General features: G+C 45.0%; 1 long non-coding RNA gene across 1 annotated transcript; it reads left to right on the forward strand.

The window, feature by feature from the left end:
- Window positions 1-6,688: 6,688 nt before the first annotated feature.
- Window positions 6,689-58,076, forward strand: LOC147700699 (uncharacterized). Its single transcript, XR_015297406.1, has 2 exons — window positions 6,689-6,752; window positions 56,030-58,076. It is a non-coding gene; the product is annotated as an uncharacterized LOC147700699 (long non-coding RNA).
- Window positions 58,077-72,089: the final 14,013 nt, after the last annotated feature.

Here is a 72,089-nt window from a genome sequence, read left to right on the forward strand (position 1 = left end):
GCACAGCCTGGCGAGATATTGTGGCTTCTGCCACTAAGAGCCTGTCACACATCAAACATGCTTACTTGCAGCCAGAAAAATAAAGTTTGGCAGTGGCCTTGTCTGGCCTGTGAATATTTCTATTTTTTTTGTACAGAAAGCCTTTCACAGCGGTGACTGATAATCAAGTTGTCTGGCCGATATTCAGCAAATCCAAAGCCAAAATTCCTCTTCAAATTGAGCGTTGGGATTTGACGTTACAAGAATAAATTCATACAATCTTTCATTGTCCAGTAAAAGATCAGAATCATGCTAACTATATTTCAAGAGTACCATTTCAATGGCCTGGTACCCCTTCTAAGACAGGGGAGGTCTACATCAATTTTACTGTGAAATCAAACACACCAGAAAGCATTTAAAGCTCTTAAATGTGAGAGATGAACTTTCTGTGACACAAGAAGGCCTCATGCTGTGAGTTACATGGATGGTTAGTCCTGAGTGCCTACGACAACAAGTAATCAACATCGCCCATGAGGGACATCAAAGAATATTTGCCACCAAGAGAGCTCTCTGTGGCCGAGTCTGGTTTTCATATCTCGACAAAAGTGTTTAAATGAGTTAAAGACTTCTCATATTTGCCAATGTCTTTCATCTGAATTCATCCAGCACCAAGTGAACATGTCAGAATTGCCACACCATGCTTGGGAGAGAATTGCTTTTGATTTCTTTGGTCATCTTTAGAATGGATATCATCGTTTAATCATTGTTGATGAATGTTATCATTTTCCACTGGTAGATGGCCTTTTATCCACCACACATGAAAAGGTAATTCAGAAAATTGATGGCATCTTTATGACGTGGATGTACCTCCTGTCTTGAAGTCTGAACACGAGCCCTCCTTTTAATAGTCGAGAATTCAAAGTTTTTCTAAATCACATATTAAAAACAATAACAAAGCACTCATCTTTAGTTCCAGGCCAATGGTCTGGTAGAATGATTTATGAGTGCTATGAAAAAGCTACTCAGCATGCTGCATTGGAGAAGCTCAAGCTCAATGCTTTTTTAAAATACTACTCTTCCAGCTTACCTTCGACCACTGACTCAACAACAGGGAAAGCCCTGCAACTTTCATGTTTGGAAGAGCCATGACGAGCAAGCTGCCCCGATGGACCAATCTCAGATCCAAGAACGAGGAAGACATTCACACTAGGGACTCTGGTCACAAACAAAAGATGAAAATATATGCTGACAGACAAAGTCATACAAAATATGTCACCTTCACATGAGGAGATCGAGTGCTTGTCAGACAATCCAGGAAAAGACAGTTTGATGCTCCTTTTGGGCCTGAATCCTTTACTATCACTAATACCAAAGGACACATGGTGACTGCTCAGTATCCTGGGAAGTCGCTTACAAGAGATTCCTCTCTCTTTAGCCATGTGGCCCATCACTCACCAAACATCAATGTCCATATAAAGACTGGGTGCAGACAGGCTGTCGGTGACTTGGATTTGCTGATGATTCCACTCCACCTGTGCAGAACACTGACACTTTGATTGCCAGATCCCACTTTCCAGTGGCACTATGAGAACTTGTGATTCAGGCGCCACAGTGTTTAATTGAATAATTGTATCAATATTCATGTATTTATTTTGTGTATTTATTTATTATTTATGTCTTCATTGATTTTGACAAACATTTGTAACTTTTTACTTGTTATGTTATGTTACGTTATGTAATGGTATTGGGGGTCTTATAGAGCGCTCGGCTACTCGGGCAGAGTGTCCCGGCGGTATACAGTTCTGTCGAGGAATGACCAAAAAAACACAAGCAAACTATTGTCCATAAAGCCAAGTCTTAAGCCCCTTCCTAAAGGACAGCAGGTTGTCTAATTTCCTGAGGGAAAGGGGCAGTTTGTTCCAGAGTTGGGGGGCCAGCTGTCTGTATGAGCGCCCACCAATGCGCGCTAGTTTAGTTGCGGGGACGATGGCCAGAGCTTCAGAGGCGGAACGAAGAGATCTAGAGGGAAAATAGAACCGCACTCTTTTCCTTAAATAAACCGCACCAATACCATACAAGGATTTGAAGGCCATGATAAGAGTCTTAAAATGAATACGTTTGCGCACCGGAAGCTAATGAAGCAAATTCAGAAGAGCCGAAGTATGAGTCCTGTGGCTGAGGCCAAAAATGGCCCTTGCCGCTGAATTCTGTACCGATTGGAGGGGTGTAAGAAGATATTCCGGGAGGCCCAAATGAAGTACATTGGCGTAATCCAACCTGGAACCGATCAACGCCTGAACCGTAATCCTCCCGTGGCCATGGGAGAGAAAGGGAAGAAATTTCCTGAGGGTTCGTAACAGGCCAAAACGCTGGCCGACTATGTTTAGAATCTGGGGTTTAAGGGTTAAACCATTATCAATTTTTACACCCAGATTCTTTGCCAGAGAGGTGGCCGATGATGGAGGGTACAAATCAGTAGGCCAACAAAATCTCCAATGGGCATCAGGGGGGAATCCAAAGAAAAGAATCTCAGACTTATCCGAGTTGCATCCTAGCTGATTCAGTTGAAACCAAGAGAAAATGGCCTCAAGGCAGCTCCTGATGGTGTCGCCGACGAAATCGGTGTTCTTATCGAAGGTAAAGAGAAGCTGCGTATCGTCGGCATAGGACACAATCCGGGCTCCATGAGATTCCACCAATTCAGCCAAAGGAGACAAATGAATATTAAAAAGAGTGGGACTCAACACCGACCCCTGTGGAAGTCCCACATCCAACGGGGGAACAGTAGCCGAGAAAGGAGGGGCCCATATCGATTGTTGGCGACCAGACAAGAAAGACTCAAACCAGTTGAATACCGTCCCTCTCAGTCCAATCTCCTGGAGTCTTGAAAGAAGGCGTCTGTGAGGGACGGTATCAAAGGCCGCCGATAAATCAAGTAGAACCAACATCGCCTTCCCTCCATTGTCCAAAACCTCCTTTATTGACTCCGTGACTTCCAATAATGCGGTCTCTGTGCTCAAGTTTGAGCCAAAACCGGATTAGGTATAATGGAGAATGTCTCGGGTTTTTAAGGAAGTTTGAAAGGGTGGAGTGGACATGCTTTTTCACAATTTTGGCAAAGGCAGGGAGCAGTGAGATCGGTCTATAGTTGGAATGGTTTAAGGGGTCCAAATTGTTTTTTTTTAATAACGGAAGAATGTGCGCCATTTTACATGCACTGGGAACAGTGCCAGTTTCGAGAGAAGCATTGAGGAGCGGATTAATGATGGGGTTGATAACATGTGCCATTTTCGCCAGGATTTTAGCAGGGCAGGGATCTGACGGAGAGCCCGATTTTAATTTTGATAATAGATCCAGTGACATTTGAGGGGATAACGGGGGAAAAAGTGAAAGCATGTTACTCTCAGGGAGACAACAAATTACGGAAGGATTTAAGCCAAAATCTCTTGTAGAATCGACAGGCCCAAAGGAGGCCTGAATGCTTATGATCTTATTTGCAACAAAACTAGCCAATTGTTTGACCCATAGCTCTGTAGGAGAGAATTTAGTCATTAAGAGGTAGGGGAGGTGAATTCCTTGACTATCTTAAAAATGTCTTTGCTAATATTAGCAGCTGATTCTATTCTTTTAGAGAACTGTGATTTTTTCTCTATAACAATAGCCCTATGATATCCTTTAATGAGAGCCTTGTATGTCTCTTTTGATGGAGCATCATAGTTTTTGCGCAACACTCTTTTGGCTTTCTTACAGCGCCTTCTGGTCTCATGAAGCGCTGGTGTAAACCAGGGGGGCGAGGCACATGGATTTTTTTTTGACTGAGTGGAGAGGGGCGCTATCTCGTCAAGACGCTGCATAAGCCAAGGCTGGAAAAGAGCTAAGTCAATTGCCAACTCACCCGTAAGCTGGCAGGGGTGCGTTGCAAGAGATTGCTCAAGCATATGACACGATGATAAGGGCGGGAGGCCGTCAACTGTGAGCCTATGCCAACACTGGCTGCTTTGGAAATTCCCAAAATATCAAAGTTCAGCAAAAAGTGATCGGTCCAAATCAGGGGTAGGGGAGGGAAGGAGATAATAGGCAATGAAGAAAAAATTTGATCAAGGGTATGGCCTTTATTGTGAGCAGCAGAAGAAATATAAAGAGCCAAACCAAATGTACTAGTTACATCCTGAAGTTTCAGGGTATCCGCTGCGTCTGTAACATCCATATGGATGTTAAAATCCCCTAAGGGTAAACAGTGCTTAAATTTCATAATTAATCTGGAAATTGCCTGATGTAGTTCATCATAAAAGGAACCAGAATGGCCAGGCGGTCTGTAGGAGCAGCAGACCAGCACACGAGGGATGGGGGGAAAAAGACAGACAAAAACCAAGTGACTCCACCCTCGAGACATCCTCCGTCAGAACCACTGAACAGGAGTAACGCCTATCCACCACAATAGCGACTCCCCCTCCCCTGCCTAAAGCTCGATCTTTCCTCACTATTTAATAGCTATGGGGAAGAGCAGTAGAAATATCCAGGCTTGAAGAGTCAAATCAAATCAAATCATCTTTATTCGGTTTGCATTATTTTTGAAAGCCATAAAAGTACATAAAAACACAGTAAAAAAATATTTTTTTAAATACACGTTCTTTCTAGATTCGAAAGATATTTAAAAAAACATGTTTTTATCAGTCCTTCATGTTTCGGAAAGGCTATTCAGTCACTGTTTAGAGGTTCGTTCGGTGCCTAACACATAATTTGAGGAACTGTGCAATAGATTTTGCCATCAGGTCGTTTTCCAAAAACTGTAAGGCCAGATAGGCCGGACGGCATTTACGAATCTTTAAAACCTTTAGGAGTGGTATTATCCACCGCCTACGTAGTGGTATATAAAATTTGCAGAAAAAAAGTCACCAAGCCAGGTCTTTGTCAGAAAAGGGCATGCTGGCTTCTACTCGGTTAAGAGATTGAAAAGATCAAGGGCATGTTTGCCCAGGGACCGAGTGTTAAGTAGCATGCAGGAATAGTTGTTCGGATCGATTTCGATTTACTTAACAAAGTGGGATATGTAGTTTCTTCTAAATAAAGGAACGCTGGAACTCATTTGGTTCCCACTGTACACCGTAGGCCTGTGATGTAAGCGTTAGGGAGAGGAGTTGAAGGCAGGCTTAGAATGTTGAGTTCTGACTTACACGCAGTAGAATAAAGGTGTGTAAAACTGCTCTCCATGTGTGGCGTGGTTATTGGTGAGGACCTGTGCTGGCAGGACACTATAAATAATACCTTCTCATGGAACACAATAATTTTTCATGTTTGTAACTATAAATGCGTAGGGAGGATTTCATCTTTTGTCACTAGTACGAAGATTTTTGTTTTTTATCTGCTCAGTTAGATCCTGATTAGTGCGATGTCCATTATGGAGACAGAAAATAGCAGTCACAATGATATCAATCCCCGGGTCAGTTCCTAGCAGGCTAATCAGAGTTGAAAGGTTGTTAAGTTCCCTCAGTTTTTAGCACCTTCGCAAAAATAATATTTACACTGGGTGCACATGTACACCATATTGTATTTTTTGCAGCAAAATTCTCTCAAAGAGTAAGACCCCTAACAAAGCATCCCCAAGTTTGCTGCAGCAATGAGACTCAAAATAACTGCATCATCAGTGAGACCCTCAAAGGCATTGCATCAGTGGGTCATTCAGGTCTTGGGCAGTGGAGCCCCCTCTCCCCGTCAGCAGACACATTCCTCTGTTGCAGTAACACTGCCAGTTGTGGTGTAGCAGTAATTACCCACATTCCCACAGAAGCAATGAGAGAGCTCCTGTTTTGCTTCAGCACCGAGAGCCACATCTCAGTGGAATTATTATTATTATTATTATTAGTGTGTTTTGTAAAGCGCGCAGCGGCCCCAACGGGGCATCCCGGCGCTGGAAGACTCTGGAACTCTTAGAAACCCTGATCCCTCAAGATGCAACACCACTGGAATGATTTCAGTCCCACAGCAACATACCTCACCCTTGATGGGTGACCCAGGGGTCCCTGTGGCCATATCTGCTCTGTCTGCTGTATCCTTCCTTTAGAGGATGGTGTGTTTTCATAGGACGATGGAAGACCCTCTGAAAGAGCCTGTTCCAATGGAAGGCTGGGATGCTGGGCCTTGTGCACAACTAAGACTGCATGTGTTGTGGCCTCGAACCAGCGGTACCAGGCCAGGCTGCCCCTATCTATGTCCGCAGAGCAAAAGCACGAAGCATTACTGTTTATAGGGTTAGGAAAGATGTTTACCGATTGGGTCTGGTCAGAAGAATAAACACGGTCTGTAGAAACTGATATGAAAGGTTATGACCTCCGGGTTATTACACATTCAGTAACATGGAGCCAAGTGTCACTCAAGGCTACAGAGCGAGCACTGAAACTCCACAATTATACTTTCACACCAAAAAAGCAGCAATAAGGATTATTCCAAAAAAGAAAAGAAAAAATGCGAAAACAAATAGGCACTCCATGTCCACTTTTACTGATGGCGGTGCACAGCTGTGCGTTGCTGCGCACTTCATTTTCGTTCCCTGGAATCTGAGCCATTGCTTAATAATCACAACGATAGTTTTTCCGAGGAACAGTTTGGCAGCAGCCCAGTAAAGGTTGGATTTCCGATAAATTGTGCAACCTGTTCCCGGAGGCGTGACAGGAAAAGAAGGATAAAAAGCCTCCATCTGTGGCGGGGCTTTGAGGCAGCAGAGACCCGTCTTGTCTGCACCACAGAGACCTGCGCTGGTGTTGAGTGAACCGTCGGTAAGTTGAAAAAATTGAGTTTTTTGTTGGTATTTTTGCACGTTTTCTCTATCTTCATTTTTTGTCGAATGCTAGTGCTGCAACTAACCCAAGGTTGGCTCAGTGGGATTAAGGAATCTATGTGTACATGAAGAGAGCAGACTGCAGGGGACCAGGACGCATGTGTTGACTGATTCCTTTGCCAACACACTCAGAATCACAACTAGGAAGTTAGGGCATGATAACTATCGAAGTGCTCCATAGAGCATCAATTTACGTCATGTTGAAGTTTTCCGCATAATGCAGTTAATGCTACAAGCATTAATCGCATGTACCTCATTTCATGTACTTGTTGATTTTGTGTCTATTACTTTGCATTTTCTTTTTTCTTTCTCAATAAAAATGATTTGAATTAAAAAAAAATGCTACAAGACAAGTAAATACTGTACCCACAAAATACAGAACGCAGATGGAGGTGCAAAGGGAAGTCCAGTGACGTCAACCATGTGACCTGCAGATGTTTGGTGTTCAGTGTGATGGTGTAGTTTGGCTCTAGCCTCCTGATTGGTATCGCATGAGGGGCTTCTCCTGAGGGCCAACTCTGAGTCCTCAGGACCCTGCCAATGCCAAAGACATGTACATGGTCAGAGTTGAATTCTCAGTAACTGGATAAGTTGGGTCTGATTTCCTAGGTTGCTCATGCGTTCAAGATCACATTTCAGATGGAACAAACAGCGCCACCAACACAAAACAAATCAGATGGGCACTGGACGTTGAAGAGCCCTTTATATGTTTCTTCTTTGCTCTGGGTAGCCTGTACTCTCTACAGTATGTCTATTCTTGCAAGCTGTACAATTCCCATGTTTATAAAAGCCTACTCACGGTTGAAGCCTGATGCTGGTGTCTCGTGTATTGAGATGGCCAGGGCACAGATGTACGACCTTTTCATTTAGCGCCGTGCAATTTGCGACACATTCCGAGGCGCAAATTGCGAGGCGCTAAATGAAATGTACAACAGTGTGTTCACACTGTTTTGCGATTCCCAATGGGGTCGCAAATTGCGAGGCTCATGAATATTAATGACCCTCTTGCGATTTGCGAGCCCATCGGGAATGACAGCCCTCCCAGGGATGGTGGCCTGCTGGGCTCAGCAGACCACCGTGTCTGGGACTGCTTTTTAATAACGCAGCTTTTCAATTTGTTTCTAAATGCAGCCCGTTTTCCTTTAGGTAAAATGGGATGCATTTAAAAACAAAACAAATGAAACGTTTCCGTTTCATTTTTTAAGGGCAGGTAGTGGTCCCCGGGACCTCTGCCTGCCCTTTAAACATTATTTTGCATGCATGTGCATAGGGGAAGGGGTATCCTGGGTACCCCTTCTCCTTTGCAAATGCATTAACACCTACTTAGAGTGGGTGGTAATTGCGAGTGTTTGCAAAACATTAGTACATTGTTTTCAGACTGTCTATTTGGAAGGGAACGCTACTACCAAATAGCGAGTCGCAAAACCTATTTAGCGAGTCGCAAAAAACCTGCGACTCGCAATATAGGCTATGTACATGACCCAATATGTTTTTGCATGCGTAAACAGGTTCGCAAACCCGTTTGCACATGCCACAACGGGTCATACATCTGGCCCCAGGTTCATTACGGCTTTGTCTGTATGATATGTGGCTGGTTAACGTGGGGACATTTTCCTCATTATGATGTTATCCACTTTCACAACATTTGGAAAAAGAATTCTTGATGTTGATTGATCCTTAATTGAAAGTGGTATGAATCTGGTGATAGTCACTTTGTTCACTTTCCTTCTTACTTGATGTGTTTGAGGATTCTGTTTGTACGAAATTCTTGCTGCAGTTGCATCTGGTCCTGAGTATCTGCCCATGAGGAATACTGAAAATTTAAAAAAGACATGGATGGACACAGCAAAGAAACACAATTAGACAGGCACAAAAACAGTAGAAGCTGGCAGGTACAACAGCGCAGCAGAGATGTGCCTGAATGTAAAAATAGGCGGTGCTGTGGTAGACCGGGTACATTGACAGGGTGGTCAGTCCTTATCTGTTGCAAAATGTTATAATTTTATCTCATACCAGTTAGGGTCTCAATTTAACACTGTGAGTAATGGATTCACCCTCAATACCCATGCTATTAACATTTACTGAACTTTAAAGAAGCACATTTTATGAAACAGATGCAGTGGCTGACAAATGTGTACATTGAGAGTGAGTAGCATTATCTGTGACTGATACATTTTGAACAACTGGACAACTATTTTCTCTAAAAGAGAACACTGTACAAACAAAAGGTTAACATTGTCCACAAAAAATATACTTGAGACCTGGCAGATGTTTTTTAATATATGAACATAACACATTATAAAGGCGCAGCTGAGGCCTATGAGAGTTTATCTGAGATGCTACCTTTACCCCACAGTCTGTATCCCACAGGTTCCCTCAGCGACCTGCCCACTACATCTGGGTGGTATGGGTATTCTTACCCTGTGTCCTTTCCGTTTTTTTAACAAAATTTCTGGGTCTCAGTTTCAAGCTGAGTCCCAAGATGGCTGCCAACACTTCCTGGTGAAGGGCTGGCAGTCAATCAAATTTTAGTGGGATTTGCGAGTCCACTGCAAGGACTTGCATCCCCAGACATCTAGGGCCCGATGTAGGTAAATTAGATTTACCGATTTTTAATTACCGAATTTTACCGATTCGGTAATTAAAAATCGGTAAATCTAAAGTGTGGATATGTAAGTATATCCAGATGTGCAAATACCGAATCGTTAACAATCGGTATTTACCGATTCTGTAAATACAGAATCGGTAATGGCCATTCATTCCTATGGCCTTCAAAGCCCATAGGAATGAATGGGCATTACCAATTCTGTATTTACAGAATCGGTAAATACCGATTCACACAAGGGTGCAGGGGGTGTCACTTTGACACCCTCTGCCACCCCCAAAACAGGCACGGGTGCCATGTGGTAGGCATACCTGCCCTAAGGGCAGGTCTGCCTGTCACATGGCATAGGTGTGCATGCACACATGTGCATGCACACCTGAATCGGTATTTTACCATCAAATTGGATTTGATGGTAAAATACCGATTCGTTAAGGCTCCTGGGACTCTGAAGAGTCCCACCTACATCGGAGAATTACCGAATCGGTAAAAATACTGATTCGGTATTTTACAGAATCGGTAATTTTACCGAATCGGTAAAATTACCGATTCTGTAAAATTGAGCCCCTACATACCATTTCAGGTATACCGGTCGGTAACGGCCGAAAATATCGATTTTCGGCCGTTACCGACCGACCTACATCGGGCCCCTATTTATTTATTATTTATTTATTTATGAGTTTTGTAGAGCGCACGGCTCTGTGGACGGCAACGGCAAAAACCAAGGAGTTAGTAGCTGGAGAACAGCCATGTCTTGAGTTTACATCTGAACTGAGATTCCATTTCAATCAGTCGAATACTCAATGGGAGGGAGTTTTAAAGGTTAGATGACACCACCGCGAAGGTTCTGCCTCCTTTTCTGGAGCCGAGGAAGCGGGGGGGTCGCAGGAGGCGGAGGTGGTTGGACCTAAGTGCTCGTGATGAGTGTACTAACTTCAGCCTACTTCTTAAGTATCCGGGGCCTTTCCCGTTCAAGGCCCTGAAAGTAAGGACCAGGGCCTTGAACTGAATGCGGGCGGGTATCGGAAGCCAGTGAAGATTCTTTAAGTGGAGGGAAATAGAGTGGCGGTAGGGCACATTAAAAATCAGCGTGGCTGCAGCATTCTGCACAATCTGCAGCCGGTGTAAGAGATAGGCGGGGGCGCCCACATAGAGGACGTTAGAGTAGTCTAGGTGGGAGGTAATGAGGGCATGAACGATCATTTTTAGAGAGTCCATGGGCAGGTATGGCGCGATTTTTCTTATCATACGCAACTTGCCAAAACAGGCAGAGGTCACTTTGTGGATTTGGATTTTATATGCAAACTCATTATCAATTCGGACGCCAAGGTTACGTGCCACTTTCACTGGAGATGGGGGGGATTCAGATCGTGAGGCCACCACATCGTCGATGGTAAAGGGGATTTTTGGTTAAAAAATAAAACCTCAGTTTTGTCAGTGTTTAACTTCAAGGTATTCAGTGTCATCCAAGAAACGATTCTAGAGAGGCAGGTTTTAAAGTTCACGTGTGTAGTGTCAGAGTGGTCTCTGAACATGAAAATAAGCTGAGTCTCATCAGCATATGAGACCACTCTGACTCCGTGAGCCTCTATTACATCTGCTAAGGGAGACAGATAAACGTTGAAAAAAAGGGGGCTGAGTGTCGATCCCCCGGGAACACCACAGCTAAGGGGTTTTTTGTCTTTGGAAAAAAAGGGTCGGCACCACACCTGTTGAGTTCTATCAGTCAGGAAGGATTTAATCCAGGCCAGAGGGGAGTCTCGTATCCGTATCTTGTGAAGCCGGTCTAATAGTATGGAGTGGGACGTGTCTAGGGAGATAGGCTTGAAAGTGCAGAGCCTAGATTCACTAGAGAGCGGGCACAGAGGGGTAGTCTTCTCCCCAGACCCCTCAGAGGGGTTGAAGGAGGAAAAAATATCAGAGATTTTATTGCGAAAAAAATCAGACAGACCATTACAGAGCTCTTGACTGGGTTCAGTAGGGCACGCCAGAGCCACTGGATTAGTGAAATCTTTCACAATTTGGTAAAGTGTTTTGGCCCAGTTGTCCGCAGTCTTTATTTTGGTGGCGAAATATTCTTTCGTAGCCAGTTGTCGGAGTTTGCAGAAATTTTTTAGAGCAGTTCTGTAGTTTACTTTCGCTGAAGGATCATAGTTGAGACGCCAAAGCCGCTCAAGTCTCTTACATTTACTTCTCTCTTCACGCAATGTCGGGGAAAACCAGGGGGCGGAGGGTTTAGCGCGTGCCGAAGTGTGAGGTTGGAGGGGGGCAATGGTGAATACGGCTGCAGAGCGATAACTATTAAACTTCTCAGCATCGGCATTAAGATCGTCCAAAGGCTGCCAATTGAGGTTGGCCATTGCGGGTTCAAGTGAGTCGCAAGTGACTTTGGTCCACTTTCTCCCCAGGATATCTGTTTTACTTAAAGCCGTGGGGGGGGGGGGAAGTTAGATTGAACGGGATTAAGAAATGGTCTGACCAGGTAGTGGGAAGAGAGGGGTAAGTGGTAAGAGCCGGCAGATTTGTGAATAGAAGGTCCAGAATACGGCCCGCCTTGTGCGTAGGGCCCTGAACTCTATGTTCCAGGTTGATGCCTGATATTTTTAAAGATGGATATATGAAAAAATACTGAATTAATTTACATCAAATCACAAAAAGCACACTTTCTTGACCAACATTTAGTTTTTTGCCAAATTTGGTCTAATTCTGTTCAGCAGTTCGGCTGTAGTTGTGTTAAAAATGTAAAAATCCCTATAGACTTAACCTGGGGAAAACACATTTTGGGAGCCCCGTTTTTCTTAGCCCCGGCTCGATGGATCACCCCAAGACATTCAATACTGCAGTCGAACCAAAAAGGGGAACTTTTGTGGAGATTTGTGATGTGGCACTAATGTTACTGCAAAACATAAAAGACGTTTCCTATTGAAACTTTGGTCCTAACTATAACTACCTCAAATTCACTTCAGCTCCTTTCTGGAAAGTTTTGGTGTGAGCCGTCAAGCAATGCCAAGTAAAATCGGATTCCCAAAAGCAAAGTTCCTCATGCATTTCCCATAGACTTCTTTAACCCCTTGTGCGCTCATGACGAGACCAGGCGGTCATGAGGCACAGCTCCACCGTGACACATGACGGCCTGGTCTCATCACGAGCACAGCGGCACAACGCTCACCCCCAGACACCCCCACACCATGGGGAAATTAGCCCAGCAGGGAAAAGGTTAAGCAGCACTACTGCAAGAACTGCTGAATGGAATTATACCAAAGTTGGCAGGAAGCTAGATGTTGGTGGGCATATTTTGCTTTTTTATGAATTGGTGTAAATTGAAAATTCATTCAGTAATTTGGGTAAAAAATATGTGTATATCTGTCTCTTTTCCATTGGGCCATCTCTCTCCCATGAGTGCTCAGACAGGATGCAATTAAAATTAGGTTTCTTGCAGCCATAACAGGACTCCAGGACTTCATATATAAAAAATATTATAAGGGGGCAGGATAGGGATACCATGCCCCCCTAGGCCCTCTGGGGGGAAGAACCGCGTTTTTTGCCATGATAACGTGGGATCCCAAAGTATCATGACAAAAGCACAAAAACAATGGCAGCAGCCATTATTTTTAATATATAAAGGCAATAGGTCATGATTAGAGGTTCCTGTCCCAGCAAATTATGGGCCCTGGTGACGCTATCTCACAGGGCAATGTATATTAATGAAGGGAAAGGGGTGTGCAGTCCCCTCCCTGAGCCAATTTCGGCCCGAAAGACCCCATCCTTCCAGAGGCTTACTTAATACCCAGGGACTTCATCTCCTGGTATGAAAAAATAAACAGAATGGGCAGGAACTATGGGACCCCCTCCCCGAGCATTAAAAAGGCCCCAGAGACCCCATCTCCTGGGCCATTACTTTCATTAAAAGCAAAGGGTCTTCCTCCAATTTTCCACCATTAATAACTTTACCCCCATTTGACAAATCTCTATGATGCTTCCAAGACCTATTCCTTCTTCTACATAGGCAGACAAAGGGATATTTTACAGTGATTGTTCAAGGAGGAGCAAAGATAAAAGGGCGGTCTCAATACACGTTTGGGCACCATTGCATTTTTCCATAGACTTTGTACTCACACGTAGCGTTTGAAAGCAAGGTCAGATTTCTAAGACATTTGCAAGGATTGTAGATCAAGGTGTGCAGATAATCATCTTTGGTGTTACAGACAAATATTTTTTACATTATAAGGCATTTAAACTTAGCGATAGCTGTAGTTAGGGTAATTTTGTGACTTTTTTCAGTTGTTTGTTGATGTACTGTAGAATGTGTTTATGTTTATGTTTTGTAAAGCGTATGCCCACCCTAAGTTTTCGGGGATACAGCCATGTCTTAGGTTTCTTCCTGAAGGAAAGTTTTTCCAGTGCTGTGAGTCTGGGTGGAAGATTGTTCCACAACTTCTGTACTATGTGTGCAAACGATCTTACTCCCTATTGCATCATTTTTACCATGGTTGTACTGAGAAAATGAAGATGTGAAGATCTCAAGTGTCTAGTTGGAACATAAGTGGTTACCGACTCTCTGAGCTTTACTGGGCCCTTGTTATGCATGGCCCTGAGAGCAATATAGAGGGATTTAATCTTAATCCTTGCCTCAGTTGGGAGCCAATGTAGCTGTATTTGGGGTTCTCTTGCAGAGAAATAACTAGGAACCAGTGGAAGGAGCCTTGCTGGCGCATTTTGCACAGTCTGAAGTCTCTTTATTACGTAAGTGGGTGCGCCCACATAAAGTGAGTTTCCATAATCCAGATGGGAAACTATGAGGGATTCAATTACCGTTTTCCTTAGATGCTCTGGGACCAATACCAGTATCTTCCTGAGCATTTGGGGTGAAGAGAAACAGATGCCAGACAGTTTATTTTCTTGGTGGTCCATTGCTAGCAAATTGCCCAACCAGATTCCCAAATTTTGTATCACTGGTTTGGGAACGGGGGTTGGGCATGTCAACAGGCCAGTTGATCAGAGGTCTGTTTATGGCCTGGATTCTAATAATCATTAATTCTGTCTTATTATCATTCAGCTTTAGGCGGCAGCTTGACATCCAGCGGCGCAATTTATCTAAACAGGGTGCCAAATGTTTATTTCCTGGATTTGGGCCTTCTGTAAGAGAAACAACCAGCTGGGTGTGCTCTGCATAGGAGACCACTGAAAGGTTAAAGTCCTGCACTAAGGTGGCAAGCTGGTGCACATATATATTGAATAACATAGGGCTGAGGGACACCTGTTGTAAAGCTGTCAGAGAGGCAGACTTTGTCCATGACTAGGTAGGAACTGTTTTTCAGATACGAAGTAGCCAATATAATGCTTTGACCTGACTTGCCACCTCGCAAAGTCTATCTCTTACGATCTTGTGATCCACTGTGTCGAATGCAGCACTTAAATCCAGTAGTAGGATGGTGTCTGAGCCTCCGTTATCCAGTATAGCTTTGAGCTCCTGTGTGACCCCCAGAAGTGCTGCTTCCGTACTATGGTGGGTATGGCTGCCCATCTGGGTTGAATGAAGAATGTTGTAATTTTCCAGAAAGTTTGCTAATGTCTTATTGGCATGTTTCTCTAGTACTTTTCCTACAAAAAAGAGTAATGAGATAGGTCATTAATTGGCAAGGATTTCTGGATCTAGGTGAGGTTTTTTCAATTGTGGCCTAATTACTGCATGCTTCCATTGCTTAGGGACCAATCCCGCCTCTAGTGAGAAATTAAGAAGCTCCATAAATGACGATAATATGACCTCTGCTACTTTGGATGAGGTATGTGGGGGAGTGGGATTTAATGGAGAGCTGGATTTGGTTGCCTTTCTAAGATTATGTATTGTCTCTTTGTTAAGCATAGGGAATTTCACTAGATTTGGAGGCAGTGGCAGATCCCTGCCCTTAGATACCTCCCTTAGCACAGGTGTGGGATTGATTTTAGAACTGATCATTAATATATTGGTCACTTTTTTTGTGGAAGAAGGATGCTATATCGTTGCATATTTCTTTTGTGGATTGGGGAACGGTGTTACTATCAAGTTGAGTGGATAGCATTTTAACCACTCCAAATAGTTATTTTGTGGAGTTCAAAGCATGAGTGATTTCTTCCTGATAGAATTTAGCCTGCGTTTTCTTTCTTTTGTCGTGATAGGATCTGATTGAAGCTTTATATTTTAATTTTGGTGCCCAGTCAAATTTCTTTCTCCAGTTTCTTTCTAATTTCTTGCAATGTTTTTATTGCAAAGAAGTCGTCATTGGACCAAGGGACTTGTTTTGTATGTGTTTTAGGTCTGGAGTATTTGCCATTGCTAGTACATAGTGATGGCAAGGCATTAGGTGATAGGCTAATGACTGCCTTTACAAAAGTTAGAGGCAACCATATTGTTTTTGGGTCCACTTTGAAGGATTTCTGCATTACGCCCTTAGATATAGATAAGTATTAGGTTTGATATTTTTCCCCACCTATAACTTCTTTTTAAAAGTGGTAATAGGTAGGAGATAGGATTTACAAGTTTCTATATATATTTTTTAAATGTACAGCACACCACAATGCTTCATTGGGAGTACTGCGATACAGGAACTTAATTACAAAACAAATATGTAAAATAATTTAAAATACACTGTACTAAACTATATTTTACAAATATAGTGTAGTACAGTGTACTTCTTATTTTCAACATATTCAAATATTTTTAAAAAGTCTACAGTGGTGTGGCTCACTGGTTAGAGGCGGCAGGCCCGGGAGCAGAGAACGTCCCGGGACCAGGGTTCAATTCCCGACGCGGCAGGGTCGTGGACCAGGGTCAACGGACTCGATAATTCTCGCCTCGGTGCCTACTCTAACCAGGGATAACACTCGGCAACTCTGGGCATTAAGCTTGCCTCATCTCTTCAACTGCCCCCCACAGACGCCGGGGATGCCTGGCTTCACCTTGGAGCTACCCAATAGGGACCATCTCACAGGGAAAGCCAGGACGGGTTCCCCAGCGGTCTTCAGCGCCAGGACGCTTACGGGCAACAGTGTGCTTTACAAATCCAGCACATTTACATTTACATTTACACATTACTGCCATATTATCGATGTACTTAAAAAACTCAAATAAACAGTTCTACCTAAATTGTTAAAAAAATCTTTAGAAAAGTATAAATAAATTTCTCTAAATATTACCATATTAATAATGTGTAAATAGGTAAGAAACAACAATAAAACCTAGTAATTACTTTAATTTAAGACCCTATGCCAGAATGGTGTGAAACATAGAATGCAGATCACAACCAAAATATATTTAAAATTACATGGTTGCCTTTTATGTTTGGTAAACACAGTCATCAGCCAATTGCATTTGGCCTTCTCATCTGCATGTGGGGTAAGGTTAAATTACCGTGGAATATTGTGGCACATTATATAATTAAGTATTCTAGAACTTATAAGTTTAACACTACCTACACTATTCACACATACTACCAATAATTACTATTGACATATCACAATGCACATTCCAGCCAAATTACATCTGTGTATGTGCATGCAGTTTCACACCACATATGTTTCAATCACCACACTTCACACTAAGCCACTCCAGTCTACACTATTGCACTCTGCACAATTCTACTCTACGACACTCTACTCTATGCCAATACATGATATGCTAATCCATTGTAGGCTACTCCTCCCTACCCCTCTCTACCCCACTCTGGGTTTCACTACTCAAGTCTACACTTCTCTGCTGTATTTTCCACTCTACGTAACTCCAGTGTGCCTTTTCCACTGTACACCACTACAATTTACCTCACTCCACTGTGTGCCACTTCAGTATTTGATACTCTACTGTACCCCACTCCACTCTATGATACTCCAATGCAAGACTTTCCACTCTACGCCACTCGACTCTACCCCTTTCCTGTGTATGCTACTCGACTGTATGCCACTCCACTCTATGCTACTTTACTGTATGCCTCTCCATTCTACGCAACTCTCCTTTACCCCTTTCCACTGTGTGCTATTCTACTCTATGTCATTCCACTACACACTACTCCAGTGTACATATTCCACAGTACTTCAGTCCAGTCAACTGTACCTCACTCGAGTCTACGCCAGTCCATTTACTCCACTCTACACAACTACACTCTATGCCACTACACTCCACTCCAATCTATGCTATTCACTGTTGAGCAGTCTACTCCAACTCACTACATGTTACACAATTACCCTGTACACCACTCCACTGTATGCTATACCACTGTATGTAGCTTTACTTTACAACTCTCAAGAATATGTAACATCACTGTATGCCACCACACTGTATGCCAATGCAGGCTACACTATTCTATTTTATTGAGCTTCACTGTACAACACTCCACCCTATGCTTTTTCATTCTACATTACTCAACTCTGCACTATTCTACTGTACGTAACTCCAGTCTATGCAACTCAACTCAACACTATTTCACTCTATGCTACTCTACATTATGGCACTTCACTGTACACCACTCCACTATATGCTATTCAACTCAATGCCACTACAGTCTATACCACACCACTCTACACCACTCCACTATATGCTATTCCACTGTAAGGCACTACACTCTATTCAATACCACTCCACTTTACCCCACACTACTTTTTGCCACTGCACTCAATGCTATTTCACTGTATTCAACTATACTCTGCACCACTCTACTGTATGTTATTTCAGTCTACCATACTTTATTGTACTACACTGGTCTATGCCACATTACTCTTCTCACTGCCACTTCACTGTACGCCTCTCTACTCTACAATACTCGCTTTTGCAGTTCTACTCTGCACCACTCTACTGTATGGCTCTTCACTCCATATTATTTGACTGTTTGCCACACCATTCTATAACACTCCTTAGGACAGTATTACACTGTAAACCACTCCACTCTACGCCACTCAACTATATGCCACTTCACTTTACGCTATTGCTCTATGCCACTGCACTCTATGCCACTTCAATGTAATCCATTCCAATCTATGCCACATCACTGTATGTCACTCCACTCTCCGATACTCCACTCGATACTATTACACTGTACGCAACTCTACTCTACAGCACTAGACTGTATAGTAATCTACATCATTTTACTGTACACAACTCCAGTCTATGCTACTCCACTGTACGCCACTACATTGTACAGCACAACACTCTACTCTATTCCACTGTGTACCACTCTACTGTAGGACACTCCACTGTACGATATTTCACTGCATGCCACTCAACTGTTTGATTGGTTCCACTCTACACAATTATATTGTACATCATTCCAATCTACGATATTCCACTGTGTGCCACTCCACTGAACACTACTCCACTATACGCAATTCTACTGTACACCACTCTACTATACAACAATGCATTCTACGCTGTCCACTGTATACCACTCCACTCTACGACACTCCAGTGTATGCCACTCCACTCTAAACCACTCCATTTTATGATATTCCATTGGATGGCACTCTACTCTATGGCACTCCACTGTATGTTAATCCACTTAAATTGCGCTTCTGTATACCACTCCAGTCTACTCCTCTCCATAGTATGCAACTCCACCATACTCTATTCCACTGTACACCACTAATCTTTAGCTTCTCCACTGTACACCACTACACTATGTGCCATTCAACTGTACATCACTCCTCTGTATGCCATTCAGCTACATGCCACTACAATCAATTCCACTTGACTGTATGTCACTCTACTTTATTTAACGTCACTATATGGTATTCCACTGAATGCCACTCCACTGCACACTTATCTACTCTGCTCCACTCTATGACACTCCACATTATGACACTCCATTCTGCACTATTTTATTGGACTTCACTCTCCTTCTCTCTATGCCACTCCACTCTATGATACTCTACTTCAATGTATACAATTCCTCCCTACAAATCTTCAATGTAAGCCACTCCACTGTACGCTATAGAAATTTGAAGGTAATGGATACATTATAAATGAACACTATAACTGTAACTTTAGAATTTCTAATGATTGTGCAGTTTAAGTATGGTTTCTTTGGAATAAAGTATTTAACTAAGCTGTTCCCCTCTTTCCCACTCCAATGTAGGGCACTCCAGTCTATGTCACTCCAATGTATGCCACTCCACTGTACGCTACTTTACTTTATCCTATTCCACTCCACACCACTCCAGTGTACTCCACTCTACACTATTTCACAGTACATCACATTTGCTCTTTAGCACTGGTCCGCAGTGGTAAAGTACGCAGAATCCTAAGGTGAGCAAAAATGAAGTCAGCCAAACAGGAGAACAGGAGGCCAAACATCAGGGGGAGGCACACCAAGGTACACTTTGGATGTTTTCTGTGTTATGCCTTAACTATAGGTTAGTATTAGGCTTGGTAATTTTCCCAACCTATTATAACTTCATTAAAGTGGTAATAGGTGAGTAAAATTATTCCTAAGTTTGTAAATGTTAGAATTGGGATCTCTGGTTGGCTAAGGCTTGCGCCAAAGCCAGACAGAGACCACCACTCTAGTCAGGGCAAGGAAGTTACACTGCAAAGATAACTCCTGCTCACCCCCTTGGTAGCTTGAAACAAGCAGTCAGGATTATCCAGAAGGCAATGTGTAAAGCGTTTGCGCAACACGCACACAGCCACAACATACTAGGCACACCACAAAAGGAACTCCATACAAAAATAGCCTATGTATTATCATAAAACACATTAGAATAGTAATCACACAATATACACTGCACCAACTGGCACTGGGCCATATTTACAGGGATTATATACACATGACAGGGCCACTTGGACAACTGTCAGAACCATCACAAGGTGAACTTAGTAAATGTAGAACATATAATAAACGTAAACACAACCAGTAATTACTGGCAAACACTGTACACAGCATCATCCTGTAACACAAACCATATTATGCACAGTTTCACATTAGGCGTGAAATGTATTATGTGACAACCTCATAAACCGAAACACATTCGACCATAACCTCCTAAGCATAACTCACATTAGGGGCATAAACCACAGTAGAGAATAATCTCACAAGCATAAACCACAATAAGCAAATAACCTCATACATAAACCACATTAGAGGCGTAAATCACGGTAGAGAATAACTCAAACATAAACACAGTATGCAAAACCTCATAATCATAAAACCTCATTAGAGGCAAAAAACAGGGTGCATAAATCATAGTACATGAAACACATTTCCTAGCACCACATAAATCACATTAAGGCCTGGCGCCCTGCAAACCCAAAAGTCCCCCTGGTCAACCGTTTTTTTCAAAGGGGCTCAAATGCCCTATGTCCCAAATGTCAGAGCTGCTGCCAAGGCAGTGGAATCCAAAGTGCGCCATTGCGCTGGGGCAGAGGAGTGCATCTCACTCCTATCTCTTAAAACATGCCCCGAAAGAACTGTTGGCCTAAACATTGCAGCTGGCACTAATTCCTGCTCAGCTGTGAACAGAACGTGGGCCTGGGCACTCCCTGTGCCCTTTAAAGAAATATGCAAAACGTTGCAGCTGCCGTGCTGGTGCGGCGCAGCTGAGAATCACTAATTAGCCCTGGCACAACTGTGCCCTCGGGGCCTTCACTGCGACTCCACAACCCAAATGCCCCTACCGTTGCAGTTGCCCACTGTCAAGTGGGGCAACTGTGAACATAGCCAAAGAGGCCCGGCACCACGGTGCCCTCTGGGCCTCCACAAGGCTTTTAAATAACTTTGCCCCCCCCACGTTGGAGCAGCCCCATATCAGTAGGATTCAAAAAGGGGGTGGTGATGGACAGAGTATCTGAATTAAGCAGAACACTCCTACCCAGTCAAAAGATCAGGGCTTGATCCATCACCGTTTTTTAGCTCACTGCACCATCCCAGTTCAGAACCAGGTTACATGCAAATTAGTCTGACCCTGGCCCAGTGCATCATGGGAACAGGGCAGACCAAACTACCAAGCCAATTCTTTTACTGGAAAGGACCAAGCATCCGGGGACCGGTTTCTGGCATTACAGCCATCTTCGGCCCGGCTTGCTTGAATCCTGATGGTGCAGTGAGCAAGGGACTCATGTCTGAGCATACCCTTCCACACTCGTAGTGGCCAAAACTATTCAAAAAGGGGGTGGTGATGGACAGAGTATCTGAATTAAGCAGAACACTCCTACCCAGTCAACAGATCAGGGCTTGATCCATCACCGTTTTTGAGCTCACTGTACCATCCCAGTTCAGAACATGGCTACATGCAAATTAGTCTGACCCTGGCCCAGTGCATCATGGGAACAGGGCAGACCAAACTACCAAGCCAATTCTTTTACTGGAAAGGACCAAGCTTCCGGGGACCGGTTTCTGGCATTACAGCCGTCTTCGGCCCGGCTTGCTTGAATCCTGATGGTGCAGTGAGCAAGGGACTCATGTCTGAGCATACCCTTCCACACTCGTAGTGGCCAAAACGATTCAAAAAGGGGGTGGTGATGGACAGAGTATCTGAATTAAGCAGAACACTCCTACCCAGTCAACAGATCAGGGCTTGATCCATCACCGTTTTTTAGCTCACTGCACCATCCCAGTTCAGAACCTGGCTACATGCAAATTAGTCTGACCCTGGCCCAGTGCATCATGGGAACAGGGCAGACCAAACTACCAAGCCAATTCTTTTACTGGAAAGGACCAAGCTTCGGGGGACCGGTTTCTGGCATTACAGCCGTCTTCGGCCAGGCTTGCTTGAATCCTGATGGTGCTGAAGTAATCAGGGTTCCTAAGGCCTACATGCTCCGAAGATAACCCACTTACACTCAAGAACTGTTGGCACGGAAACTGTAAAAGGCAAAGAACAAGTTTATTAAGACCCCATGGGGTGGTGGTACACTCAAACAGCACCCTTCGGTAATGCAAGAGGTATCACACCGAACATCGGTGTGACCCCGATTTATATACAATTTTGGGGCAATAAAAGATAGGCGGCACAAGTTAGGACACATTCATGTACATATATGGTCATGTTTTGGAACACCGCCAGCTCATTGGAGGGGGCACAACTCCGCTGGTCAGTTTGGCGCACATTCCTGAAGGGTAACTGGTCAGTGGGGACTGCGCATGTGCGAGCTGACCAGTACTAAAAATAGCCTGTTGCTGGGCAGACTGAAGTGGTCAGTGGTACGGACAAAGGACTAAAGGGCACGCCGGCCACGAGGCCGCTTATGGTCTAAGATGGCCGCCGCAACATTCAAAATGGCGTTTTCGTATATAGCCAAGTTAAGGAGGACAACGTGTAGTTTCAGCTAATCGCTAACGCGGCCATGCCAATTACGACAGATGACCCTTTTAGCGTTTAGCTGAATCTACCTCATAATGAACATAATCAGGATGTTCGTCCTCGATGTCTATTAACATTATTTGGGTTACTTCTTTATGAAGCATCATTTTGTCATGAGCAAGAGCTCGTCTTGATGGTATGCAAGCTGATAGGCACATAGAACATAAGGCCGGGCCACATTGAATACATAGGCATATAAAAAACATTGCTCCCACGATTATACATAGAATCGTCAACAGTTTCCAGCCCCAGGTAGTAAGCATAGACCAGAACCATCCTGAAAGTGTCCAAGTTCCATTGTCCGGATGTATCTCAGCTGCGATCTTGTGGAGCTTAGATATGGCATCATAAACAGATGGAGAATTGTCCGGTACATATACACAACAGCTGCTTCCGATAATTCTGCATGCCCCCCCACGATCAGCCAAAACTACATCCAGCACCATCCTATTTTGAAGCGTAACAATTCTAGAAATCTGTAGTTCCTCAGTGATGTTTCCCAGGGCAATGGCAGTGTCATTCGCTACAGCCTCGACAACACGTGTCAGTCGTCTTATCTTCCGACTGTTCAATGCAGCCCCCACGAAGGAAAATAGTCCTAAATTAAAGTCCACATACTGTTGCAAGACAGTGTCGGTCTGGTCTATGTCATCCAGAACAACAGTCCGCTTAACCCTGTTCAGAACAAAATCATGATACAAAGTATAATCATTGTGATACATTGGTGGGGCAATGAATACAGGAGGTAACACAAACGATACATAGCACGTGCCCAACCATCCCAATGGAAGCTGATGGTAACCCTTCGTTCCACAAATGAAGTATGTGTTTCGTGATGCTACAAATGAGATGCCATTCGGGCTATCAAAAGTAAGAGTAGTGTTACATTCGCTTTTCCCCACTGCAATCGAACCCTTATTCCTAATACACAAATCGGCTTTAGTAGCAATGACATTAATAATATGTGCGCTGGATACATTAATATTTCTTTGATTGCTGTACACACGCGGGGCAGACACGTTGTCGGGCCTGTACTCCTCCCATTCGAATCGAGTACCCTCAGCCCGTGGAAACCCATCCTTGTCATGGGTGCATACTTTATTCAAACGGAAAAGCACCCCCCCTTTGGTTGGCCATCTCAAAGTAAAGAGGAGGGTGTACCAGGCGTTGCATGATCCATTGTGCGAAAACGGTAGTGGAATGAGTGGGGTGCCCCCTCTCTTCTGGTGCCCTGGCAACATCCCACACACCCAGCAATTTGAGGTATTGGTCATATTATGTGTGTGATGAAGAATCTGAATGAAACTGTTATTCAGATAGGTTTGCCGATGTCGTTCTTCGTGATAGGGTAATGTAAAGTGAAAATGTTCAGATGGAGCCGGGGTAGTCGGCAGCAAATGTTCACGTGCAGGCACCACAAGTTCAACTACCCAGGCTATCACAGCTATTACCACAATAGTCAGGACAAAGAGAAAGGCACCCAATATTCGTTTATCTCGTGATGCCGTTGATGCCATAGTTCAAGAATGTTCGTGCAAAGTCTCAGATAACACAAATTGTTCACAAAGTCTCAGATACACGTACGTGTATACCTAAAACTCCGAGGTAGCTGTTGTTTTCTTCTCCGGGCCAAGACGGGTGTCGCTACACTGGCAGAACTGATCCCCCCCCCTTGGAATTCCCGGTTTCCGTTTCACAAACCTGGAGCGGTAACCAACCAGTCATTAAAAGAAACCCAAAAAAAAATCTTCTTATCGAGGACGCAGGTTGTAGCGCTCTCGTCCGGCAGCAGAGTGGTCCGGGAAGGCTCCCTCAACTTCGGCCGACGTCACAGCTGGGCTCTTTTCTTTCTCCAAGATTTCTTTGTAGTCGGTCAGCACAGCAGGAGTCACCAGATCCGGAGAGACACGGCGGCAGTGTGTCGAATGCACCCACCGCTTCCTGTTGGTCACTCGTACAGCGGTTCGGGTAGCAAGGAGGACCTGTTCGGGGCCCTTCCACCTTGGCTCCAGACTGCTCTCTCTCTCAAACGACCGGATCATTACGTGGTCACCAGGGCGGAGATCATGGCCCTCTCCAGTAGAGTTGTCAGGGAGCGCTTCTCGAACCTGTTGATGAATAGAAAGCAAATCATTTGTTAATCGTGCCAAATAGTCATTCATCATAACACAAGGCACATCATGTATTAATCGCGGCTTAGGCACCCCCCAGATGTTCATGGGGCGCCCAAACACCACCTCGTAGGGTGTAAGGCCAGTTCGGGAATGGGGTACTGATCTAAGAGAGAGCAGTGCTAACGGCAACGCATCAGGCCACTTCAACGACGTAGATGCCACAATCTTGGCCAATTTAAGCTTTAACGTAGCATTATACCGTTCAACCAGGCCTGCCGACTGAGGGTGGAACACAGCGTGGAACTTCTGCTGAATCCCTAACCCCTTCAGTACATACTCCACAATCTTCCCAACAAAATGAGGCCCATTATCGCTCCACAGAAATTTGCAAACTCCAAAGCGAGGAAAGAATTCCTTAAGCAACACCTTAGCCGTTGTCAGGGCTGTGTTGTCTTTCGTGGGGAAGGCCTCAACCCATTTGCTAAAGGCACATACCACCACTAGGACGTACTTCAGGTTGTTGCAGCGCTCGAGTTGTATGTAATCCATTTGGAGTACCTCAAATGGTGCAGATGGTGGAACGAACCCTCCTTTCGGAGTATGGGTCCCCTTCCCAGGATTGTGTTGCAAACATACCAGGCAGGTCTGCACTACTCTCTTGGCTGTATTAGCAATCTCGGGATGTTCCCAAACTCGTGTTAGTAGTCGAGTGATTGCAAGGGCTCCGACATGTGCCAATCCATGCGTCATCTGGACCATCGCCAGCAAGTAAGCCGCAGGCAATTTCCATTTCTCCATATCTTTGCTTCTCCAACAACCCTCATCATCTAGTACCCCATCTGTTGCCCATGCCGCAAGTTCTGATTCAGTAGCCGATTTTTGAATATCCAATATTTCTGCTCTAGCATCACTCCATCGCTCAGCCTGCGATTGGGTCACATACATAGGGGAGCTAGTCCTGGACATAGCCGTTTGTCTCGCTATGCTGTCTGCGAAGGCATTTCCTTGGCCCACTTTATCCGTGATCTTTTTGTGAGCACTGCATTTTACTATCGCTACTTTCTTTGGGCCAAGCAACGCGTTAAGGAGATCACGCACTAGCTCTCCGTGCATAATGTGTTCTCCGTGAGATGTCAGAAACCCACGCTCTCTCCAGAGTAGCCCGAAGTCATGTGCTACTCCGAAGGCATACCGGCTGTCTGTGTATATGTTCACACATAGGCCAGCACTTAATTCGCAGGCTCTTGTTAAGGCTATCAGCTCTGCTGCCTGAGCCGATTTCTGTGGTATTCTAGCTGTTTCTACCACTGTCTTAAGTGTCGTGATCGCATAAGCTGCAGAAGTCGTACCATCTGGCAGCCTTAAACACGATCCATCAACCCACAGTTCCCCATCCACATCTGGAAGTGGCATATCCTGTAAGTCGACACGACCCTTTGTCTGTTCCTCGGTCAGGAAAACACAATCGTGATGTTTTTCTTCCTGACCCTCCTCAGCCGGATAGGGCAATAAAGTGGCAGGGTTCAAAGTAGCACATCTTTTTAGTGTAATATGTGGCGCCAAAAGTGTCAGCTCATATCCTGTTAGCCGTGCACTCGTGAGGTATTGGGTCTTTGTTTGGTTTAGCAGAGCATCTACTGCGTGAGGAACTAACAGCAGCAGTTTGTGCGATAACACTATTCCCTCACTCTGTCGTATGGCTACTGCCGTTGCTGCTACCGCTCAGAAACACCCAGGCAACCCTCGTGCTACAGGGTCAAGAATGGCAGAGAAGTATGCACATGGTCTCTGCTTATCCCCGTGTACTTGTACTAACACTGACAACGCGCACCCATCATTCTCATGCACATACAATGTGAAAAGCTTCGTGTAGTCTGGTGTGCCTAACACAGGTGCAGAACAAAGGGCCTGTCTCAACTGTTCAAAAGCCTTCTGACATTCATCTGTCCATTCTAAGGGCATTGGTGTAGCTTTGGACAATAACGCTAGCAAAGGTTTTATGATATGTGAAAAACCCATGATCCACTGTCTACAAAAGGACGTCAACCCTATGAAGGCACGTACGTCTCTCTGCGTGCGGGGGACTGGTGTGTCTAAAATTGCTTGAATTCGATCAGACGTTAGTGCACGCCCCTCCTTAGACAACAGATGACCGAGGTAGGTCACCTGGGGTCTACAGTATTGGAGCTTCTTTTTCGAAACCTTATGATTGTTCTGTGCCAAAAAGGAAAGCAACGCAAGTGTACTTTCTTCACATTGTGCATAAGAGTCAGCAGCAAGCAGAAGGTCATCCACGTACTGGATGAGAGCAACGCCAGACTGCAATTCAAAGGAATCTAGCTGCCTTTTCAAAGCCTGGCTGTAGATGCTAGGACTTTCAGTATAACCTTGGGGAACACGACAAAATCTATACGATTTATTATTTAACGTGAAGCCAAACAAATATCTGCTATCAGGATGGACAGGGATGGAAAAGAACGCGTTTTTTAAATCAATGACACTAAACGTGGTGGCCGTGGGTGGGACCAATGTAAGCAAGGTCGTAATATCAGACACCACCGGGTATTGGGGAATGACAATTTTGTTGATCTCTCGCAAGTCAATAATAAAGCGATAGACTTTGTCGTCAGTATCTCTCTTAAGGATCGGAAGAATAGGACTGTTGCAAACATTATAAGGGACCTCCTCCACAACCCCTGCAGAAATTAAATCCTGAACAATATGTGTCAATGCAATTTCACCTTCTCTAGAAATCTTATACTGTGGCACTCGTGGTAGAGGGGCCCCCTCCTTAACAGTAATATGTATTGGTGGAATACACATCTCTCCCACATCCGTATCTGAGGTTGCCCATAACGTGTGCGGTAGAGAGGCCAAAGCTGGAATGTCTCAGATAGTGTAAAACCTATCTGGGTCAGGATAGTTGTCATTTAAGATAACCCGCACTCCCTCAGGAGCCCACCGTATCGTTGCTCTAAAATATTTAAGCAAATCAATGCCCAAGATATTATCTGGTGTATGGGGCGACAACAAAAATTGACCAAAACTGAAAAATTTGTCAAGACATAGTGCAAGGGGCTTTGACAATGGGCTAGGGGAGGGTGTGCCATCGAACCCTACACATGTAATCATTTCGCCAGACAGGGGAGCCCTCGGAACCAAGTTTTTCGACAAAGCCCTACGAGTAGCTCCTGTGTCGACAAGAAATTGATCAGTAGAACCCAGAATACCCGCTGTTACATATGGACCCTGCTGATCTACCGGCACTTCAACTGATTCCTTACCCCATCCTACGCAGTCCTATGCATGCACATAATCCTGGTGCTCCACATTTTCACCCTCCGATATCTGATATTGATTTCGTCTGTCAAACGTGTTCCGTTCATCCTGGCCACGGCCCCTTTCCTCAACCCTTCCACGATCACTTCCGCCACCTCTCGCTCCCGTATAACCTCCTCTCGACCTACCACCTCCTCGACCACGCTGACTACGCTGCTCGCGAAGTACCGGACAATCTTCAGCCCAATGCCCAAACTCCTTACAATAGGCACATTGATCCTCCGCTATATCCGTACGACCATACGACGTAGTCCCTCCACCTCGTCTACCTCTATCATTCCCTCTACCCTGTGTTCCCCGAACCTGCGCCAACATCACCTTCGTTTTCAATTCCTTCGCCTTTTTCTCAACACTTTCTTTAGCCTCCAATTCCTGCCGCTCATAATACTGAGCCATAGTTAACAAGGACGCAGGGGTCGCCGTGGCCCAGGAACTTTCACTCGACTTTAATCGTTTTGCAATCTCCGGTAGGAGATTAGCCACATACTTATCTACAAACAGATGCCGACCCGTATCGTCTGTTAAAGATTGACCACTGTAATCATGGAATGCCTCCTCGAAACGTGTAAAGAAATCTGAAACTGTTTCGTCGGGTTTCTGTTTGCACGAAGTTAGCATAGTCCAATCGATCTTTTTAGAGGGAACAAGCGTCTTTAATTTAATCAAGATAGCTGCCGGAAGATCTAGAATTAACTGACAAGGCTTACATGCCGGTTCCCTATCTAGATTGGCAGCATTTATTTCTTTCCATGTGCCCCCCAATATTGTTTCATCATTATTTTTACGAATTTGTCTCCACATATCAGGTGGTAGAATTAGCCCAAAGAACAAATCTATATCAACAAGAGTCATCACACAAGACGAAATAGCCCCTTCCACCCCTTCATAAAATGCCGCCGGATTTTTCCGAAGATCAGGTAGAGAATTTTTCAATGCCATAACATCTGCTCTATTCCAAGGCGTGTATACCCAGTTATATACAAAATACCCTTTCGCATCCTTTGACGATTTATCATCATCTGTACCTTCCCCTTTAGGTGGAACATACAAGGGCGCGGCTTCACGCATAGGCATAACATGCAATGCAAAACTCTTATCTGAACCCCGGAGAGAACACTCCTTAATCTGCCCGTTATTCTCCGATTCAGACTCCTTTTGCCTCCTTTTCCGCTCCTCCCGTAGTCTGGTTGTCTCGTCTCGCAGCCGGATCAGTTGCGTGAATAGGTCGTCAACATCTGCAAGATCAAATACACCTTTAACCAAATTCTCACGATACACTGACAACGATTTAGGTTCTAACGTGTCTGAAAGTTCACGATACGCGGCAACAACTTCATCCGCCAAACTAGACAGAAAATACATTAATTCAAGATCCGACCACGCCCTCTTCTCCGCAAGCAACTCATCCTGAGAAACACATTTCTTATTCACTTTACGAGCCCAACTGCGTAAATGTGCGGACCTCTCCGCAGTAAACCTGAGAGCAGATTCCGACTTATCCTGTCCATCATCCTCTGAATCTGCAGCTGGTGCCGTCGGCGAAACGTACGGAGGCGGTGACCGATCTAGCAATGAAAAATCATCAATTTCATTATTAAGGACAGGATAAAGCGGTCGACGAATAGGAAATTGACCAGTCGTTTGCAATTTACGCTCCCGTTCCTCCCTCTCTTTCCCCTCCTGAGCCTCCTTCTCCTCAAGCTGTAAAGCCTTATCCCGAGCAGCCTTGCGCTGCTCTTTGTCTGCCAAGGCAACTTCACGCTTCATACGCTCACGCACCGCTTTCTCCCACATTCGCACACAATCAAACATGTTTTGTCTAGACCTGCGTTGAAACAAACATTGCTCCACAAACTGTACTTTTCGTAAATCGAACGACCCATGTAGAGGCCATTGCAATTCAGGATCGGCCTTTGTATACTTATGCCATAATTTGCTGTACATAATAGGGGGAAGGCCAAGTTTGATGTACATCTCGCGATTTGGTGTTCCTTCTGGGGGAGCCGGCTGTGCTTCCGCTAACCTAATTGTGGTACCATCTCCAAGGCAGCACATCCCTCGGAGTGTGCTGAAAACAGGCATGTTCAAAAAGTATCACGAAAGCGTGACACCACACAAAATGGCACTTACAGTACTTCACACAAATGTGCCGCTCAGAGGAAAAAAAACAAAGTTAGAGAAACATCTCTACATGCCTGCCTATGTGAAGTGCACTACACATATAAGTTCAAAGATCACAAATTCACAAACGTTAGCTAACTCAAATCAAATCTCATAGATCGTAGGACTTCGGCAAGCGTCCGAGGACTACCTTACCGATCACAAATCATAGAACTTCAGTAAGCGTCCGAAGACTACCTTACCGAACACAAATCTTACCCAAGTTCTCAAGTGTCCAGATTCCAATTGCCAAGGTCTTGTGATCAAATCAGCCAAACGGCACTTTCCCAGCAACACAAACGATCGAAAACTCAGTCAGAGACCGGCGCCACCTGGAAGGTCAGATCAGAAGGAAAGGAAGAAACACCGTGGGAGCCAAGACTCGGGTCACTCAGTGGCAGCGCGCGTCCATGGCGAGTTTCCAAGCCTTCGCCACGACCTCTCCCTCGGGCATCCGAGTCGCCGATGAGTCCCTTCGTGGTCGCCAATTTGAAGTAATCAGGGTTCCTAAGGCCTATATGCTCCGAAGATAACCCACTTACACTAAAGAACTGTTGGCACGGAAACTGTAAAAGGCAAAGAACAAGTTTATTAAGACCCCATGGGGTGGTGGTACACTCAAACAGCACCCTTCGGTAATGCAAGAGGTATCACACCGAACATCGGTGTGACCCCGATTTATATACAGTTTTGGGGCAATAAAAGATAGGCGGCACAAGTTAGGACACATTCATGTACATATATGGTCATGTTTTGGAACACCGCCAGCTCATTGGAGGGGGCACAACTCCGCTGGTCAGTTTGGCGCACATTCCTGAAGGGTAACTGGTCAGTGGGGACTGCGCATGTGCGAGCTGACCAGTACTAAAAATAGCCTGTTGCTGGGCAGACTGAAGTGGTCAGTGGTACGGACAAAGGACTAAAGGGCACGCCGGCCACGAGGCCGCTTATGGTCTAAGATGGCCGCCGCAACATTCAAAATGGCGTTTTCGTATATAGCCAAGTTAAGGAGGACAACGTGTAGTTTCAGCTAATCGCTAACGCAGCCATGCCAATTACGACAGTGCAGTGAGCAAGGGACTCATGTCTGAGCATACCCTTCCACACTCGTAGTGGCCAAAACGATTCAAAAAGGGGGTGGTGATGGACAGAGTATCTGAATTAAGCAGAACACTCCTACCCAGTCAACAGATCAGGGCTTGATCCATCACCGTTTTTTAGCTCACTGCACCATCCCAGTTCAGAACCTGGCTACATGCAAATTAGTCTGACCCTGGCCCAGTGCATCATGGGAACAGGGCAGACCAAACTACCAAGCCAATTCTTTTACTGGAAAGGACCAAGCTTCAGGGGACCGGTTTCTGGCATTACAGCCGTCTTCGGCCCGGCTTGCTTGAATCCTAATGGTGCAGTGAGCAAGGGACTCATGTCTGAGCATACCCTTCCACACTCGTAGTGGCCAAAACGATTAAAAAAGGGGGTGGTGATGGACAGAGTATCTGAATTAAGCAGAACACTCCTACCCAGTCAACAGATCAGGGCTTGATCCATCACCGTTTTTTAGCTCACTGCACCATCCCAGTTCAGAACCTGGCTACATGCAAATTAGTCTGACCCTGGCCCAGTGCATCATGGGAACAGGGCAGACCAAACTACCAAGCCAATTCTTTTACTAGAAAGGGCCAAGCTTCCGGAGACCGGTTTCTGGCATTACAGCCGTCTTCGGCCCGGCTTGCTTGAATCCTGATGGTGCAGTGAGCAAGGGACTCATGTCTGAGCATACCCTTCCACACTCGTAGTGGCCAAAACGATTCAAAAAGGGGGTGGTGATGGATAGAGTATCTGAATTAAGCAGAACACTCCTACCCAGTCAACAGATCAAGGCTTGATCCATCACCGTTTTTTAGCTCACTGCACCATCCCAGTTCAGAACCTGGCTACATGCAAATTAGTCTGACCCTGGCCCAGTGCATCATGGGAACAGGGCAGACCAAACTACCAAGCCAATTCTTTTACTGGAAAGGACCAAGCTTCCGGGGACCGGTTTCTGGCATTACAGCCGTCTTCGGCCCGGCTTGCTTGAATCCTGATGGTGCAGTGAGCAAGGGACTCATGTCTGAGCATACCCTTCCACACTCGTAGTGGCCAAAACGATTCAAAAAGGGGGTGGTGATGGACAGAGTATCTGAATTAAGCAGAACACTCCTACCCAGTCAACAGATCAGGGCTTGATCCATCACCGTTTTTTAGCTCACTGCACCATCCCAGTTCAGAACCTGGCTACATGCAAATTAGTCTGACCCTGGCCCAGTGCATCATGGGAACAGGGCAGACCAAACTACCAAGCCAATTCTTTTACTGGAAAGGACCAACGGTGATGGATCAAGCCCTGATCTTTGGACTGGGTAGGAGTGTCTTGCTTAATTCAGATACTCTGTCCATCACCACCCCCTTATTGAATCGTTTTGGCCACTACAAGTGTGGAAGGGTATACTCAGATGTGAGTCCCTTGCTCACTGCACCATAAGGATTCAAGCAAGCCGGGCCGAAGACGGCAGTAATGCCAGAAACCGGTCCCCGGAAGCTTGTTTCCTTCCTGGTAAAGAATTGGCTTGGTAGTTTGGTCTACCCTGTTCCCATGATGCACTGGGCCAGGGACAGACTAATTTGCATATAGCCAGGTTCTGAGCTGGGATGGTGCAGTGAGCTAAAAAACGGTGATGGATCAAGCCCTGATCTTTGGACTGGGTAGGAGTGTCTTGCTTAATTCAGATACTCTGTCCATCACCACCCCCTTTTTGAATCGTTTTGGCCACTACAAGTGTGGAAGGGTATACTCAGATGTGAGTCCCTTGCTCACTGCACCATCAGGATTCAAGCAAGCCGGGCCGAAGACGGCTGTAATGTCAGAAACCGGTCCCCGGAAGCTTGTTTCCTTCCTGGTAAAGAATTGGCTTGGTAGTTTGGTCTGCCCCTTTCCCATGATGCACTGGGCCAGGGACAGACTAATTTGCATATAGCCAGGTTCTGAGCTGGGATGGTGCAGTGAGCTAAAAAACGGTGATGGATCAAGCCCTGATCTTTGGACTGGGTAGGAGTGTCTTGCTTAATTCAGATACTCTGTCCATCACAACCCCCTTTTTGAATCGTTTTGGCCACTACAAGTGTGGAAGGGTATACTCAGATGTGAGTCCCTTGCTCACTGCACCATCAGGATTCAAGCAAGCCGGGCCGAAGACGGCTGTAATGCCAGAAACCGGTCCCCGGAAGCTTGTTTCCCTCCTGGTAAAGAATTGGCTTGGTAGTTTGGTCTGCCCTGTTCCCATGATGCACTGGGCCAGGGACAGACTAATTTGCATATAGCCAGGTTCTGAGCTGGGATGGTGCAGTGAGCTAAAAAACGGTGATGGATCAAGCCCTGATCTTTGTACTGGGTAGGAGTGTCTTGCTTAATTCAGATACTCTGTCCATCACCACCCCCTTTTTGAATCGTTTTGGCCACTACAAGTGTGGAAGGGTATACTCAGATGTGAGTCCCTTGCTCACTGCACCATCAGGATTCAAGCAAGCCGGGCCGAAGACGGCTGTAATGCCAGAAACCGGTCCCCGGAAGCTTGTTTCCTCCCTGGTAAAGAATTGGCTTGGTAGTTTGGTCTGCCCTGTTCCCATGATGCACTGGGCCAGGGACAGACTAATTTGCATGTAGCCAGGTTCTGAGCTGGGATGGTGCAGTGAGCTAAAAAACGGTGATGGATCAAGCCCTGATCTTTGGACTGGGTAGGAGTGTCTTGCTTAATTCAGATACTCTGTCCATCACCACCCCCTTTTTGAATCGTTTTGGCCACTACAAGTGTGGAAGGGTATACTTAGATGTGAGTCCCTTGCTCACTGCACCATCAGGATTCAAGCAAGCCGGGCCGAAGACGGCTGTAATGCCAGAAACCGGTCCCCGGAAGCTTGTTTCCTTCCTGGTAAAGAATTGGCTTGGTAGTTTGGTCTGCCCTGTTCCCATGATGCACTGGGCCAGGGACAGACTAATTTGCATATAGCCAGGTTCTGAGCTGGGATGGTGCAGTGAGCTAAAAAATTGGTGATGGATCAAGCCCTGATCTTTGGACTCGGTAGGAGTGTCTTGCTTAATTCAGATACTCTGTTCATCACCACCCCCTTTTTGAATCGTTTTGGCCACTATAAGTGTGGAAGGGTATACTCAGATGTGAGTCCCTTGCTCACTGCACCATCAGGATTCAATCAAGCCGGGCCGAAGACGGCTGTAATGCCAGAAACCGGTCCCCGGAAGCTTGTTTCCTTCCTGGTAAAGAATTGGCTTGGTAGTTTGGTCTGCCCTGTTCCCATGATGCACTGGGCCAGGGACAGACTAATTTGCATATAGCCAGGTTCTGAGCTGCGATGGTGCAGTGAGCTAAAAAACGGTGATGGATCAAGCCCAGATCTTTGGACTGGGTAGGAGTGTCTTGCTTAATTCAGATACTCTGTCCATCACCACCCCCTTTTTTTGTTGAATCGTTTTGGCCACTACAAGTGTGGAAGGGTATACTCAGATGTGAGTCCCTTGCTCACTGCACCATCAGGATTCAAGCAAGCCGGGCCGAAGACGGCTGTAATGCCAGAAACCAGTCCCCGGAAGCTTGTTTCCTTCCTGGTAAAGAATTGGCTTGGTAGTTTGGTCTGCCATGTTCCCATGATGCACTGGGCCAGGGACAGACTAATTTGCATATAGCCAGGTTCTGAGCTGGGATGGTGCAGTGAGCTAAAAAACGGTGATGGATCAAGCCCTGATCTTTGGACTGGGTAGGAGTGTCTTGCTTAATTCAGATACTCTGTCCATCACCACCCCCTTTTTGAACCATATCAGTAGGGGGCTGCTCAGGAATGTGTCACCGACGCTGTGCCTCGATGTGCACAACAACATAGAGCCCTCACTCATCGGGCTCTGGTGCAGGACTCCTCTGGTCTCCTCAGATGCCGCGCACACAGTGGGCTCTCACCGGTCACGGGAGCCCTGCTTCACACGCGCTGGCTTCCGACTGCTTCCTGGTTGCCTTCCCCCTTTCTTCAGCTATGGGGTAAGTCGGAAATGGAGCTCCCGAGGCTCCAGCACCCATCGGTGGCCCCCGGCCACCGTCGGGTAAGGTCGTGCCTGGCTTCCGGTGGTCACATTCCTCCTTCGGGTCACGGCGGTGATTTCTTCATGGCAAATGCGGGGTGGGCACCCGCAATGAACATAGAAATACGCGGGGTGGGCACCCGCGAGTCAGACCTGAAAATAAGCGGGGTGGGCACCTGCCAACAAAAGCACCATAAAGCAGGGTAGGATCCCGCTATTTTAAATAATCATGAAGCGGGAAAATGCAAAATAAAGCACGCACAGGGTGCAGGATGCTACACAAAGTCCTGAAGACACAAAGAAAAGCAGAAGGGTCCCAAAAAGTCCTCAGAGATGATGTGGCAATGCAGGGCCCAGGAAGGCAAGCCCTCATGGCAGCCCCCTCCCCGGGCCCCAGCAGCAGCATGCCCCAGCAGGATTCAGGAACATGTATACTCAGGATTCCTTTGTCTGTAGTGCAGTGCATGGGGATCCAGATGCAACTGTTTCAGGGGGGAATTGGAGCACTTTGTTTTGCAAGCTCCTCTTCCCCTTTGTCAGGTGGGGGCTAGATGCTCAGACACACCACATGGGGTGGAGCCAGCATTCACTAGGGCAGGCACCATCCTATTTAGAGTCAGGGGATTACCTCTCCCACTGCTCCCAGCCCAGATGTCCTATGCAGCCCATCGCTGACTCACCCCCTCACGCCCCTCCTGGAGCCACACACACCTCCTAGCCCCTGTCACTCACGAGCCAGACATGCAAATCACATCAGGCAGGCAGACAGACACATAGCACACAGAAATGCCAAGTCCCAAAAATAGCATTTCTAAAATAACCACAATAACCACAATAAATCTGTGCATAACATTGCGCAGAATTTATTCTCACAATGTCATACAACCAGACTTGACCACACTGCTCCTCTCATAACAGGATTTACCACTGACACATTCTAATCAGGGAATCCCCAATGTATTCCTATGGGAGGGCAGGCCAACCTTACAAATATAACACAGAGAGCGCACGCACTTTACACTGGACCGCAGTGCTAAAGTGCCCAGAGGCTTAAAACCACTAACACCAGGTTACAGAAAAAGGCAAAAAGTTTAGGGGTGACATGCCAAAAAGGGCCAAGTCAAACAGTAAATATTTTTTTTTCAATGGGAATGGGTGGGGAACAACAATGACACCTTACACTCACCTACATATAAGACCCTAACCCAGAACACAGTGAAAGTCAGAATGGTACTCCACTATACATTACTCCACTGTACACCACTCCACTGAACACTACTGCATTCTACACCACTTCACTGCACCTATTCCAATCTATGCCTCTCCAGTGTCTACCACTCCTCTGTATGCCACACTACTCCGTGGTACCCTATTTCAGTGTATGCTACTCCACTGTAAGCTATTCTAAATTGGCATTTTTAAAAGAGGTAGCCAATTCATCCCAATTTTCTGTGCTCTCAACCCATTTCTAGTTTGTAGTGAAAACTGGTGTGAACTCCCTAGGTACTGCAAGAAAGCTTTAGATTTCTGAAAAGTATAAATAATTTCAATTCAGCATAGGTCATAGGTATAGATCCTTCAAGATTTCCCCAATGTTAAGAACTGTTCATATGAGGAGATATTGAAAATGAGAAGATAAAAACGGCTGATTATGATAATGTTTTCATCTGTAAATTTTTATTACAATGAGTGATTTACATAAGCAATATTCTATTGCGTCCACTGGATCTTCTGGTTGCAGGGATATATAGGGCTTGTAGGTTCTCTAAGAACCCAAGGTACCAGAGCCAACAACTGAACTGCACCATACAATAATAGTTCTTTGTGTACTGAGTGTAGACAATTCATATGGTGAAACATGTGGAATGAAAAATCCGTATCAAGGAAACCTATCAATTTCGGAAATGGGCACAAGATATGGAGTTTGGGAGCAAAGGTTATTTGTACATCTCCGAAATTGAGGGAAACCGTACCAGCATATGATTTAGAGGTCATCCTTCAAAATGTCTTCTTTCTTACACATTGGCTTACATTTGAAAGGCACAAATGCAGTGAAACCCAATCTATACTACTATTATAAAGAGAGAGCTGAAACCTTTGAGGCGGGTAAACTCAAGTACAGCACCAATCACAATACCCAATACAGCATTGTAAAGGGGAGATGCAGCAGATGGACATAGGCTATACAGCTGGCCACCATATTCTTTACAAAGGTCAAACAACCTTAGGGGTAAAGTAGTCCCTTGTGGGCGTTGGTGTGGGCGTGTCAAAGTACACTTAGGTGTTGGCGTGGGCGTGTCAAACTACACTACATTATTCCTTTGTGGGCATGCAGCATTGACAGAGGGGCGTGGCACAACAGCGTTGTCAGAGGGGCGTGCCACAAATAAAACAAAAAATGGCCGCGTACTTCAATAGCGGGCCTTTCACAAACAATGTGCGCGCCCATTCACGATACACCTTCGTGTCTCGCACGTCCGTCTACAAACACCAAGCTGCGCCGCATTCACGCACATTGCCATTCCGGCGCCATTAATCACATATAGTGCGGCACAAACTTTGTGGGCATCAGCGTTGTCAGAGGGGGCTGCACTAAAATGAACAACAAAAAGGGGTGCGGCTTTTGCCACCAATGCGCTCGCTCTTCACGCTCCGCCTTGGCGTTCTGATCACTTCTCACACGGCCGTATCAAAACACCAATGGGCGCCGCATTGACGGACCTTGCCATACTGCCTACAACATTAAACTAACAAAACAAAACGTTACTCCTTTAGGAACATAAGATTTCGCAGAAGTGGCTACAGGGAAAAAACCCAAAAGGGGCGCACAAGTGCGCCATTCACTCACTGCGCCATTCACGCTCCCACGGCTCCAGCGGACACTCAAGGCAGGGAGCGTACCACACGATCTAAGCCACTTCACAATGAAAATTTAGTCCGGGGCTCAGGCGGGGCCTCAAACTAGCCCTCGCAAACATGGGATCACGCAGGTCACTGTCAGCGTACACACATTAACGTTTACTATTACAAACATTACACACATAACATTTCATACCCGGACAACGGGACGGGCTGCTAGTTGGTAATAAAATAACAAATGTTCTACTATTCTGCGCTCCCACACATCTTTGAATAAAAATGGTACCTCGCTTGTGTGGGTAGGCCTAATGCCAGTGACAGGAAACGATGCAATACTCACCCGGGATCAATCACATTTTTTCACTGCAAACTGACCCTTTTTTACAATGTGGGTAGCGTAGATTTTGGACTCTAGCTCAGTCGGCACCTAGTAAAATTCCAGAAAACCTATATAGTATTTTAAAACTAGATTCCTAGAGGTATCTAGTGGGGTTGACTTGTATGACCCTCACCATGTTACCATGTTACCCAGAATCCGTGTAAACCTCACACTTTGATTTTTTTGATGGAAAGCTCTGGACCCTGCAGGATCCACAACCTTCCTTCCACCCTGTATCCCCCCAAGTCTCCAGATGCAAAATGAAACCTCCCTTGTGTGGCGAGGACTAGTGCCCAGGACAGGAATTGGCCCAAAACACAACATGAGTACATCACAATTTTCCACTTAAAATTGACCCTTTTGTTGAAAAGTGTATAGGTGTGAATTTTGAGGCCTTGCTTAGCCAACACCTAGGGAAATCTAGTATCTTGCACTTTTTGTAAAACTAGACACCTGGGGGAATCGAGAATGAGGTGATTTGCATGGATCTTAACAGGCTCATTTACCCAGATTGTCTTGCAAACCTCAAAATTTGACTAAAATAAAAAAACTTCTAACATTTCTGCGATGGAAAGTTCCGGAATCTGTGTGACCACAACCTTCCTCCCACCCAGCATTCCCTCAAGTCTCCTGATAAAAATGGTACCTCACTTGTGTGGGTAGATCTAGAGCCTACAATAGGAAATAGCTCAAAATTCAACATTGGTACATCACATTTTTCCACTCAAAACTATCCCTTTTCTGTAAAGGGGGTAGCATTGGATTCTGTATCCAAGCTCAGCCAGCACCAAGGGAAACCCAGCAAACATACACAATTTATAAATATAGACAAATAGGGCATATCGAGGGTGGTGTGACTTGCATGGCTCTCACCAGGTTTCTTTATAACCTAAATCGCTTTTAAACCTCAGACTTCGACTAAAAAATTAATTTTCTTCACATTACTGTGATGAAAGATTCTGGAATCTGTGGGGAGCAACACACCTTCTTCTACCTAGCATTGCCCCAAGTATCACAATGAATATGGTATCTCTCCTCAGTGGATAGGCCAAGTGCTGGCAACAGGCAACTGTCCAAAATGCAACATTGATACATCAAACATGTCCATTCAAAACTGACCGTTTTTTCACAAAGTTGGTAGCTATGGATTTTAGCTCAGCTGGTACCGAGACTAACTAGCAAACTGTTAAATTTTTTTAAAAATTGCTCCTGGGGGAAAGCTAGGTGGGGTGAATTGTGCTCCCTCTCTGAATTTTCTCTTTTTCCCAGAATGAATTGCAAACCTCTAACTTTGACTAAAAATGTTTTTTTCTCCAATTTCTCTAATAAAAAATAAAATCTTGAATCTGCGGTTAGCAACACATTTCCTACCACCCTGAGTTGCAACATTGTCCGATAAAAATGGTACTCTACTTGTGTGGGTGGGCCAAAAGACCATGACACAAAAGGCGCTAAAGTGCTACATTAATAGATAAGCAATAATGGTAGCCGCAGTATTTAGGGCCATGCTGTGGTGCCACACAAACCTATGAACCACAGGTATTAAAAGAAAATAGACAACCAGGGGATTCCAGAGTGATGTGCATTGCATGAATCCCATGAGGGTTACCAACCCACAATGCCCTCAAACTTCAAAATGTACCACAGATCATTCATTTTCCTAACATTTCTGTAATTGAAACTTCTGGAATCAACAGGAATCCACCAGAATGGTACCACCTAGTGTTACCCCATTTGTGCCGATAAAAACGCCGTGCCACTTATGTGGCTGGCCCAAGTACCCGCAACAGGAATGTATCAAACCAAGCTCAATGAGAGCTCTTGCAAAGGCACTTCTATTGCCCTTGGTTAGATCCATTCCTATCACAGGCACTAGTGAGATAACACTGGGTGATAGGAATATTGTTTCTACTTCAGCTCATATTACTTTAGCTTTCATGATATAATGACATCACCCCTCCCTGCATGCTGATAGTCATTGCAAACAAAAACAAAAGCTCAGGCTGCCCAGGAAGCTCTTGAAAAGCAGCCTCAGCCTCTGGAGAAAATAAGAATAGCCTGTGGGGCAAAGCCCCAGAAGCCTGTTTCTAACACTCCCCATTGGTGTCAAATCCCCACCAGACACACTGGGGAGGGAGTTCGGCAATTAGCCATTGCCAGCTGGCCACACTTAAGGAGTTAGACTAAACAAACTAGAGAAATATTAAGATATAGTTATAACTTAAATATCTAAATTATGTGCCATTAGTTAGATCTTACATTCATAATGTATGCATCATCTTCAAATTACTGTACATTGGCACCTCCATACACAATCTTCTTGCATCAATCACCAAAAATCATTAATTTAAACTCACCATTTTACCATACATTATGTTCTGAGAAATTATATATTTTTTAGATGTCATTAGTCTCATTATGACTGCTAATATTTCACATCCTATAGGATATATAATATGTAAGGGTGTAACAAGTGCATGGGCAGTGGAGTAGAGTGTGTTAGAAAGGAGGGGCATAAAGTAATGTAGAGTGGAGTAAAGGGTTGTAGAGCAGAGTTGATTGGAGTGGCATAGCCTGGAGTGGAGTAGAGTGTTGTGTTGTACAGTGTCATGTTATAGAGAGTTGCATCGCAGACCATCACCGTAAGGATCATGTCATAGAGTGTTGTGGTATGCAGTGGTGTGGTTTATGATGGAGTGGCATACAGTGGAATAGCGTATAGTGGACCAGCAAAGAGTGGAGGGCATAAGGTGAAGTGGCATATAGTGGAATAGCATAGAGTGAAGTGACATAGAGTGAAGTACTGTCCAATGACTTAGCGTAGAGTGGCATAGAGTGGAGTAGCGCACTGTGCAGTTGAGTATAGTGGAATAATTTAAAGTGGAGTGGACTAGAGTTGAGTAGCAGAGATTGGCCTGGTGTTGAGTGGAATGTTTTAGCATGGACTGGCATAGAGTTGAGTGTATAACAGTGCAGTGGTGTAGAGTGGAATAGCGTGGAGTGCAGAGGCGTAGAGTGAAGTGGCATACACTGGAATAGCATACATGAGATTGTAATGGAGTAGAACGGCATAGACTATAGTCTGTCTTGTAAGCTTCTGTTTTTTTTAAAAAGAGAACATGGGTTTGAAAAACTGAATACTGCTAGAGGATAAAATACGCCAATTCTTGTTCAAAATCTTGTTGACCTTGTTGGACATTGAGTTGAAAGTGTTGCCTCTCTAGGGTTATTTTCAAGCAACAATTTTTGGGCTTTTTTGATGATACTTTTGGGGTAAGCTTTTTCCCTCAGTCTATTAGAGAGAGATTCTGCTTCCTTTTTGTAGTTTTGAAGGTCAGCACAGTTTCTACGAATTATCAGGAATTGACCTACGGGGAGGTTTTCTCGTAGTGCTCTGGGGTGTGCGCTGTTGAAGTGCAGGAGACTATTGCGATCAGTTGGTTTTTTGTACAGAGTAGTTGTCAGTTTCCCATTTTTGGCCATGATGGTGATGTCCGGGTAGCATATTTTATTTCTGTCTGTATTAAGAGTAAATGTGAGTAATGGGTTCATTCCATTTAGCCACTTCAGAAACCAACAATGTTTGTGCCTGTGCTTTGAAATAAACAAAAAAAACTAGCTACTAGGACAATATACGTGTAGTATGTGTCTGCGTAGGGAAAAACACTAGGGGCCCGTTGTAGGTAAATCTGATTTACCGACTCTAGAATACCGAATTTTACCAATACGGTATTCTAGATTCGGTAAATCAGATGTAGGTAAAAAATCGGTAATGTTTACCGAATCTGTATGATTCGGTAATTACCGAATTGGTATTTACCGATTCGGTAATTTCCATTGATTCCTATGGGCCTTGAGGCCCATAGTAATCAATGTCAATTACCGAATCAGTAAATACTGATTCGGTAAAATTACCGGTTTTGCAAGGGGGACAGGGTGTCACTTTGACACCCTGTTGCACCCCTGATTCTGGCTTGTGTGCTATGTGACACACATCCATGCCCTTAGGGCATGTATGTGTGTCACATGGCACAGGTGTACATGCACAGATGTGCATGTACACAGGAATTCGTTATTTACCATGACGTAGTATGTCATGGTAAATAACGAATTCTGAAGGGCCTGTGGCACTGTTTTCAGTGCCACCTACATACCAATACAGCGATTTGGTAAATTTACCAATTCGGTAATTTACCGAATCAGTAAATTTACCGAATCGGTAAGTTTAAGGCCCCCTACATCTGAGACTCCAAATACCGGTCGATAACGGCCGAAATCGGCCGTTACCGACCGGTATTTGCCTTCCTACATCTGGCCCCACGTTTTTTATGAAGGCCCTCACCCACCAACCTAGTTGGTGGCATGCTTCATCATCTTCGGGCCCCACCGAGGTACCGAGGTGTGCTGCGACGCCTGGTTACAGCGGAGCAGGTTTTGTTACGTGAGTGTGGGTGCTGGTGTACAGAGTGAGGTTTTAAAATTCTGTCTGAGGGGTCTCAAACAGTTGTTTTATTGGTGGGCCCCTGGCCGAGTTAAAAACAAAGGCTTTTGGATGTGTAGGGATGGACTTATGGTCTCCCACATCCAATGTGGTATACTAGTTTCAGCCAGGCCTTATTTCTAAACTGGCTTTCTTCAGGGCCTTTTATGTGTAGGGGTGCTTGTCAGTACCCTGTATGTGTAGCACACACTTAGGTGCTGTAAATGTGAGAGGTTACCTCTCCATTTGTACCTGTGGAAAAAAAGGGGACAGGACAAAACAACCACAGACACATTTAGTTAGCAACACATTGTTTAAGGCACCTGATATGTGAGGCGGCGCCTGGTGCCTAACGTGTACATCGGATATCCGACAGTGATCAGGCGGTGGTGACGGTTACGTGGTAATTGGCCGATATGAGGTATTTTATGCGGTAATGGAGCTAAAAGCCTGGGGCGTGCCGCCAAAGTTGTTGGGAGCAATAATTGAGCTTTATTTGAGCTTTATTCAGACACTTGGGTCCAAATGAAAAAAGGAGATGGTCGACGCCTGACAAAGAAATTCCACACAACCAACGGTTTAAAGCAAGGCTGCGTACTGGCCCCCAGCCTCTTTAACATCTACACCGCGGACCTAGAATGTGACCTACGTACCATTCAGGGGGATCCACCAAAATTGGACCACTCACCTATAATAAGTCTTCAATATGCAGACGACATTGTGCTCCTCTCAAAAACCCCCATCGGTCTACAACGCTTGATCTCCAAACTGTCGCAGTACCTCTCGAACGCACAATTGATTATAAACCTAAAAAAAAAACCATCCTATGCTTCGGCGGATTAAGAAAGAAAAAACAAAATTTCGTCTGGAAGATACATTCTACCTCTCTAACCCAGGTAGATCAATATAAATACCTGGGAATCTTATTGGACCACCGATTTAAGTTTAAACAGCACTTGGAACAGGGGAAATCCAAAGCCAAGCAGCTTCAATTTGCTTTTAAAACTGTCCAAAAGCAATTAAACGGACATTCCACTGGCCACATTCTTAAAATTGCAGCCGCTAAATTTCTGCCATCACTAACATATGGCTCTGAATTACTGGCAACCCGGGACTTCGCAGTGTTAAATCTCGCCCAATCCAGGCTGTTCAAAAACCTTTTCTCAATCCCGCGTCACATCTCTCAAGCCCAAATTCGTTTGGAGTTCGGTCTTACCAACCAGCTCCCGGCAAGACAAGGAGCACTCGTCAAATAATATTGGCGCATGAGGGATGCAGCAGACGAATCCCTGGCGCACCTTTGCTGGTTAGAAGTTGAAAAACAGGCCGGGCTTCCAGACTCAACATATAAGACCTTGAGGCAAGCTCTCGAAGCATTAAAACTGGAAGAATCCTGGCTTTTGCCCATGACTTATTCTGCTTTCAAGCTGATAACCAAGAAAGCAGTCAAACACGCATCATTACTCATGGATAAACCAGCAATGGCTGGCAAAAACCATGCCTGGATCGTTTTGCCGTCATATACCCACTTAAAACCTCAGGAATATTTGAAAGAATGCTTTAGGGACCACTACAAAAGGAAACTAAGCCTGTTAAGGCTGGGCTGCTTTTTGTCCAAAGATCTCACTCCAAGATGGCTACGGCTGTGGGCAACTCCCGACTGCCGCCTCTGTGGCAACAGCGCAGAGTCTTTACTGCACCTTATATGCATATGCCCGGCAGTTCAGAATCTTAGAAAAACGCTTCTTCAATCACTTCTAAGAGAAGCCCAGGTGAGAACTTGTAGGGCGGCGGTGATAAGATGCCTAAGTGGAACTTGGAGAGAACTCTCATGTAAAACCATAACATTTTTGAATCTCGCTGCCGTAGGGCTGGAAAACAGGGCAGCAACCAAAGAGGTCTCCGGACAATAGGCCAGGCTTTGGCCGGCCACGGACTCTTCCACTCTTTTCCCCTCCTCTCCAAACGGTCGCCTTTTTGTATTACGAGTTAAGAATTAACGTGCCCCCTGTTTGAACTCCCATTACTCCCCTATACCTTTTCACTTCTCCCCTTCTTATTATGAGTTAAAAATAATGTGCATCCAGAACAAACTCACAAGATTCCTTTCATTCTTTTTCCTTTTAGACATTTCCCCGCAAATTTTGCATATTTTATGATATCAGTTTTTAAGTTGATTTAAAGTTGATTTTGTGTTGTTTTTATGATGAAAATGTTGCTTGCATGGTGGTAAGTCCACCCTTTTATGATTTTTTTTTAAATCAAATAAAGTATTATCCCCCACTCAGTACACCAGCACCCACACTCACGTAACAAAACCCGCTCCGCTGTAACGAGGCGTCGCAGCACACCTGAGGTACACTCGGTATCTCGGGTGGGGCCCGATGATGAAGCATGCCACCAACTAGGTTGGTGGGTGAGGGCCTTCATAAAAAATCTAGTGTTTTTCCCTACGCAGACACATACTACACGTATATTGTCCTAGTAGCTAGTTTTTCTTCTTTATTTCATTAATCCCTAGGGGAAACAAACTAGCTACTCTAGTTCCTCTCTCTCTCTTTTGATTACAAAAGTGTGCATGTGCTTTGCCAGATCACACAACTATCATTAATATATGTTTGCCACAGGCGGATTTCGTTTTTGTATGTGTTGTTTGTCCAAATGTTGTTATCATGAAACTAACTGACATACAAACATGCCAGGCTCGAGGCAAACATATTGCCCTTTGATGTGCCATGGCATTGTAAGTATGTCAGTTCTTCAAATCTGAAAAAGTTCTCTTTGAAAGCAATGTCTTCTAGTTGCATCATCCAGTGTACTGGGGCTGTCCAGTCCCAGTCTTGTGCCAGTAGGAGGTCATTGATTACTTGAAGGGTTTCCTATTAAGGTACACTTGTGTAAAGGGCCTCTCAATCTCGACATAGCATGGTTTCTGTTACAGGGGTTGTAATCTATGTCTTGCAGGTTAATCAAAAGGTGTTTTGCGTCCTGTACACAGGATTTTATCTGCTTCACTAGCAGGGGCGGAGGAACCAATCCATGAATTGTGATAAGTGTTCCAAAATTGAATATAAACCAGACACTATGGGTCTGCTGGGAGGAGGTATTTTATTTGGATGAATTTTTGTGAGTGTATAGAATAGAGGGACACGTGGTTCCCTGTTGATGAGAAAATCCCGCCCTTTTGTAGTAATCCATTACTTCCCCAGCACTTCATCATTAAGTCTCTTAATTAAGTTGCTTAAATGTTGTGTAGTGTCAGTTTTGAGAATCTGGTAGTTCCTTCTGACATGCAGCAGGATAACGCAGGCCTCTTTTTAGTCATCTCAGTTCTGGATTACTACAGCACTGCCTTTGTCTGCTGGTTTTATTAACATATGAGAGCTCTTCTAAAGCAGCTGAGGGCTGTTCTTTCCTGGTTGGTAAGATTCTGAAAAGTTCTTCTATTTAGTTGTAGTTCCTACAACTCTCTTGTGACTGCTTCCTCAAACACTAGTACTACCGGTGGTGTGGAGGATTGGGGGATTGGATTCTTGATTTATCCTTCAGATCCATGTGGCCATCATGGGTATGTAAACTATGAAATATGTAGGAGGCAAGCAGGCTTGGGTTAGACTCATACTACTAATACGCATAAACCTGCTACCACAAGAGATTACAAATTGAATAGATGAAGAGCGAAAAGAATAAACAAAAAAAATTCCGCTTTCCTTGAAACTGTGTACAGAATAATTTCCCAAGGAACAGCAAGTAAAATCTTTTAATTATAACTATTTGCATTGTTGGAGGCGCTAGGGGGCGCGCAGCGGGATGGCTGCCTGAGTGAGCGGCTCCGCCGGGCAGATCCAAAACCGGCGATTCAGGTTACTTTAACGCAAACCGAACATGTTCACGAACACCAGCAGTGCATGCGAATACCTGCTGCATCGATGACCAGACTCGGACAGTCACCACAAGCTTTCCCCAGTGACTAGTCGGCTTCGGAAGGCGGCCGTGGCCCCACAGCAACATGGCGACGGGATGCGCACCCGAACCTTGAGACTCCGCAGCCCCCGACAAACCATGTGGTGACAGGAGCGCCGTGGCTGACTACAGACGGAGGACCGGGGGATGAGGTGAGCCGTCCAAACGCCGTGAATCGTGGTACGGCAACGGTTGAGGGCCGGGCTGAAGGCTCCACCGGGACGTATTTCTGATGCGCAAAATGGCGGCGCCCACTAACCCGTGTTCGCGCTATTGCCAGGTAGCGGCCACAAACGTTGACACACTACATGCCCGCTATCGGCTCAATCAACGCTACGTTACTGAGGTGGATGGGCACGAAATAGACACTTGGGGGGCACTATGAACATCACCTGCGCACATGCCCGCTAGGCACTCCACGGCGTTTACAAGATGGCGGCACCCGTAAATCGCGAAACTGCTACGGAACGAGCATCTAAACACCCACATAAATGCTAATGCTGTGGCCAATTGCGGCACACGAACCCCGCGGCCGGACCTCACGGGACTCGGTAAGGACCTCAGAGTGCGCCTAATCCTCATTTACTGATCTTCTGTCCCTCGCGCCAAAACAGATCTCTCCAACATACGTCGGGAGACACCGGTCAGTGAGCAGTGGGCAGTCGGCCTTCAACCTCAACGACATACTCCACTTGAGCGAAGACAGCATTTGTCATACCAGTCCACTGCTTGCAACCATGGGTAAGCTGGACAGACAACAGTCAAAAATAAACTTTGAAACGCGTAAAACACCTAAAGGTCCATCCGAGTCTCTAGATGGGGACACGGCCGCTGGGGGCTCGGAGGAATGTAATATGGTGGACATCCTCAAAGCCATCAAAACTAATCTGCAGGAGATTAATGGAAAGCTGGATGGCCTAACGGGTCGTATGGATAAAATGTCTGCCACGGTAGAGAAGCATGGGGAAAGACTGGACGAGGCTGAGAAACGAATCTCCACGGTGGAGGATGACGCCCGCTCCACCACTACCACCTGCACTGGCATGGAGAAGGTACTGGAAGTTATCAAGGCGAAGGCGGAGGAGTTGGAAGCGCGATCGCGTAGAAACAACATACGCATCGCAGGCCTGCCGGAGACTACCAACACAGAGCGTATGGAGACGTACGTCGAACAACCCAATACTCAGATCCCTCAGATCACTCAGATCCCTGATGAAACCACACCAATCTAACAAACACCTTAGATCTGATTCACTTGCACTGGCCTCCATCCCTAGAATAAAAAAGGCAAGATCTGGCGGCCGCAGGTTCGCCTACAACGCGCCAAAGCTCTGGAACACCCTCCCACTAGCCATGAGGAGTGATCATAACCTACTCTCCTTCCGTAAAAAATTAAAAACTTGGCTCTTTCCCTAAAAACCTTCCTGTTCTGTCCCCTTTTGGAATAAACTAGGTCCTCTCAGCGCTGGGATGCCCAAGGGTAGCTATGCGCTCTATAAATCCACTTCCAAATTCCAAATTCCAAACTATGCAAGGACATCTTTGGTGCAGATGCCATGTCACCTATTTTTATTATTGAACGCGCACACAGGTCACTAGCGCCGAAACCTCCGGTGGGTGCAACTCCCCGACCGATAGTTGTGCGTGTCCTGAATTACAGGGACAGAGAAACCATCTTGCGACTCGCGAGGGAAAAAGGCGACATCACCCACCAAGGAAATAAACTGGACTTCTATCCGGACTACACATACGCCGTTCAACAAGCGAGGAGGGAATTCGCGAATGCCAAGACCAAACTTCGAGAAATGCAAATGCCCTACGCCATGCTTTACCCAGCACGACTCAGAGTTACTTGAGAAGAGAAACCATTCTTTCTAACAACGCCTAAAGCTGCAATGGATTTCATCAAAAGAATCACGTCCATGGGTAAAAAAACAAATGGCAGCGAGAGGCAACAGGACTCTGATTGACGGTAAGGTGTCGACGTATTATGATATGCTACATCCCGGATAGAGGTCTGCTTTCTCCTTAGCTTCAAGGTGACAGCCATGCAGGATCATGTACTTTCAGCGGTTGCTGGTAAATAAACTATCCCTGCATGAACAGTCCATACCCCTGCACTAATATATATTTGACCGCAGCGCCCTCTTGGTGTCCATTGTGGTCCACATATGATTATAATGTGAGGGTGAACATGGGGTCATTCCGGAACATGTATGGCAGGAAGGACAACCGAGACTGTCACGAGGTGCTTTCCATGTAGACATATTCGCAATCCTCTGCTGGGGGGGTTGCAGCGGGATTTGTTTTGCTTGTGTATTGCTGGATTATTCACTCACCGTTCAACCTACTATTTGCATTGTTATGCGTGATCTGCCCCCGCCCTTTTGGTAGGGTGGTGTATGTGCTTCCCCGGCGGTCCTCCACATGGGAGTTCCCCACAAAGTTATGGTTATCGAAGAAGTTGAGTGGGTAATATGGCTTCGGCACAGTTGGGGTGCTGATGTGGGTGGGTTTTGGGGCAGTTGGGGTATTTTTCAACTTTCATCACCAGGGCATTTAAGATGCATTGCCAACTCCCTACTTGAGTATCCAGTATGGTATAATTATTCACGCAGACTGTCAGTGAAATGTAATATGTCAATTGATCCTTTGTTACAGATGTCACACTTATGATACCCACATCCCCACAGATATAGCTAACACTGGCAACTTAACCCTAATGTCTTGGAATGTACGTGGCATCACTAATCCCAAAAAAACCAGACAGATTTTTGCGGGTTTTGACAGACACCACATAGACATCGCCCTGTTACAAGAAACTCATGTAGCCCCTACGATGTGCAGGAAAATTGGTGCTAGATGGGCTGAATCTTGTCACTCCTCAACATACTCATCTTACTCCAGGGGTGTAATGACGTTGGTCAGGAAAGGTACTAACTACAAAATCAGCAGATCCATCCTAGATCCTAATGGTAGATATGTAATAATCTCTGGAGTACTGAGAGGCCAACTCTTGACGTTGGTAAATGTGTAGGGCCCAAATATAGATTCCCCCGACTTTTATCAAGAAATCTCGAATCATATGCTGGAATTTGCAGGAACGACCATTATATGGGGGGGCTTCAACGTGGCATTAGACAACTCACTAGACCATTCTGAGGCCTCCACTGAGCCACACAGGCGTGCTAGAGGGAAAATATGGGACATAATGGAGAACATTCCCCTCAAGGACATCTGGAGAGTTAGGAACCCAGTAGAAACTGTAGCTACTCATGTTAATGTGACACACAGCAGTTGGTCTAGGATAGACTATTGGCTGGGGTCTGATGAAGTTCTATTATGGACGAAAACACTAACAACACTACCGAGGACGGTCACTGATCACAACCCAATCACACTGCAATTACAGATACCCCATTACACACCACCACCATTTAGCTGGAGGTTCAACGCTAAGGCACTTCTAGACCTTTTATATGCAGACACCGTTGCCACGGCAATCAACTAATACTTCCAATTGAATGTAGACTCAGTTGATGACCTGGGTATACTTTGGGAAGCGTTTAAGGTGACTCTACGCAGGGTTTGTATTAGCACTACAGTTGGAATACTGAAGGATATTCGGTACCAGATCACGAAATGCGAAGCCAGAATGAGGACGCTTGAGAGGGAATATGAACGGACACAGAACATTACTATCATAGGTGATCTTCGGCAGGTATACACTGAATATCAGGCCCATGCCACTGATGAATTAAACTATATCACTAAACGACCTCTAGCTAGACACTTTGGGGAGAGTGGTAGGCCCGGTAGAGTACTTGCACTGAAAATCTGTGAGGGAAAGAAACAACAAGTTATCACACAAATACGGGATGATAGGGGCACGATACTGACTAAGCCAGAGGACATACTCCGATGTTTTGTGGACAATTATAGCGCACTGTATGAATCCAAACACACATCGCCCCCAAAAGAAACTTTCGAATATCTGCGTGATGTCGCTATTGCTTGGCTTTCAGATCAGCAACGCGAATACCTAGCCCTGCCCATAACAGTAGAGGAGGTAACAGATATCATCAAGTCCCCTCCAAACGGCAAAGCACCTGGCCCTGATGGGTATACCTGTGAGTTTTACAAGGCATACGTAGACATGCTGGCTCCACATTTAGTCGCCATGTATGGCAACGCCTTTGATCAGGGTACATTGCCCCCGTCGCTGCGCGAAGCCATGCTGATAACGCTCTTAAAGCCTAATAAAGACCCGGATCTCTGTGAATCCTATCGACCTCACATAACATCAGGACACTGTTTGCTGTCTCCCATTTTTTAACACCCAGCACTAAAGCAGTGGCGGTCATGCTCGATGCCGCCAAGGCTTTCAATTCAATCGAATGGTCCTATTTACTCACAATGCTCCAACGTATGGGCTTTCCCTCTAGATTCATCTCATGGGTAACCCTCCTCTACACCAATCCAGTGGCCAGGATCCGTGTGAATGGCTACATTTCTGATTCCTTCCGCATCGAACGTGGCACTAGACAAGGGTGCCCTTTGTCTCCCTTATTATTTGCCCTTGCGAAGGAGCCACTTGCATGTATCATTAGGCAGACGCACAATCACTCAGCGCTTCATTTCACTGGCCGGTTGTTGCATATATCCATGTACGCAGATGATATGCTTTTATATATTAGAGACCCTGAACAGAACATGAATCCATTACTTCGTGAATACATTAAATTCGGCAGACACTCGGGCCTACAGATTAATTGGGATAAATCCTCCATAATCCCGCTCACCGACACCACGACACACCACGATACAGGCTTCCCGCTTGATTGGCATACCGACTCTATTAGATATTTGGGTGTGTGGTACAGTAGAGACCCTGAGGAGGTTATCCGAACCAACTATGGTAAGGTGTTAGACAAAATAGCAGTGAAGATTGACAGGTGGATACAACTACCATTATCATTGGCAGATCGCATTGCCCTTGTTAAAATGAATGTCCTCCCCAAACTACTGTATCTTTTCAACAATATACCGATCACGCCCCCGAAGGCAGTGTTCAAAAACATAACCTCGCTGGTTCTAAAACTCATCTGGGAGGGGAAGCAGGCGCGCATGGACCTACGCACACTGACATTACCTTATGAAAAAGGTGTTTTTTGTGTCCCGGACTTCTATCTGTACTACCTTTGTGCACAGGCGCAGTATGCAACATACTGGTACCATAAGGTCCCTTATTTGACGCACACAGCGGTCGAGGAGGGGGACGCCTCTCCGATTCCGCTAACGGCTATTATTACACATAAACGCCCACCACTACACTCAGAGGATATTAACACGATTGATACCACTGCTGACGCCTGGAGATCACTGGCCAGGTTAACACATAAATCGCCACTTTACGCACCAGCACTGCACCTGCACCATCACCCCCAGATCTCGGTCACTGCTGAACAAGTGGGTAGGTATCTACTGTAGCAAGCAGGCATAGACACATTTGGAGATCTTTATTGTGAAGGTACCTTCAGACACATAGACGATCTATCCTACATTAGCAATCAAACCACACTGTTTCGCTTCACCTACTATAGATTGCAACGAGCCATCCGTGATCTCTACCCAAACTACCCAGCGGAACCCCCCTGCCTGGAGGTACTACAAGACATCATTACATCTAGTTTCACGTCTGTATAAAAAAGCCCAGAGTGAGATACCGTTCACTTCCATTAAAGCGTGGACACACTGGAATGAGGCGTTACCAGACCCGCTATCCGAGAAAGAATGGTACACGTCCTGCGCACTAATTAGATTGCTCACTCCTAATGGTAACTTGCGCGTTCTTCATCTAAAGTATCTACATCAAACATACCACACACCGTCACGCCTTCATAGATTCGGGTTACGAGAGGATGCTAGGTGTAAACGCTGTGGGGAACAGGGCGCAGACTTTGTACATCTGACATGGTTATGTCCAAAAATACAGGAATTCTGGGGGAAAGTTGTTACGGTACTTCAGAAAATGGTAAAGGTGGAGGTCGAATGCTCTATAAAGGTGTGCATACTGGGTCTTCTGCCCGCGATCAAGGCGGGGAGGCGTAAGTTCTGTGTTGTGTCACTGCTTCTGACCAAAAGGCAAGTATCACTATGTTGGGGAGGTACAAGGGTTCCAAACGTGAGACAATGGCTACAGGACTTGGCATACTGTAAAACTACATTGCAGACTTACGAGGAGGAATTACCGGTCAGATCTCGACCAAAAGACTATTGGATTTATTTAACATCTTATTTGCAAGACAATTATGTCACCGACACACTGTGAATTCGAATGTGTCAAGTATTACGTTGTGGGAGTTTAAAAACCTGACATGGGTACTATGTTACACTACTGATTCCTGAACTGTACTGACAATAGCGATTTTCTCTTGTTCTTTTTACTTATTTTATACAAGATGGGACGATGAATGCAGAAATGTACTGGTTTATGTTGTATTTCCATTTTCGAATGGTTGTACTTTATTTGTTTTTTGAAACTCAATAAAAAGAATTTTAAAAAAATTTATAACTATTTGCATTGTTAGATTGATACACACAGGAGTTAGCCTCCGACCTTCCATGTACTTTTTTGTTAATATCACAATGTGATGCTACTGACAAATGCCCCGCACCCACACAAGCCAATAGCGTAGGGCAGAAACATGTTGGCACATTGAGTTTAGGGTCATAGGACCACAACATCCTGATTGCCCTTCTCCCTTTTCATTTTTATTATCCCTGTTCACCCCACCAATTAAGAGATACCAGGGGTGAACTAGGGATATTTGTCTTAATGTTAAAACACCCCAAACAGTAGGACAATTTGTTTCCTAAGTTCTCCCTGGAATATGGTCAAGACCACCCTGATTTATAGGAGTCAAGGTGAACCCGATGAGAGTGGGTGAGGGTTATACATAAAAAAAGAGGTTTTTCTCCTCTTCCCGCATCTGAAGGTGTTTGCAACTCATATACTTGTGTTTCCTTTTCTTTCTCAGTTTTTTAATTTCAGTGAGTGGATATCCTCTTGCGTATTAAAAATGTGTCAGAATGTACATTATGAGGTATAAATGGTAATTTCTGGTAGTATTTGTGAATAGTGTTATTAGTGTTAAAGTTATAGGTTTTTAATAAAATCTGTTATATAGTGTGCCGTGGTATACAGCTGTAAGTTTGTGGTATACTGAGGTACATGAGGATGAGAAGGCAGTATATAGAGGGCTTATGGCTGTGTTTACCAAAGGTAAATGGCAGTCATGTAGTTTTTAGCACAGTTGGGCTGCGTTCTGTGTTTCACTGCATTCTGGGCTATGGTCTTTGATATAGGTAAGTATTAGGTTCATTACTTTCATTACTTATTACCACTTTATGAAAGTGGTAATTGGTAGAGAAATGTTTTCATCGTTTTATATATTTTTATGGCACTTTACATAAAACTGCAAGTTTTGTAAAATTGGTTTTAAGTAGCGCTGTAATTTGTTCACATAACCATGATACTCCGTAGACTTTTTTGTACATATTTAAATATATATTTAAAAATACACTGTAGCATAATATTTTTCTAATATACTATATTGCTATTTTTTTCCTCCCATTTTTAAACCACAGTACTCTGTACATTTAAAACAAATATAGGAACTCAAAAACATGTTTCCCTATCTACTAATACCTTAATAAAGTAGTAATAGGCAGAGAATAAATATCAAACCTAATACTTACCTATATCTCAAGGTGTAATGCATAACTCAACCAAAGTGTACCTGAAAACAACATAGTTGTATTTAACTTTTGTAAAGGCAGTCATTAGCCAATGTCAATCTTGTTGTGTAATTCCTAGGAATCCCCAGGACCTGCATGTTTTGGATGACCTAAACTGTGGGCTTGGTGTCCAGATGGGGTATGCCAGCCATTAGACCAGCTAGCTCTACAGTGCCACTACCACCCCCTGTATCATACAGTGGTGTAGGTAGTTTCTTGCAGCCACTGAACATAACAACCCTGATTTCTCAGGGATTCGTCGAAAACAGTACAGTACTTTTTGCTCAGTCACTCATGCTCAGAAAATACACAGGGACAACTTCATGCATGAAAAGAATCCATAGAGGCGCTTTCTTCTTTCTACGTGTGCTATAGAATGCAGCACACATAGAGGAAGAAAACAACGAAGAGAAATACACATATTTCTCGATTTCTCTGGCATTTCCATCTTTACAGATCTTTGTAAATCTGGGAACGCGTTATAACCCATGGGTGTGGCAGGGGAACACCCACCACAATTATCCACATATATCCACATATATCCACACATACATATATCCACAAAGCCATGAAAAGCGACGCAGGGTGGCTTTGCCTGGGTTCCTAGATATGCTCCTGCGCTCTGCGTCTTCAGAGGGTCTTTAAATGTGATGCACCTGCAGTGCCAGTGGCTTCTAAATAAGCTGCTAAATTCCAATAGTTAAATTCCCATATTTTCTCATGCCTTGGCACTCACCAGTGCAAGTTAGGCATGTGGCCAACAGCTCGAGGTCTGCGCTTGATGGCATAGAGCATAAAGATGTAGGTGACAATATAACTGAGACAACGAAAAGAAATATGATCAAATACAGTAGATGAAGAACGTTCCTCCACCATTTTTAGGAAAGATCAGTTGCTTTGATGTGCCTCAATTAAATATTCAAACATTATTTTAGACTGGCTAATGCAATCATATTTGACCATGCTAGCCGCCTGGCTGTCACAATATTTTTGAGGTTTTGAAATGATGAAATGCCTATGTTGATGAGTGGTATGCGTCTCATGTCTAATGTTGCTTCTCCCCTCTTTTAGTGTTAGTTCCAGGTGACATGTTTCTGCTACCACTACACTTCCCTGTCCTGCTGCTGGCGGTGGCGTCCTTCACTTGCGCCAACCGACACTGCAGACCACCTGCCGGAGAGAGTGATTACCAACAGTTCCTCAGACAACATTATGACAGTGCAAAAGATGCTAGAGACTATTGCACTACAATGATGCACCGGAGGTGTATGACGAACCAGACTCCTCCATCGAGATGCAAAGTAACCAACTCCTTCATCCATGCCACCGCGAACCAAATCAAAGCCGTCTGCGGCGATGCAGGGAGCCCTTATGAAAATAATATGAGACTAAGCAATCTGCCTTTCAGAGTCACGACCTGCAAGAACCAAGGCGATGAATCCGTGCACCCCTGTCAATACAGTGGCAGAGAAACCACCAGGCGCATTGTCATCGCCTGCAGGGGCGGGAACCCCGTACACTTTGCAGAAGGAATAGTTGTGCCAAACTAAACCGCATCGCCATGCTCCGGCTTCTCTTTACTCCTTAACGAATATGGTGGTTGGTGCAGGAATTCTTACTCTCAAAAAGTGTTGTAATTGTTTGCTAAAAAGCTGTATAAAAATGAAATTCAAAGATACAATGGTGAAGTGTAACAACACAAACCGTCCGGTGTATGATGTTGTTGTTCGCCTCTGGATGCTGTTCACTGATGTAACTTTATACTTCTCTTTCCGACTAATAAACGGCTTCACAACACACACCAGATATAAAGTACTGGGGGGCATATTATCAAGGACAAGTGATACATTATCGCCGCTTTATCGGCAATTTCCTGCCAATAAAAGCGGCGATAATGTATCGCCTTTCCTTGATAATATGCCCTGGTTTCGTGGCTCTGAGAATTTAGCCAGCTCTCTGCTTGAGGCCCACATCTGTTCCTTCGGGTCCAGTCCCTTTGATGTTTAGGTGAAAGCACCGGCATCTGGCCACACCACAGTTTAAACATCCATTCACAGTAAAGGTGTCACTTTCCTCCGAAATGCCTCAGCTTGCTCCCTGAAAAAGTAAAATAGAATAACTCTCACCACAGCGAAATTAACTATATACATGTATTCTACAACCATAATCTAACAGCAGCATATTAAAAACATGATAACTCTTGTCTTCAAGTAAAAGACAAGACATGTACTGCCAAACAATGTATATAATAAGATGTGCTTAATTTGTACAATAATTGGAGCCGGGCTCTCGACAGGAGGCCACTGCAGCTTGCAGCACACATTTCTCCTAATCACGCTGCCAATACCAGGATCAGCACAGCTCCCATGAAACACACACTTATCAGTCTGACCATTAAGACTATTCTAGTGCCCCCATAGCTATAAGAATGGCCTTTGTCACAGGTATTAGTCATTTTAATGTATGTTGAATCAAAAAACCCATGTTGTTGTACTGTGCTCTAATTTAGGGCAATATGCCTCATGGTGGGGCTGTTTGTTTAAGTGCCAGTGTTGAAAGTTAAATGTCGGTGCTCTGCACCGAAAAGCACCTGCTCAAATTAAGCATTGCCCCTTATATCAAAAGTAAACATAATATTAGATGCGTTTATCGTTTTGAGATTATTGTAATTACATTGGATGGTTCAAATGAACAAGATTCTTTTTTTATGATCCCAGTCAAAGCAAAACATTCCAACACCAGGTATAGGTTTCACTGTAAACAGTTCACACACTCACCCAATCTCTCGCCACCAATGGAAATTAAGAATTCAAGGCATTTGCATATAAGAAACCGTCTTTCTATTATGTCTATGTAGGAGGATGTCCCTTTCCAGACCACCCACGTCATAATGTTCAACATTACAAACAAACCAATTACTGTGCTGAGCAATTTTCTGCAATATTTGGGGATTTGATTAAATCACTTGTGGGATCTTTGAGACCAGAAGCTCTTGTGGTGTGTGCTGTATCTGAAAACTGACTATATCAATTAAAATATATATGCTTTTCTTGTAATTTTTCAAAGAACGTTTAACATGCTGATGAATTCCTTTTCATGAATAAAGGTATTCAGAATATTTGGAGACAAATTACTTCTCTGCCCCCGCGTTTTCTAAACATTCTAGATTTTACTAAGCCAAGCATCCTATAATGTGGTATGAGTACAGATTCTTTTAATATATTTGTATTGATTTTGCTATATTGACTTCTCAGTAAAATCGGCATATCATTACATGAATCGATTATAGCTCGCATTAACTGCTGTCAACAGCAGCATATTATAGAAATAGTCAAAACCATCCCTTTCAGGCATCTCCACATGGTAGACCTACCTTTTTATGTCAGACTGTCCGCCACAAACGCGGAGCCTCCGCATTCATAAATTTACTCTCAGTGAAATGGAGTTGATGTCGCTATATTTCACACAACGCAGCGCAGTAAGACAAATTGCTGGGCTGCGTGAAATGGAGAAGGTAGGATGTGCAATATTTAACATTATATGGTGCATTTGTGTTTACTCTTTGCCATTGTTACACCTCTACTGGGAATGCATAGCATTCTGACACATTCCCAGGTCTACCACTCATGCTAAATCTAGGAATGTGTCAAAATCTATGGGCGGATGCGTGGGAACACCCACACTCCAAAGCAAACACAAGGAGATGATGGACGGAGCGCTGAAACTTTTCAGACACTCACCCCCAGTAACAGATCTGGGTTGAATCCATCACCATTCTTTAGCTCACTTCGCCACCCCAGTTCAGACATGGCCATATGCAAATCAGTCCGATCCTGTTCCTCATGGGAGAAGTCCAGCCCAAACTGCCAAGCCAGGTCTTCCCTGGACTGGAAACAGGCATCCTGGGACCGGTTTCAATCACCCACGCTCCACCCATGGAGCGCCTTCATGGGACCGGTTTCAATCGCCCACGCTCCACCCATGGAACGCCTTCCTGGGGCAGAGCAAAACAAAGCAGCAACTTGCTCTTCTTGCTTTGCTTCAGATTTACCAAGCACCGCAGTGCCAAGCAAGCTGGCCTTGTGTTGCTTGACAAACCTGACTTTAGTGTTATACGGCCCTTGGGTTATCTTGCCTGATACAAGTGCAACACAACAGTTTGATGTATTTAGCCCTGAACATCTAGTTTGTGAATACACAAAACTTTTAATTGTCCTCGGCAACCTTTTTCTTAGGTTGTACAGTGTTTTGCCAGGTAATGTTTGGTCCCCAAACAAAGTCTCTGGATCTGATGTATTTAGTCTTAAAGGTAAAGGTACAGCTTCCTGCAAAACGTCGTCATCTTCCTTCTCTGAACTGGTCCAATCCAGGCTTGCACTATTGAACTGTACACATCTGGGTACCTTTTCACATTCGTTATCACCAACACCCTCTCGGACCCACTGGTCATAAGGTAAAGGCAATGGTACCCTTTTGCAGTGCACGCCGTGGATCCAGTTTTTTTTTCCGACGACCTTTACGGCTGTACGAGTGGTCAGCAGCACTTGTCTCGGCAGCCCCCAACGAGGTTCCAAATTCTTCTTCCTCTGAAGGTTTTTGAGACAGACCCACTTGCCAGGTTGAATGGAGTGTCCTGGATCTTAGGAGGCCTCCGGCAAAGCATTTTGGAACTGTTGACGAATAACACGCAATTTAGTGGTGAGGTCATGCAAGTAGTCAACCAACAATGGATATGGAATTTCCGAGTATTTCTTGGGTCAGGGGACTCCCCAGACGTTAGCTGGGCGTCCAAAAACAATCTCGTAAGGGCTAAGGCCCAAACGAGAATGTACAGTCATTCTTGTTGAGAGAAGTGCCAAAGGCAAGGCATCAGGCCAGGAAAGGCCTGTGCTAGCCTGAATCTTTGCTAACTTAAGTTTTAGAGTGCCATTATAGCATTCTACCAGACCCGCTGACTGAGGATGGTTTGCCGCATGGAATTTCTGTCTAATACCAAGACCCACACACACCTTCTGCAAAATTTGGCCTACAAATTCACTCCCATTGTCACTCCAGACAATGTGCGGCAAGCCAAACCTTCAGAAGGACCTTAGCAGTAGACAAAGCAGTGGTATCCTTTAGGGGTAGGCCTCTATCCATCTGGAAAAGGCACAAACAACCACTAGGACATACTTGAGATTGTTAAAACGTTCAATATAGATATAGTCTATTTGCAATGCCTCAAAAGGATACGTAGGGGGAGCAAAGTGACCTGCTGGAGTTGGAGTTCCCTTTCCTGGATTGTGCATCAAACAAACAATGCAATGTTTCACTACATTTTCTGCACATTTAGGAATACCTTCATTCTGCCATACTGGAGCTAGGAGTTTACATATACCCCTTGCATTAATATGGGCTGGTCCATGAGCCATAGTAACTACAGGCAATACATACGCATCTGGTAACAACCATCGCTGATGCTCTGACAATTCTGTCCAACATCCCATCGTATCCAACATTCCCGCACTCTCTCTCCACTTACTCAATTCTTTCTCCTTGGCCTCCTTCTGAATCGTTTTCACGCTTTCTATTGTGTTTTCACACATACCACCTTCTGCGACCCATCTTGCAGGGCCTGCAACATACATGCGACTTTCAACATTTTTCGCCGTTTCCCTCGCTATTTCGTCCGCAAATGCATTTCCTTGACCCACGTCATCAGTAATCTTTTTATGTGCACTACACTTCACAATCGCTATTTGAGTAGGCAAAGCAAGTGATTCAAGAAGGTCAGTCACTAACTGACCATGCTGTATTTTAGTGCCGTGGGAGGTAAATAATCCTCTTTCCCTCCACAAACAACCAAAACTATGGGCAACGCCAAACGCATATTGACTGTCTGTATAAACAGTCACTCTTTTCCCTTTTGCCAACACACATGCTCTCGTCAATGCAATCAATTCTGCAGCTTGTGCTGAATTCTGTGAAATGCGTGCAGTTTCCACTACTGTGTCAAAGTTGTAACAGCATAAGCTGCTGTCGTCTTGCCATTAGGAAGCTTGAAACAAGACGCATCTACCCACAGGATCCCTTCCGGATCCACAAGTGGTGTATCTTTTAAATCAATTCGACCTTTTGTCTCCTCTTCCGTACGGAGAAAACAATCATGCTGATCTTGTACATTTTTCTCATCTAAAACAGGCAACAATGTTGCTGGATTCAAAACATTACATCTCCTGATATGTATATGGCTAGCTAAAAGCGTCAACGCATATCCAGAAAAACGGGCACTTGTTAAGTGTTGGGTTTTTGTCCTATTCAAAAGAGTATCCACTGCATGTGGCACCATAACATTAAGAGTATGATCCAACACCAATCCAGCAGATTGACGAATAGAGATCGCCGCTGCTGCTGTTGCTCTGAGACAACTGGGTAATGCCTTAGCTACCGGATCTAATGTAGCCGAAAAATAGGCACATGGCCTCTGTTTGTCTCCAAATTGCTGTGTCAGGACTGATAATGCACAACCTTCCCTCTCATGAACATAGAGTGTAAAAGGTTTACTGTAGTTTGGAGTCCCCAAAACAGGAGCAGAACACAAACCAGTACGTAAATCAGAGAAACTCTTTTGGCATTCACCAGTACAAGGAAGAGGTAATGCCTAAGATAGCATGCACCTCTCTTTGTGTGGATAGAACAGGCATTCGTGCAATTGCATGGATACGTTCTGGGGTCAATCGCCTTCCCTCCTTCGACAAGAGATGACCTAAATAGGTAACCTCTTGGCGACAATATTGCAACTTAGAAGGTGACAACTTATGATGTAGATCAGATAAATGTTGCAAAAGTGACAAAGTCGCATTTTTACAGACATCTTCCGAATCGGCAGCCACTAACAAATCATCCACATATTGGACAAGAGTAGCACCTGATGGCAAAGAAAAGGTGTCAAGCTGGGATTTCAAAGCCTGACTATAGATAGAAGGGACTCTCACAATAGCCTTGAGGTGCACGCTTAAATCGGAAACTTCGGCCTCCGAGAGAGAAGCCAAAGAGATCCCTACTCTCCTCAGCAATAGGAATGCTAAAGAAAGCATTTTTGAGATCAATAACCGAAAACCAAGCTGCCGAAGCAGGAATCATAGTGAGCAAAGCAGTAATATCTGGGACAACAGGAAACTGAGGGACAACAATTTTGTTGACCTCTCGAAGATCAATCACGAAACGGTAAACAGGTGGCTGGGAAGGATCAGTACGTTTAAGAACAGGCAGAACAGGACTATTTCAAACATTTCCTCTGGTCTCTTCGACCACACCTTTCTGAACCAAGTCATAAACAATGTCCAACAAAGCTCTCTCACCATCATTAGATATCTTGTACTGAGGAATACGTGGTACCTTAACATCAGGCTTAACAGTAATCACATAAGGAGGAATTTGAAGCAAACCAACATCATTCGAACCCGTAGCCCAAAGCGTAACAGGAAGTGAACGCAGTTCAAGTGGCAGCTGTTCTTTAGATACATACATCGGAGAAGTCAATTTATCACCCAAAGTAAGATGTACACCAGAGGGTGAGAAATACAAAGTGGCATGCAAGCGTTTTAATAAGTCCAAACCCAATAAGTTCTCACCACAACCCGTCGTTAAGAGGAGTGGAGCCTCTAAATCGTACGGACCAATAGAAATGGGCAAAAGACAAGAAACAGGGTTAGTGACTGGGGCGCCAGAGAATCCTACAGAAACATTTGTTAAGCCAGACAAAGGTGCCCCAGGGAGTTTGGAATGCATAATAGAACTTCTCATTGCACCAGTATCCAAAAGAAATGGCCCTGTAACACCCAATGCTACAACATTAACATAAGGTCCATCTTGATCCACTGGAACTGATACGACTCCCTTACTCTGTCTATGGCTGTCCTAGCTGGTGTGAAAGTTAGTATTCTCACTATCAGAACAATAGTCATCATTGTAATATTGTGCAGACTGGGAATTCCGTTGATCAAAATAATTTGTAGAGTCCTGAGGGGGAGAGGTACGTCGTTCCTGAGACGACACACCACGTCCTCTACCCCTGGACATAGACCGAGAATCACCACAACCTCGTGGTGCTAATGATCCACCATAACGTTGCAATAAAATCGGACAACTATTCTTGAAATGACCTTCTTCTTTACAATAGGCGCACTGATTAGGACCCAACGGAAATCGCGGAGCTGAAGATACAGGTTTCTGTAACAACTTCTGGAACTGTGGAGGCTGTTGAAATTGGGGCTGAGCAGAACGAGGGGGATAAGCCTGTTGCAGAAGAACCTTTGTTTTTAATTCTTTAGTCTTTTTCTCCACTTTTTCCTTATCTTCCTTATCCCTATTCTCATAATACTGAGCAGTAGCTAATATCTGGGCAGTCGAAGAAACGGCCCATGAACTCTCTGATTGTTTCAATTTATGTGATAATTCTCGAAGTAGATTAAAGACAAACTTATCTACAAATAATCGCTGTCCACCCTCGGTACTCATATCTTGACCACTATGGTCGATGAAAGTCTCTTCGAAACGAGTGAAGAAATCGGAGACACTTTCATCAGTCTTTTGTTTGCACGCTGCTAACTTATCCCAGTTAACGCGTACAGCAGGCATCATCGTTTTCATAAGATATATTATTCTACCGGGTAATTCCGTAATCAAATCATCAGATTTGGCACCACCTATTTGTCCTGCATCTGCGGCTGTAATAGCAGCCCAATTACCACCTAAGGCTTGATCATGATCTTGTTTACGAATTTTGGCCCATATCGTTTGTGGGACTACATTTCCCATGAGTAAATCAATATCTGCCAAATTCATAATACATGCATCAACAGTCTGGGACAATTCTTTATAATACCCAGCAGGATTCTTATGAATCTGCGCCTAGACACCCTAGGGTATTAGTTGCGCATTAAAAATTCCATAAATAAATGAGGATCCGGTAAAAACTGTTTAAGTGCCAACACTTCTGATCTTTTCCAAGGATCGTGTACCCATATACGCTGAAAATGAGCTGGAATGGCTGGATTAGCACCTGCTTGAGGAACTTCATCTCTCCATATTGGAGGAACTTCTCGCATAGGATATTGTGCCATTTTACGACGAACCACAGGATCAGTTTCAAGAGAAGTTTGAGAGAGAAAAGAAGATCGGAAAGTAACAATCTTTCGAATAGCATGCTCTACATCAGGACCCACAATAAGTCCCTTATCGAATTGATCCTGTACTTCGAATAGATCTTTAGGAGGTGGATCTAGATTCGCATCTCTCCATTCTTTAATAAGAGTTCTACACATGACATTAAAGCCATACCTCTGTGTAGGCGCATTCCATTGAAGAAAAGTGTCTAAAATATCACATACACTATACTGTACACTACTCATGATCCAATTTCGAGCAAGAGAATCTAACTTGGTCTGTTCTTCCAAGTCTGGAATCTGACTACGAGACTGTCTTCGAGACGAAGCAGGAGAAAAGTAAAGAGGCCCAAGAAAAGGCGACAAGAAACCAGAAACGGTTTCGACTAAGCGTTGTCGGGCTGTAGGAGAATCTGACACTAAAACAGGAGACAACATATTTTGCAAGACAGGAGAAGAATCTGGAGCAAAAGAAACAAAAGGTAAAGGAGACTGAAGCATAGAAGATTGGGGTTCAGGAGTTGCTGGTAAAGGGGGCGGAGGTGGAATCACAGGAAGGGGCAATTTTGCAGGAACCAGAACAGCTGGATTAGCAGCAGGCTGCAATGGGGGTGCATTAGCACCTGATACATAAGGTGGAGGTAATGTTAATAGATGGGACATGAAAAGATCTTCGTCAGTATTCTTACTCTTTGACGCAGTAGGTAACACAGGATAACATCTGTCTATTGCCATACGATGCTGTCTTTCTGATACCTCAACCAACTGATCTGCCTCATCATTTTTAAACTGTTGGGCAGCCTGTAAAATCATCATATTCTGCTCTTTCTTATCTTTCTTCATTTGCTTAATTTCTTTCTGTTTGGCTTCCAGAGGCGGAAAGAGTCAAACATTGCCGGCCGGGCTTTTCTCTTAAATAAAATCGGTTCCAAATTATCTAGTAAATCAGGCTCGAAAGTACCATTTTGTGGCCACCCCAGGACACCATCTTTCCTGGTATATCGAATCCAAGTTCATTAAAAATAATGGGACCAAGACCATGTTTCGAATAGAGCTCGTAAGTGGGAGTTCCAACCGGAGGAATTGGACAAGAATCCTCTAACCGGGAATCCCTAGAACAACCAAGACAACAACATTTTCTAAACTTACTGAGTCCAGGCATTTCGTAACAAACTGGACTTCCTTACAAACGTCAAGGGATTTTAGACAATAGTCCCAGCACAAACGTACTAACTCCTTGAAATCGGTTAGCGCGCTAATCGAACAACAAAAACAAAAACAAAGAGTGGGTGCTACCCACGAATACTTAACTAAATGCTTTCTCACACCAACAGATGTCCATCTAACGTCTCGCAATACCAATCGTCACCAAAGGGCCAAGGCAGGGCGACAGTCAGGGCAGCAGTCGTCAGCAGCCTTCGGGAAGGAGTAGCCGCGCTTCAAAAGACCTTTGGTCCACTTCGACATACAGGGGTCGCTCACGTGGTTCGCGAAATCCTCCGGAATTTTCTTGCAAAGCTCCTCACGACTCTCGGGCAAAAACTACTACCACTGAAGTCGCCCACACGTTGGGCCACCAATTGGAGAACCTGACCTTATGGGCCAAGCGGCGCAGGGCACGCCTAATATCTCCGGGTTCACCTGCCTTGACAGACAGAGACACGAGACACTCTGTTAGGCGTAGAAAAGCAGGTTTATTAGCTGCAGCTAAGCACAGTTATCCTAGAAGTTACACACAAGGTGGATTCTGAGGAGACTGCCACTTCATTCCGTGGCGCACAGTCTATTATACAACACAAGTTTACGATGACAACTCCCAAAACACACAAAACTGACGAATAGGAATAGTTCGAAAACAAGCTATCATATGTCTAAAACACACCCTCCCTTCAGACCCCGTGTGCTCTCCTCCCCTCAAGTTAATCAACACTAGTGCCCGTAATTCAATTTTGCAGGTGGTAGAACATGCTACAATACTTCAAAAGACAGGCTATGTAACAAGAGAACACACGAAGAGAATAGTGAAAGCCAGTTAAACAAGATAACGTCAGGAAGAATGGTGGGACCCAAACAATGGAGTAGGACATGGATTAATCAGTCTAGACATGGATTTACGGACTCGGCCAGACCTTGACATCGGTTTCGTAAACATGGGCAGGTTTACCGAGTTAGCCCTGCTGCCTGAGTGAGGCAACACAAAATGGCGGCTAAGCACAAAATGGCGACTGAATACGAAGGGGAGTTGGAAACTACGTAACCTCATCTCCCTGAGGGATAGTTGAAATTTTGACCAATTTGCAAACACGTTCTTCACTTTATCAATGATGGGGATAAAGTTATATCGCATTACTGTGGTCAGATCACTACTCAAGTACACTCTTAACTATTTTAGACAGGTGCGCCACCAGCGGAATGGCACAATCCCATATGATGCAGCTGAGGTTGCCAGAGTGATATGCATAACCTTGCACTTCAACCAGTTTATTCTGTACTCCAAGAAACTTCAGAATGTCTCAATTGCCGTCATGAAGACCACCAGTATGTCATCTTTGTAATAAAACACCCTCTGTTCTTCAACTGTTGTGGATATCTGGTGGATATGTAAATTGCGGATAGTAGCTGTCAACGTTTCAAGTGCCATCTATAATAACAGAGGGGAGAGTGAGCACCCCTGTCTCGTTTCACATTTGATAGCAAAAAAGTTTAAGGAAAAGCCCCTGCATGACACTGAGGCAGTGGGAGAGACAATACGCCAGGGGACTTTGTCTATTAATGCTTTCCCCAGTTCGATATTCTCTATAAAGATACAGCAACTCTAAATGATCAAATACCTTCTCAGCTTTGAGTGAGATAAAAATCTTTTAGTCATCATCATCTTGTCCTACTTTCCACAGTAGGTGGTAAAGCATTCTCAAGAGGTTCAGCGAAGAATGACCTGGTATGAACCCAACTTTAGATGGATGGATTAAGAGTGGCAAGTTAGTCTTAAGTGGCAAAAGTCTTTACTAAGAACTTCGTATCAGCATTGATAAGGGATATTGGTTGGTAATTGGCGCACTGAAGTAGGTCCTTGCCTGTCTTGGGTATCAGAATTATCCGACACCCTGTTGAATTCTGGTAGGGGAACATTTGCATTTGACATTTCTCTGAACACTCTGCCCAGCAGAGGCACCATCATATGTTTGCTTATTTTATAGAATTCTGTTGGACATCCATTGTCTCACGGTGCCTTCAACATTGCCATATCATCTATTGCCTGAGCAGTTACTTTGTCATATATGTTGTCCCCCAGTAATGTTGTCTGGTTGTGTATGAGTATCGGGATAGTGAGTCTTCCCATGAACTCGTACTCTTTGTGTATGGCGTACTAAGTTTCCAAGCAGTATAAGTATTCATAGAATGTGGTGAATTCCCAGAGGATTTCATGTGGGTCAGTCAGTAATATAGTAGGAGCTGTCCTGATTCCCAGTATCATGCTGCAAGATTGCACATGTTTCAGTTGTGCCATTAGCAGCAGGCTAGCGTTCCCCCCTCTCTCATAGTGCCTCTGTAATAGTATAAAGAATGCTGATTCTAATTATTTTGTGTATTGAGTACTCAGGTCATATTTGACCTTAAGCAATTCTTCAAAGAGATTGAGAGTCGGTGCCAAATTATATGCTGGTATACAGCTGGTGTGTGAGAGCAGTAAGCCTGCATTGGCCAGGCTCACAACATGAATGAATGAATGAATGATTAAAATTTATAATGCACAAACAATAACCCGAAGGTATCAAGGCGCCTAACAGAAATAGGTAAAAAAAAAAAGATTGTTGCTTTGCTACAGGTACGCTTGCGTGAAAAGGTGAGTTTTCAGGGCCCTTTTAAAAGCCTGAAGGGTAGGCAGTGATCTTATTTCCAGAGGAAGAGCATTCCACCAAGTAGGGGCCAAGGTGGAGAAGGCCTTACCACCCCATTTCGCTCTCCTGAAACGAGGGGTCGTTAGCAGAAGTCTACCGGAGGACCGTAGATTTCTGGTGGGGAGATAGCGGAACAGGATGGAACCTAGACCAGAGGGGCTGTTTCTGGCCAGAGCCTTGTATGTCAGGCATAGGATCTTAAAGTGGATCCGAGCCTCTACGGGGAGCCAGTGTAGAAGCTTTCTAGCTGCTGTGGCTGAGGAGCGCTTGGGGAGGTCCAAAACGAACCTGGCAGCGGCATTTTGGACTACCTGCAGGCGTTGCAGTAGGCCCTTTTTCAGGCCCGCATACAGTGCATTGCAGTAGTCAATCCTAGAGCCTATCAAAGCAACTGCTAGTTGTTTCCTGGCCTGAAGAGAGAGGTAATTCCTAATCCTTCTCAGGATATGAATAATGCCCCAGCAGGTGGAGATGGTACGACTAACCTGCTTGCTCATGTCCAGGGCGGGGTCAATCATGACCCCCAAATTCTTGGCAGAGGCAGTAGGGGTGGGACAGGCTCCCAGTGACTCTGGCCACCAGCTAGAAGACCATACTTCCTCTTTCCCTCCGAACACCATCACCTCTGTCTTCTCTCCATTTAGTTTAAGCGAGTTTGTTATCATCCACATGCCGACTGCCTCCATGCAAGATCTAAAATTGGAGGCAGTAGGAGCGCTAGCATGGGAAAGAGAGACCAGGATCTGGGTGTCGTCAGCGTAGGAAATTATCTCCATCCCGTAAGATCTGATCAGCCTGGCAAGTGGGGTCACGTAGATGTTAAAGAGGGTCGGACTTAGAGCCGACCCCTGAGGGACCCCACATTGCACAGGGAGGGATGGAGATAAATAGTCCCCCAGCTTCACTCTTTGTTCTCGATGGGTGAGAAAAGGCGTGAGAAGATCCAGGGCTGCTCCATGCACCCCAATCTCCCTCAGCCGAGTTGTTAGTATAAAGGGGGAGAGGGTATCGAAAGCCGCTGCCAGGTCTAGAAGGATCAGGAGGGTGGTCTGGCCCTCATCAACCCGTGTGCGTATGTTATCCAGCACAATGGTGAGGGCTGACTCCGTGCTGTGATCCCTCCTGAAACCGTGTTGAGAGAGATCAAGACAATCCGAGCTTTCGATAAAAGCGGCAAGATGGGAGTTGAGGTGCGCCTCTAGCATCTTTGCTTGGGCAGGGAGAAGGGAGATTGGTCGGAAGTTTTTTAGAACTGATGGGTCCAGGGTGGCCTTTTTTAGAAGAGGTTTAACCACCGCTCTTTTCCACTGCGTGGGAAAGATCCCGTCTCTCATGGCTCTATTCATGATGTCAACCAGAGGAGGCAGAAAGATTTCTCTGCATTGTTTAAGGATCCTTAGGGGACATTCATCCAGAGGAGAGCCAGACTTCGTTTTGTTAAGTAGACAGTCAAGAATGTCCACAGAGAGAGGGGGAAAAGAGTCTAAGGTACTCACGCAGGTTGATACTGTCAGGGCGAGATCAATAGGACCTGGGGAGGGGGGCCCGTTCATAAGTGATTTTTGAAGTTCAAATGCTGAATGTATATCAGATATTTTGGTCTGAAAGAAAGAGGCGATGTTGTTGCAGAGCTCTTGGGACGCTATTACAGGATCAGGGGATTGAAGGGTTATGAGTGAGTCTACCACCTTAAAGAGCTCCTTAGAGGAGGACAAAGAGGTGGTCAGAGTGGTGAAGTATTCTTGTTTGGTTTTGATAACTTCGGCCTTATATTTTCTGAGCAAGATTTTGTGGGCATCCTTATCTTTGAGGTTCCATCCAGTATGCCAGAGCTGCTCCTGTCTCCTGACCTCCTGTCTGATGTTCTGAGAACCAAGGAGCAGAGGGCTTTTTTCTGGTACGGCGGCAGTATTGTAGGGGAGCTAGTTCGTCTAAAGCTTCTGTCATGGTACGGTCAAACTGCGTGGCAGCTGAAGAGGCACTTTCCTCAAGAGGAGGGCACCATTTGGATGCCCACTTGGAGAGGGAGCTATTCGAAATGGCCTTGTAGTTTCTGCGGGGTTCCTGTTTGCTCGGAATGTTAGGAGGCAAAGGTAAGGTAGGATACTTAAGTAGAAATGGAACTGCCATATGGTCAGACCAGGACAGAGGGATGGATTCCTCAATCGATAACCTCGCATCATTAGTGAAGATGCCGTTGAGTGTGTGACCCGCTTGGTGAGTGGAGCCCTTGACCAACTGTTCAAAGCCACATGCTGACATAGTGTCCAAAAATGAAATGGTATCTTTGTTATCATCTCTTAAAGCCAGTGGAGTCTTCCTTCATGAGTCCCCTGAGGCAGGCCTTTATGGCCTTTTCGGCCACTATTAACATTTGAGCGGAGGTCACCGTGTCAGTGTTTGTCTTTCAAGCATTGGTTCAAATACCGACAGTCGGTATTTGTTGTCGGGGTCCTTATAGCATGTGGTGTTCATGCACCATCTGGCCTGAGAAAGTTGCAAAAGTTGGAAATGTAAGTCAACCGTAAGTAGTATAGAATAAACCTGCCCCAGGGTTGTCTAACTGTGTGGTTCCCAGATTCTTAGATGTACGGGTCTAGTGGCAAGTTCCAGTCACCCCCATCAGTAGTTTGATCTATGCAAAGGAATGGAGAAGCTTGGTCAACATTGTGAAGTGATCTGTTTGTCTTCCACAAGAGCATATATGGGTCAATTATCAGTGTCTCATCTTTAATTTTGCAAAAATGTATCTCCCCAAAGGTCTTCCACATCTGAATTGTGCTGGCCGCCATAGATTTATGTATCAAGATTTCCTCAGGGTGTTCTCAAGTATCCATATCACTAATGTCCAGTAAGTCCAAAATTTCCTCAGGGCCATGCTCTCGAGTTCCACCATCTGTAGTAATCAACATCAAGGCCGGTTCCAAACGGCCTAACATATTTCAAATTTTTAGATAGGGGGTCGAAGAGCCAGGAACCGAATCCTCACATGATATTGCTTCATGGGAGAAATCAGCGGAGATGATGGTTTGGTGGTGTTAATGTTGGAAAATACGAGGTCAATTTACACTATGATATATGTACTATAAAAATTAACTCGCATCACCATTATTGAATTTACCTAATGTAACCTTCCCCTCAACCCTGAGTCAGATGTACCTGGTCAGGCAGGCCCTGCGACCTAGGTCTGAAGCAACTGAGGTGGGGAGGGACACATAACCCTTAGACAAATTTGTGAACGGAAAAACCCAGTTCGATCCCACAAATAGGCCGAGACACCGCACTAGTCTTAGAAGATTGGCCCAAATAAAACACATTTGGCTGGAGGGGCACGCATTCTCAAAAAGACCATAAAGTGAGACCAACGTAAGGGCCCGATTCTGATCTCGGTCGGAAAGCATCCCTAGCGAATCGTATCCGGAATGCCTTCCGGCCGACTCGGGTCACGGGAGTCTGGCCAAGTGAGTACGATGAATCCATTTGCATCTGGGTATGATTTTGTTGTACTCCCATTGACTTCAATGGGAGCCTGTGTACCAAAGGCTTACACAGGCTTCCATTGAAGAAAGTGGTGGCTGGGGAACAACGTGCACCATGTGGCGGGCACACTGTGCATAGGTGGAATGAGGGGACCCTTGGGTACCCCTACGTTCACCATTGGGAATGGCCACGGGTGAGGGGGTCTGCTATGGGCCCACAAACACTGATTCCGAGAGGTGTTTCTTGTCAGACAAACCGATTTGGAACGGCTGTCGGACTCGGTCATCGTACTCGCTCGCTCAAAAATCGGGTCAATAGAGCTGTACGCTTTGGCTCCGAAAGGCTCAAACCGTTCGACTGCCTTCCGGAACTGAGTCAGATGGTCCCAAAGCTTACCACGCATCGTAATTGGTCATTCAGAGAGGCGTCTGATTCGGTCTGAAATTAGGCTTCCGAAATCGAATCTGACAGACCGATTGCCGTTCGGAGCCCTTCCGACCGACATCGGAATCGACCCCTAGTAGGGACCACACAGAAAATCAGATCACAGCATGCCCAATACAAGCATCCACTGGCCCCACATTGTGCCAGTGGATGCCCATGCAA

The sequence above is a fragment of the Lissotriton vulgaris genome, chromosome 7, assembly GCF_964263255.1.
Source record: "Lissotriton vulgaris chromosome 7, aLisVul1.2, whole genome shotgun sequence".
Classification (NCBI taxonomy): Eukaryota; Metazoa; Chordata; class Amphibia; order Caudata; family Salamandridae; genus Lissotriton; species Lissotriton vulgaris.